Below are 72089 nucleotides of genomic sequence, written 5' to 3'. Positions count from 1 at the left end.
TTCGCTGTGAGTGGTGAGGGGCATTTGGAAAGCACGAGGAAGCCAGCTCGCCTTTAGCACTGAACAAACCAAATACCTGAAATCCTTCCTTGCAGATCTGTAGGGCTAAAATAAAAATGAAGCAGGGGATTGCATCAAAACTGTCTCCACTTAGAAACAAAGTCCATAAGAAAGGCAGTTTGGGAGGGTTCCTTCCAAGCAGTTTTTCCCCATTATAACACGACAGGAGTTACTGCATAGAAGGAAAAGAAGGATGAGGGAGTTAATTTGAACATGTGTTTCAAGTGAAACTCCATTTCCCCCTTCTCCCCGGATGGAAAACCCACACTTAAAGCAAACAGGTAAACTATGTTTAAGACAAAAAAATACAGCGGCAGAGGGAGAAAATCAGCTTAGATTAAAGTTATTTGCATATATTTAGTGAGGATGTTTTTGCTGAAGAGTGACGCAGGTGCTGCCCGTGCTGTGGCCCTGCTTCACCCCTCCCCACGCTCACTCTGCCTTCACCCCAGCCCTTTCCATCAACAGTCCCTCTACTCGCTGTAACCCAGCATAATGTACAAAGCAGGTTTTAATTCCAAACCAGTGCGGTGTGGGAAGGTCTGGGCTCACATGCTCTTTCCTCGGGAGTTTTTCCCATGGCACAGGGCCTGTCTCACACCGCAGGGGGAATGGGGTGGCCACTCTGCGGCTGCACAGCCTCCCATCTAAAATAAACTCATCCTAAATGCACATTCCCTTGGATATAGCAAAGTACACAGTGCCCTCTCCTGCCAGGAGCCTCTGTTTTTTAAGTATTTCCCCCTCACTAGCCTTTTTTGCCCTTGTTTAAGTGATGAAAATTAATTTATGGCTTGCTTTTATAAGATGTTGGTCACAAACTGCCAACGAGCTTGAAAAAATTGTGTGATTTTTTTCCTCGCCAGGCCTTTGGGTTCAGGAAGCACCAGCCACAGCAGCACAAATCCAGACCCAACCGTGACATCTAGTGGGTAAGCAGCTGAATAGTACTCTTCTCCTCTGGAGAGATAAGAAAAAAAGGTCATTTTTCCCTTCCCACCCATTCCTGCACTCTGGCAACAACAGCCCCTTACATTTGACAGCATCTCCCATCGGGCAGCACTCCAAAGCCCCCAGCCAGCTCCAGCCCCGGAGCGCTGCAGCTGGGCAGCGGCTGTTGGCAGGGACATCACCCGGCTCCGGCGGGGAAGAGGGCGATACCGCAGTCAGCTGCAGCCCTGTGACAAGCAGAAAAACTAAAAAATGCTCCCAGCTCTTTGCTGGGGTCACAGTAAGGAGACTCCAGCTCTATTTTTCAAGCAGCTTCAAGCTGCCCAAAGGCAAGAGCCCTCGTTTTCTGTGATGCTATCTAGCTGCAGACCTCTGTATTGATGCACAAAATCATTAGGTTATGTAGACAGGGCAATGTGCAATATTCCTGACAAGCCTCAAGGCTTGAAAAGCTCAGGTTCTCACAGCATCGAGCCACATGTGCCTCTTCCTCCTCTACTGGGACGGGACAACACCTTTGTATACGAACAAGCAGCACAGAAAGGCAAATAAAGATTAAAAATTTAATTAGCTCTCAAAATCAAGTTTCGAATGTTTGCTTTTTATTACTCTGTTTCTATTTCTCTTTGCAAAAAGATTACTGTCAAACAATACAGGACTGCTGCCAAAAGCTTAAAAGCACTCCAACTCCTGAAGTTGGTGAGCACCTGGAACCAGAGCCTGTTCCAGACAAGACTAATTTGTCCTGGGCCTCTTTCTGCAGGTGCGGAGAGAACATTTTCTTTGTTTCCATTTATTCCACTTATTCAGCACAGTAAATAGTTCATCCAGAGTTAAAAAGACCAAACAGGATTTGAAAAAAAAAAAAAAAAAAAGCACAGGAAACTTATTTTCCTCTTGCAGTTGAATTAAAAATGAAAGCAGGGATGAGACCACAGGATTCACCATTCTAACGTGCACGCTGCAAAAGAACAGCAAGAACAAAACCTTCAATGGATTAATGGCAAACCAAGATAGCATTAAAGTCAATTTTAGATGCAAATCATGGTGACTACAGGTAGTTTCGTTCAATACAAAAATCAGTTCACACATTTTTATTGGCTTCTAGTTTCCAAACATAGCTCAAGACAAATTGTTCTGTAGAAAGTCAGTCCATGAGAACTGTTTCTTTCATTACAACACAGAGAAGGTGTGGAAGTTCAGTCTGAAGAAATGTGCACAAGCCAACAACTCATACAAATATATAGGTCTGATCTAGCTCCAAAGTAACAACAAAATACATCAAATTTAGCAGAGACATTTCAAGGCAAGTGTGTCATTGTTATCGAAGAGAATCAAAATATTTTCCCAAAGAAGGTCTGAAACGATTAAACTTCAGACCCTCCCATGCTGGCATCACAGGCACAGCTCCGGCCGTGTCCTGCTGAAGAGGGCAGCAGATCAGGACACCTTTTGCAGCCCAACCGCTCAAGAGGCTCACCGAGAGCGGGGCGGCTCAGGAGCACGGTGTTTTAGGTGTTACCTTGTCCGAGCGCTCCGGTAGACGCCTGGCAGCGCGCTTTGGCTGCCCACACGCCCCTACACACTGTAACCACTGAAACAGCTGAGGCTGGCATCAGGAGATGCCCCGCAAGCTGCGGGCAGGTGACTCTGGTTTCTCCCTCACTAGCAACTGAGCTCATCTCTACCACCGGGATGAAGAGGATAAAGTGCAAAACCAGGGTCCAATTATCATCAGCTTTTGTGTAAAGGAAACTACGAGCTTTTATCCAGGCAGTAACCAAAAACACGCGCATCCTTTTCGGACATTCGACATCCTTTTTGGAACATTAGCACCTCGTCTGTCTGCAGTGCAAATGATACCCTACAAAAGGGGAAGCGAGGGTACTCTGGTCTCTCCTCCAGAGCTCAGCAGGGGAACAGGCAGCTGGCACAGGACCAGAACTGAGGGAGGCTCAGTCCCATAGCTCGCCTGGAGAAACTATTTCAAGCATGTTAAATTTTAACCACACATGGCAGCATCTCTGTGCTCCAGGGAGAGGTCATCGCAGAGAATCACAAGCTCCATCCCAAGTCAGTCCAAAATAAGAAACAATTTTTCAAAACATCCCAGCTCCCTGCAAGCTGAGAGTCTGGAATAGAGCTCTTCCTCTGCCTCAGGGCAAAAAAATATACAGCTCGCTTCATTGCTGACCTTTAAATTGTCAGGAAACTAATACAAGCAACCTTCCCTCAGAAGCCATGGGGAAGGTGAAAGGAGAATATGGCATATGAATAAATGTATATCCAGAGGGATGTGGGGGGGATGAAATCAACGTTATATGGTGCTGTGCCTGATCAAGGTTATAATTAGGAGAGGAAGCATAGAATAGATGAGATTCCAGCTGTCATTCCCCGTTGATGTTGCTCTGATGCACTCTGAATGCTCAACCTGGAGCTTGTCAGCCACCCTATAAAAGAGGCGTTATGGGACAGTCTGAGAATCACAGGGATGCGATTTCTGAGAAATCAGTTGTCATCAGTACTGGCACAGCCCACAGAAAGCTGTCTGAGATGCACAACCCTCCTGGACCCTGGGTCTGCGACCCAACTGCAGGACGCACAGAAGACAATCTCCTGCTTGAATAAACCATTTCCTATGGCAGGACCCTCTGCATCGCTCCCTCACCTTCATCCCACCCTTGAAGCTGGCCCCTGTGCAGTAACCTTCAATGTAATTTCTTATTCACCCATCCGCCTCTTCCCCTCTGACACTGCCAGCCCAGCTCACACGTTAACGTCTTGTCGTGGAGCAGCTGTCAGATTCCAACCCAGGGAGTAACTATTTTCCTTCCTGCAGCTCCTGCAACGACAGACCTCCAGCAGAAAGCAGAGAAGCCCCATCCTTCTCAGCCCCCATTCATATAGCGTCAGCACCAACGTGCTTCGCGTTGCTCTGAAGCCACACCAGCACTAGAAGCGAGCATGTGTGCGGGGCGGCTGGGAAGGGGACTCCTTTCATCTATCCTTGACTTTTCTTTGCACATCAGCTCCAAGATAATGGCAAGGTGAGTAATTAACAACTCCAAAAATAAAGCGAGCTCTCCCAGAAGAGCACAAGATAACGTGAGTGCCCAGGGCAGCGCCAAGCTGCGGAAGGGAAGCAGAGCAGGGCAGCACTACACGCTACGCCTTCACGTGATTTTCCCAGTCACCTTCCTGCACGGTCGGCTCTGCATCTGAGTGCCGGTTTTGCACTTTCCTTGAGCAATCCAGTGCCAAAAGAAAGGAACTGGTCGCTGTCTCAGTGCCAACACGTGGCTCTGGCGTTAGAGGCCTGGGACTAAGGGCTGCTTGTTCCCAGGTCCCGGCCCCATGTGCTGAAAACCTGCTGCCTCCAAAGAGTCTCCCACATGAGGCACTGGAACCGGTTCCAGCAATACATTGGCTTGCTGACTGTGACCAGAGGTGACACAGCTTAAGCACAGCTCTCCGAGTTTCCCATATCCCACCGACCTCCTGCGTTACACCCACATCACGTCATTATGGCCCTGTAACTGCAAAGGGGACCACGAAGGTCGGACTCCTCCCAGTCCAGCCGCTCTCAAACAGGGACCCTCGGCTATCCCAGTTCTCCATCCTGACTTCGCAGAGGCGACAGACCTGCTCCCTACCAGCCTCCTGGTGGGCAGCAATGCCGGGATTGCTTCCAGCAGACGCGCCAGCGGGAATCGGGGACGGAGACGCTCCCGGTTGTGCAAGAGCAGCTGCTGGTCGGCACAGCTGCTGCCTCTGTCCTTAGGGGTGGGGAGAAAACAGATTAATCAATGAAACTGAATCCGATTCGTCAGAAGCTACAGCCATCTGTTAGATTATTAATAGACACAGAACTCATGTAAAGCACTGGCATTAATACTGCAGGAATACCTTTTTCTGGAGGAAAAGCTTAGGTTAGCAGAAACTGCAGTGTTGGGGGAGCAGAGGGGGAGAAGGGGGTTGATGGTGGTGTATATATCAGTTTATAATTCTACTTCTGTGAAATCAAATTAGCGGATTTCTCCTCACCTTCCTCCAGTACAACATGTCACCCGCAGAAGGCTAAAGCCTTATTTACTTTTTTCTATATAAGCCTCACCCCAGGCTGCTTTGGATTCCTAAAACATTCACCTACCCGCCTGCTCTTTCCCAAGGATTCTTCCTACTGAAGGCAGCACAGGTTAAAGCGCGAGAGTGTCTCAACAGCCTCCCAGCCCTGACTTCAACAAGGAACACATCACAGCCTCGTCAGGTGTGCAGAGCGAAAACCAGGAGCAGTTTTCACATAGGAGACCGGTAAAACACAGAAATCTAACAGCACTTAAACCAGCTCATTTTCACTTCTTGTACCAAGAGGGGGTCAGGAAGAGGAAACAACTTTCCAGATTATTTTAAACCATCGCTATTATCTTTGAGATATGCAGTTAAATTGCGTGCATATTCTGCTCTTCCTTTTTATAATCAAGTTATTTCTGTACTGTGCTTGATTCTCGTGTGAGAACAAGCAGCTAAAATAAACACTCCATATTTACTCACATCAAATAGTTTTTCCAAGAGGAATTGAAATGTAACTGACAAGTGGCCTATTTTTCCTTACCCTCCAGCTTCTTGCCCTTGAAACATCGTGACCGGAGGAACCAGCCTCCCTTGCTTGCACCGCTACGATTTGCTCTCCCCAAAGCAGACTCAGCGGATGCGCCAGGGATGAGGCAGCACAGCGACCCATTTTACATTCATGCTATTTTCCCCACGCCTGACCGACTACATCCAGCGCAGGCAAAACAGATGTAACGCATCTTTTTCCTCGGGGGAACACAAGGAGCCCCGTCCTTGCAGCCTGACGAGCTGGCACCCTGCTCCCCCGCCCCGCGCAGCCCGGGGACCGGGCTAGTGCTGCAGGATTCACCTCCCCAGCCCAGGAATGAAACTGGTGAAGGGTGGACAGCTATCAAACGGGCCACCTACAGATGTCAGGCAAACTACACCGAACAGACTGAGGGTAGGGAAGCAGTAGTAGTTCCCGGAGATGAGAATAAACCAGCCATGACGATAAAAGCGAGCGGGCAGCAGACGGGTGCAGCAGCTCAAGACCTCAACCCGCTGCACACAAAAAACAAAGCTGGAGCCTGAAATAAGATCCAGGCTGCAGCAAAATGGACTATTTCCAAGTATTTGAAAAGCTTCAAACAGCTGTGGAGAGGAAGAAAACTCTCACAGCCCGTGAGAGGGCAGAGCGAGGCAGACATGAAAACAAGGTCTCCTCTAAAACAGAAAAGACATTGAGTCTTTGACAACGCCCAGAGGGCACGGGTGGTGCTGGCTGGGCACGCTCAGCAGGCTCCTGCTGCTAAACCATGTTTGAGGAAAATCCTCCTTCAAGGTATTTGACAAGACTTGCCCACCCAGCAGACTCCCAAGAAACCAACGCAGCCGTAAGTCATGTTTTGCAGGACCAGGAAAACACAGGACACGTCCCAGTGGACAACAGTGACAGCTTCGCTTCCTCCGGCGACTTGCCAGAAAACCCAACCTCCTTGCAGCACCACCTGGCAAATCTGAAGATGCTGATGTCCAGACAGCAGGCCGAGTACGAATCGAAAATCGCAAGGTAAAGGGTTTTAAGAACTATGAGGCTTCAGGGAAGGCATCTCTTCCCCCTGTACGCAACTACTGTGGGGCCCTGACCTGCAAGTAGGGTCTATGGATGCTGCAGCAGTCAATGCCTCCACATCCCCCTGTGAATGTCACCCAGGATCCAGCATTACAGGATTAGGTTAGCAATTATTCAGAGTTATTTGAATTCATTTTTGTGTGAGATGCTTGCGAAACTCCAGAGCATCCACAAGATTTTTTGCAGAGCTCTTGAGAAGCCTCTGGTCTATTGTGTATTTTTCCCTTTCGCCTTAATCCAATATTGAGCATTTCTCTAGGGAAAAATGTGCAGGCTTCTTGGCAGTGTTAGCAGCAAGTCACTATTCTTTACAAACTGCAAATCATGAATTTTAACTACTCTGAGAAAAGTGTTCATCAGTATTTTCCCAATTTCTAAGATTAGAAACTGAATAGAGATTTAGCCATAGCTTTATCAAAGCAAAAAGGCAGCAGCACTTCCAGGCTCCACTTTCCAAGTAGTGCTGCTTTTCTAATGTGTAGTTAAAAGGAATGAACATTTTAAATATAACATTGTTAATTAGTTATAAGTTACAGGTATGTCATGCAAATTGACACAGAACATAAAATACCTCAACATGCATCACTTCACAGATGGCAGGTGGGTAATGTTGAATTACACTTTCCCTCGAACATAGTGTAAAGAAAAAATCCATTTAACCTTTAATTTCTTGAACAAGTATTCATTGTTTTCTTCTTAGTAGAAGGAGCTATTCCTAGGTTTTGGGTTTTGTTTTTTGGTTTTGTTTTGTTTTTTTTTTTTTTAATCTCTTTGTTGTGTTCTGCTCGTGTTTTCCCTTGTGGTTCAAGGAAACTGCAATACAAGCAGAATCCTGTGTTTCCTAAAATACACTGCAATGCCATTTGCTGTTAGACTACTGTAGTATTCCACTACAAAAAAACCCAACCCCAAAACTGACTCCTGTGGCCATATGGTTATTTATATGTGTTGTAAGTTAGGATAACTAAAAATTGCAGCTCTTATATTAATATGTAACAGCGTAAATTGGAAAAGTATTGGGGATGCCAACGCTTGTATTTACAGGAACATATGTTAAAAAAGGCTGGCTTCAAAAAAGCCTACAGCTTTATTAAGAAAGGGGGAAAAAATCCTGTCATTTACAACGTCTGTCTTTCCAACAGCCTGGAGCAGCGGAACAGAGCGCTGCAGTCCCAGATTAAGGGTATGCGTTCAAAACTGGGACAGCAGCGTAAGCAGTACAGTTCTGTGGAGATGAAAATGCAAAATGCAGAGAAAGCAAAGGAAGACGCAGAGAGAAGAAATGAAATGCTCCAAAAAGAAATGGAAGAGTTTTTTGAAACCTTCAGGGAAATTAACAGATGGAAATAAACAGGAGAGTGTTCAGTTTGAAATTGAGCTGAACTGTAGGAGAGAGCAAGGCCACATCCCGATTTCAGCAGGTTCAGACCCATTTCAGAGGTGAAAGAAACCAACAGTAAAAATGAGGCTGTCAATCACCAAGTGAGCAGTTGATACAAACTCACTGGGATCCCTGAACTCCAGGAGCTCTGCACCCCCCTGCTCATGCCAGGAACGCTTTCTCTTCCCACTTTCAGACACTCTGCTCTGCTGACTCCCAAGCCAGCCTAGGCAGCGTGCCGGGAAAGCACCCTGGTATTTTTTGGCTGGCCTTGAGTCTCGTACTGATGCTCTAAACGCCTAAGTGGCTGAGTGGGTTTAACCAAGGGATGTCACGCTTGCTGCAGCGTTTTACCAGCCACCTCAGAAGTCACAGGGGTATCACACAGGCTTTGGAGTGCTGAGCTCGTACCTGCATCCCAGTGTCAGCTGTTTCAGTTAGGGGCAAATACAGAGAAACGAGACCCCACTTGCATCTCCCCACAGCTCCCACCAGCACTCTCACGTGGCCCTGTGCCTGGGATCCAGAGCTGCTGTGCAGGTCCTGTGCTCTCACTGATCGGGTATTCATTCATGGAGGAAGAGGTCTCTTCCAAAGCCATTCGCTCCTCTAGATTATAGTCAGCCGATGTGCTAAGTGCTAACTATTTTGATACCAGCACTCATGACATCTACAGTTAAATATAAAGAAAATAACCACTGTTCTTTTATCCCACTGCAGAACTTGAACAATGGCACCTTAATGTATACTTAAACCTGCACTGAATTTAAAATTATACTTTATATGAGAAAAACACGTGGTTCACTATTTGCTCTTCCGCAAGATTAAATGTCAAGAGTGACCATCTACTTGACAACTCCATGTCTCACTAGAACAGCTCATGATGTGTGAGCAGAAACGGCACAGATGTTTGGCTCTTCCCCAGAGAAGAGCAAGCAGCTTGTTTCAAGACCAAATACAAGTGAATAAAAACACCAGTCCTATCCCACGAGGTTCGAGGAGTGAAGCGGCTCTGCCCTGTTCCGCGCCCAGAGCAACGCTGCAGGCGCTGCCGTCGTAAGCGGCCGACCCCTTCCACACATCGCCTGGGCTCCACGAGTGCATCCTTGAACGGTAACTTGTTTCTTTGCTGCCTCACCCTCACACCAAGCCATCATGAACTGAGCAGTTTTTAAATTTTAATTCCATGCGCTTATGCTGTTCCTGTTTCTTTTTTCACTGTTTTTTTTTCATCTTCTGAGACCTCATTACTATGACACGCCCACACCCCCCTTCTGAAGTCCCACTTTCCTCAAAAATGATTTGGATCTTGTTTAATCAGTTCCCTCCCTCCTTACCTTTCTAGAACTGTCCTGCCAGCGCCAAGAACTTGCAGGAAATATAAAGAAAAGGTATGGGGTAAGGCAAGGAATGTACTTGGGTAATGCACTTCCCTGCACACACGTCACGGTCCTGTTTCTTTTTTCGTTGTTCTTTATTTAATGAATGAGGTCTTCCTCTGCAGCTGAAGAAGCAACCTGAAAAAATATCCTATCATCAAATACAGGGGAGCTTTGGGATCGACTGGGTATCCCTGCTTTATCCAAATACTCTGTGGCAACGCCCCGTAGAGATAAAATGTCAGGTTCTCCATGCAAGAAACAGCAACGTTGCTGTATAAATGACTTCAGACTGTCATAGGTGGAGCTTTTACAACTCCAAAGTCTGGTTGAGAGCCCTAGCCATGTATCGAGAAAACCACTTATGCCAACGCTTCCTTTAATATTAGAAAACCTCCCCGAAAGGCAATTAGATCAACGTGACAGTTAAGTTTTACTTCACCTTCCCCGGAGCTGGAGCAGACAGCTTTGCAAAGTGCCTGGAAACCTCACCACTGTCTTTGCAAGAATACTCTCCCTCAAAATAAGTACAATGGAACTATTTTTTCAAGTTAGCTGTACCTCTGTCGTGTTCAGCGAGAACCAATCGAAACACAACACTGTTTGAGCACAAACTGAAGAGAAAGTTCTTCCAAAGTCCTTCTGTACACGTACACGCACGTGCACACCGCCAGCAGCTCATCTCAAACCTGCAAGGAAGGCTGACAACCCGATTCTGATACTGTCTAAGCACACGGACGGGAATACAGATCTGTCAGCACTACCAGCAAGCTTCTGCAATTTAAAAAAGAAACAAACTTCAAAATACACTTGGCTGTAAAACCAAGTGCTGTTAATGCGCTCACACGTGCCAGCTGATCAGTAGGAAGCAGCTCCAAACAATCCCTCAAAGCCCTTCTTCATGCATTTTTCACACAACACTTTCTTTTTGGTTAACTGGAACCTAAAGTAGTAACTGAAACTTCATGTTTTAATATAACTAAGAGCATATATCATTTTGGTTACATAAAACATTCCACTTCAACACAGGAAGAATCAAGAAAAATAAAACATTGCTATAGTAAATACAACAGACTACTCAAATCTTTTAAGTATACATATTTATTTGTAATTTTACAGTGGCTTTAGTACTGTTTTACGGTAAGAGTTTTTGGAGAAAAAAACCAAAAAGCTTCAGAACAGACTTTAAGTAGAACTTCAGAACCAGTTATTGACAGTTTTCCTTATGAAATTCTAGTTTCCTTAAAGAAAATCAATCAAAAAAAAAATTAGGAAGCATGACTGCTGTCCATAAAAAAAAACCTCAAAAAACTTTCTAGTCATCCTGAAAACAAAGTCCAGCATCAGACAAAATAGCCACTGCATTGAGAGGAACATGTTCCTATTGCACAAGCATCAAGAATGAGATATGACAATCAAAGCCTAATTTCATAGGCAGAAGAGGCCACATGTATCTGTATTGTTAGACTTCAAAGCACATCTTTCTTCTGAAATTACATACCATACCAGAAGTGATATTAAGGCCATAAAACCAGAACGCTGCAACAAGTGATAGGGCTTGATGCTAGTTTTTGTGACATTTGGTAAAGAGAAGGTGGGAAAGAGGGCCACACCACGACAGACAAAGCATTCTGAAGGGAGTTAAAACCTGAAGGCGTTTCAAAAGAAATTCTTAAAGAACAAGTGTTAGGCAAGGGGTTTATTTTGAGTCATTAAATAAAACTGGATTTCGGAACAAATCACTCAAGGAGTCTCTTATACTCTCTAACAGCATGTGTTCTGGAGCACACTATAGAATATATTCTCTGGAATTTATTCTGTTTGTTATTTCTATTTGTTATTCCCTCTTTAAAATAGATGAAAATTTGTATAATCTTTATAAATTACCTTAATGGCCAGATAAGGCTTCACTGTACTGAGTTAACTGCACACAGGTATCTGATTTGCTTTTAATTAGGTATCTTGATTACAATAAACTGCTGAAACCACCTTGGGAAACCAACATGCCATGTAATTTAAAGAGAGGGATAGTTATGCATTGCTATCTTTTCTAATTGTGTTCATTTTGTTTGTGTATAAAACACCTGAAAGCAATAGCTCCAAAGAAGCAGTAACTACCATGGGAGGTTAAACATTTTACTTTAGGAAAATCTGGGAATCTGATGAAGCTGAAAATGCACATTAGTCATTTTATAAAGTTTGGCTTGCCACCATTTAAGAAAATATAGGTATCAAAAACAGACAAATACACTGCTAACCATCTGTTACATTTTCTTTTAAAAAATTAGCACCAATTTAAGCATCTGAATTCATAGAAAAGCTAGTGACACACTTGGTTTTTCAAAAAAGTTTTTCCCCCTTAGAAGACAATACAATAGCACATGCTCACAGGTATTAAACCTGGGAAACAACCACTTAAGTACACCCCAGAAAGTATCAGGGTTTCGGACTAGCATTTTAGAGCAGGGACGGTGTCTTCCTGTGGTATTCCCAGAGCATCCATTGCAGCGGAGTCCCAGTAAGCAGATGTTCTGGCCTTACCACAGCATATACAGCCACCTTGGGATGCACAGCCAGAAGTCAGTATAAGGTTTTTGTTTAAGAAAAAGAATCCCAGCGCTCACAGCTAGCTGGCCTTGCTATAGGAACAAACGCTGCAGTGTCTTTATCTAATCGATGGCTCGGCAGTCACATTGCTATTCAAGTCACCCTCCAGGCATCTGAGTACAAGATGTTTCTCAAATGATCTCTTACTACGTGTTAAATTTCAGCCCATTAAAAAAAAAAAATTCTAATTTCAAATCTCTGAAAATAGGTTTATATTTAAAGGAACACGCCGATTAAATCTATCGGAGTAGCAAAGATTGCAAACAAAATTTAAACACATTAAACATTTTTTTATGTCATTCCTTTTTACACCATATACTGGTTGTACTTAGAAGAATCCTAAAGTGCTTCAAACCCAGCAATTAATAAAGTTGATTTCTTTTGTGCAAAACTGCAAGCACCTTTTCAAAAAACAAGCAGCAGCATCAAGGAATAAAAACTTAAATAGTTAAATGTATTTTCTCTATTTTGTTTTGCATTCTTGGACCAAAATAATTTGCCATATTTTCAATAACAAATTGCAGAAGAGTGCATTTTATTAGTTTAATTTTATACTGGACTTGTTATACATATACTGTTTGAAATAGCGGACCCAGATAAATTTATATCCACAAAGCAACACTGTGGGATTGAAATCCATAAACTAAAATTTTTGCTACAAAAATAGTCATTTTATATAACACAAACAGAAACAATGGTTCTCTCTCCACTTTCCTCCAATGCTAATATGAGAAAAGATGGTTTACTTAAAACATTAGTTTAGCTCCAGACAGTTTCAGCATGCAGAGCGGGCAAAAAATAAAACTGATTTGATAAGTTGTGTAATAAGCTTTTAGAACATCACTATCACTCATGTAATAGACAATCTAAAATATATGTAAAATAATGAGCCAGAATACACTTTTTCTGTCATATTTCAACATGTTAAAAGAAATAAACAAAGACACTCTGGAAAAGCAAAGAAACCACTAGATCCATCTATAGGAACCCAAGTCCAAATTCTGCATCTGGGTGCAGGTGTCCCTGGATCAAAACCAGTTTTGAGCAGGAATTACACAATACACTCCCCAGGAAAGAATTTGGTTCCCAGTATATGGTATCACTAAGTTTAGCATCAAGCCCTGATAGAATCCATATGACATGTGTAGAATATACAGACAAAGGCTGTTCAGCATTTACCCCCCACCACGCTTAAAGTACTTCCATTTCAAGTGTCCCAGTTCAAATGAAATGCTCCACACAAACTGTATTGCTGCAAGACTGAACCCGTACCCCAAACCAGCGTTGTGTTCAGTAGAGGTTTGTCTGCACTTCAACATCTGCCACTTCCAGCGCACCCCGAGCGAGAGGACTGCGCTGCTGCCAAAAGGGTCAGCTGCTCGGTTCTGCAAACGCCGTGTGTCAGCTGCATTTTGAATGTCTAAACCCTACTTCATTCATAAAATTCTCATTTGAAGCCAAACAGATCTAAAAAGGAAAGTAATTTAGCATTTAAGGTCCTTCCTTCAGGAAAGAAAAACATGGAATCGCGCTTTTTTAATTGTTTTTTTTTGAATAAACACTAATGCTCTGTTAGCTCGTACAAAAAGGCGAACAAAGCCTCAAGAGCCCTCTGGTTCTAACAGTTTTTGAAACTTACCAACCAACTAGTTAATTCCAGTTAAGGTTGAGTTTGGTTTTCATTGTTTTGACAAGGAAATGCAAACCCTTACCGGAAACTTTACAAAACTTCAAAGGCTGTTTGCAAACACTAGTTTCCAGTCAGACTCGTTTGTTTTGTATGATCCGTGCAGACAAAGCCTTAATTTTGACATTCATTTCTTGTCTTTTTCAATAAAAAAACCCTAGACTTGTCATATCACAGTATTTCCTCAAAGCACACTTCCAGGCTGTTTATCCAGATTTCAAAATGCCAAGCTTCTCTTTCTAAGGGTTTGGTTTTTTTTTTTGAGGAAAAATTATATGAGCACAGATGAAACAAACTGTTTAAGATGTACTCCATTTCTGCAATGCCATTCAGCTACTCAGTGTTCGTAAGTTTAACAAAATGTTTCTGGTAAATAATCTGATTGTTAGCCATAGATCCCTCGGGGTTTTTTTCAGGTGAGCAGTTAAGATTACAGATTGTATCTATGTTGTCCACCACTTATTTTTAGTCATATTTCATAAACTGTTTATGTGTACTGCAGTAGTGTTAACACTATACAACGTCTCTCAAAGAAAAGTAACATTCATGTTTACAAAACTGAGCAGGTTTCTTAATATATATATATGTATATGTATACACACGCTCACATATTCTTAATCTTTAAATACATATAAATATTTATAAATGCCAAAGTGCAAAAAAAAGGTCAATTGCATCACTTTACATACATCATTTTAGTATTAGGAATAAAAGTGATTATATTGCACACCAAACTCTCTACACTTTTAAACCCCTGTCAAGTTACATGTGCATTTTGTCTTCCACCAGTGATGAGGTTCTCACAGCACTGACAACCGTTTCACAAACGTGGCACTGAACCTCCCTGCAGTCAGGAATACAGCGACGTGGGTAGGACCCGCATGCAGGGCGGTTAGAGCCGGGAGGTGCACACTGACAGAGCACGGGAGCTTTCGCATGCATCGACTCTGCATGCATTTTTCTGAATATAATCTGCATATGTGCCTTCTTGAGACTGATGTTCATTCAGGTGATTCGCAATTTGGTTTTGAATTATACTGGAATCAAAATCCACAATATTCACAGACATTTCATGCATGCTCCAAAGGCAGCAACATTTCTGTAAAATTTAGAAGCTTCAATGTATGCATACCGAGAAGACATTAAAAAATAAGGTACGAGACAGCTTCTCCTACAACAAGATTTACAAATGAACTCAGTTAACCTCAGCGGCTTTTGAGTTCCAAGAGTGCATATTCGAGGTAACAGTAAGTACTAGGAGAAGGTCAGATACCAGTTCAAATAATGGAGATAGGGCAGTTGTGTCAAAAAAACCCATTAAAAGACAGTTTGAAGCACAGAATAAATTTAGGTTGGAAGAGACTTGGAGGCCATCCTGTCTAACCCCCCAGTGCTCTGAGCAGCCCAAGTCCAATAGGAAAAATTAAACTCTGCAAATATCCAAAACACATGAAAAAAATCCTTGTTGCGTTACGTCTTCCAAAGGAGTAACCGTTAAAATGAACATAGCACAGTGCAACTTCAGTTGAAAAAGATAAAAATCTTGAACAATTCAATCCAGTAGATGACTTCCATAGTGAATCCCTAATGTTCCTTTTGAATAGATGTCTTTAGTAATTTCAATTTACACAAGTAACAAGGATTAAAAAAATGCAAAAGAACAGCAACCTCTACTGTTCTGCTATACGGTAAATAGATATTTTTAAATGGTTATCCCAGTGACAAAAATGCACTAAAAATACTTCACATAGACCGTCAGTATCCAAAGATAAACTAAGGTATCTGTAGGTTTAAAACCAAGTAAGAAAAAAACCAAGTCCCAATATCCTGCAATTCAATTAAACAAAATTTTAAAAATCCAAGATTCCAGATGACGATTCTGAAGTTAACATCATATTAAGTACTCTGTTTTTTTTTTTTTTTTTTAAACCTTCTGGGACAGTAAAACCTTAATATTTTTGCTACAGCAAATTAAGCTATTAAAAATTGGTATAATTTTAATACAAAAGCAATGTTGGCATAAAAAGAAATCACTGCTTTTCAAATCATATGGCCAGGAACAATGGACGAGCTTCTTTTACAAGAGAAATATGTCAGTAACGCAGTGGCTGGCCGGGCCAGTATATTTTATATGTTCTATTTATATATTCAAGTCAAGAGTATGTGGATCAACAGCTAAATATAGTGCCTTTAAGAAAGTGGTGGTTTACCTCATCTTGTACATCTCTATTACTCTTGTAGTTACACAGTTTAATCTCACACACATGCACACATACAAGATCCTTTAGCAAAATTTCACACCTGTGCACTCCAAAGTAAACGTGCACAAACTCACAAGTGTGTAGTATAAAGCAATTTAAGCCCTACTCTACTGCAAACGCATTTTCTAATTCAACATGTTGTGCAACCTAACAGGCAACGTTTGTGTCACCTGATTCTGAAAACTCTATTGATAAGCCTGTATTGAAACAGCAAATCTCCTCTTCTCCTCTGGCACTATTTATAGAAAATATGCACTAAGTATGTTTTCCTCCCCTGGTACAAATAGAGAGGTTTTCCTAAGGCAGGAATAGAGCTAAGCTCTGTTAACTAAATACTTAATTTACAAATGAGTAATCGCTACTGTATTTTTATGTAATTACTTGATAGATAGAATGGACCCATTAAAAAAAAATGGAAAACATTTATGCAGCTCTTTTTGAGGCTGCAAGTCTCTCCATTTCATCTGTCCTTTCACCAGAGTTTGCAATGAATGAAGAGCATCACAGATATAATTTCCTTTTCTGCTTGTTTTTGTTAAAGGACCAGTATCACAAGCTAGAAAATACAGAACATTTTAGTACTCTCTCCTTTTCTAAGCAGGCACTGCTTCACAGATAAGTCACTCATCCTTCCTTAAGATTTAATTTAGCCACTGAATCTTCCATCCACATTTAAAAAACTGAAAAAGTTAGAGACATACTCATAGGTGAAATACAAAGTAATGGCTATATTCTTTAAAATTCACGTTTATCTCTTCTACAAGAAGACAGACAGAATCGTTGGAAAGTGAAGATAGGAAGGGCTCAATTAAAAAAAAGTGCTATGTGGAAGAATAACTGCCCTTTAAACATAGTACTAAGAGCGTTCAATGTGTGAGTTCACACTTACATACAACACTCCAGTCGTTAAATAAAGCAAACTGCCACAGTCGCACGTTAAAACAAACTTCAAAGAGACTATACATTCAAAAAAGCTACTAATGAGCAATACTGTACTAAAATGTAAACAACCATTGTGTCACAGAAGCCTGCCAGTTGGGACTGAAGATTCATGAAGCCACTTAAGAGGAGTTATTGGCTAAAAGTCTATTGTAACTGCTCACCTGAAATAGGCTGAAACAAAGAAAAGCCTATAATAGTGTCTAAATTTAAAATTTTTTGTTCTTTAGACATTGATTTGCTTTCATTCTACAACATTAAGCAGGCAATTTCATAACAACTGAGTAAAAAAAAACACAGGCATTATTTTAGCAGAACATGCAGAACATGGAGTTTTCTACTTGGTTCCACTAACTTACAAGCAATTCAGGCCCAATGGAAGCAAGAGTTCTTTTCCAAAGTCAAGTCTCCAACCCTGGCTGATCATCGACATCCTTCAAGGGGTCCTGTCAAGGCATCGAGGCTGCTGTCTGTATCTGAGGCCAATGTTTGCTCTGTTGACATGGATGAAATGTCATTGATAGATGATGACTGGGAAGGGCTGGTGTTGCTATTCACTGCTGCATCTGTGCTAAGTAAACCAAACATAATAAAATCTGAGGCAAGACAATATTGCAAGGTACAAACAACCACACTTCTAGGCTCTGAGCATCACTTTCCCCACAGAAATCCTCGGAAAATAAACTGTAGAAAAGCAAGCACTAAGTTCCCTAGCACTTAAAACATGAGGCCAACATTCACAGAACGGTAGGAGTTGGAAGGGACGTCTGGAGATCATCTAGTCCAACTCCCCTGCCAGGTTAGCCTAGAGCAGGCCACACAGGAACGCGTCCAGACGGGTTTTGAATGTCTCCAGAGAAGGAGACTCCACAACCTCTCTGGGCAGGCTGTTCCAGTGCTCTGCACTGTCAGAGTAAAGAAGTTCCTCCTTCTCCCTCTCCGGGGAGAAAGAAAAAAAAAAAAAAAAAAGTATAACAGGAATAGCGACCTGAGCATCAAGAAATCCAACAAATACAGTTCATAAAAGACAGTACAATATTCCAACTACTGAACCAAGAGAGCAGCAGCAAACATCAAGGACTCGATCATGGGCACTAACACTTTGCACTGTTAATTACTTTAAAACAAGGAGCCCTAACGATGTTTAGTCCTGCATGAAAGGCCCTCATTCCGGCAGAGCCACAGCATTCAGTGTAAAAGATGTCGATGCGAGAGGTGATGTAATATGGAATCGATGATTTCATTTGATGACTGAGCCCTTTGGGGAAAAGGCAGCTCAGGGTGTTGGACAAACAAGACTCCTTAGGTCTTCCCACAACTGACTTCATAACAATGAAAGACTACTGCACACAGATCTCCAAGAGCAGATCAGAACCCGCAGTCTCGAACAACAAAACTTTTGCCTACCTGGATCATTAAGCAGGATTTCTTCATTCACTGGTGCCACAGAGCAGCACTACATATCATAGATAGAGGAGAACTACTGAAACAATGACTAACCTGAGGGCTGATCTTTTACCACACCATTCTTGCTCCTTTCTTCCCAATCCATTACTTCTTTGTATATTAATTCTTACAATAGAAGGGTGGGAGGAATGAGAGAAGAGACAGAAAAACGACTGTGAGATCACAGAGGATTTGTACACAATTCACACATGTAAAGGTACAATGACATGGTTAAGGGGCAGCCTGGAAGTACAACTATACAGGTATGGATTTTCCAACTTTTTTTTTTTAATTTTCTTTCTTTTTTAAAGGCCTCCAGCAATGAGTAGAGAATTCTACGGATTTTCTTTACGCATCACAGAAAGACACCAAGCATATACCAAAATCAACATGTTCTATAAGTAGAATAACTATCCATTTAAAAATAACCACCCCATCTCAAACCTTTATGTATACCTATGATGCACTAATAGTAACTGTAAAAACAAAACAAAACAGATTTGGATTTAAAAACCCACTATATGGATAACCCCCATGGAAATTTTACTTCAATTAAAAAAAATATACACAAACAACTTTATTCTTAACAAGTATCTCCATGGATACATTGAGGAAAGTCTGGAAATTCTGAAGTAGCTTAAACAGATTATTAAAATACTGCATGAAAGCCTTTATTTACTAATGAAGTATAATTTTGGATACAGGCACCTGAACAACAACAACAAAAAATGAGAGCTATAACTTTAACGGTGCATGCATTATTGTGTTTGCTATGTCTGTACTATGGTGACGCAAGATGGCTTACCCCAGCCCCTTCCAGAGCAAAAGGATTACTACTGCTGCACAGCATCACGTACACTTTTAAGTTATACTTTCCATTAATTCATAGTAGCTCGTGTACGTACCCATAATCTTAATGTAACTACGAGTAACAATATTTAAATAGAGACATCTTTAATTCCGAGTAACAACATTTACAAATGGATTCAGTTAGATTTAACTGAGCCATTTTTAATTTTCTACCTTGCATTAATCTCAAATAATTTGAAGTGTACCTGTGCAGACATGCCCTAAAGAAAATATATATAAACCAGAATCAATACCTGAAATTTATCAAGCTATTTTACAGAAACGAGTGACTTCCGAAGTACTAAGCAAAGATGTATCTCTCTCACCCTTGGTCCTCTGATGGTAGATGTGCAAAATCTAAACTGCCTCACCACTTCATGATTTTGACTAGCACTATGACATGCAATTGATTTCAATACCACAATGCCATTTATTCTTTTAAGTCAACAGTTTAACTTATTTACTCAATAAATAAGCAATGATGAGGAAAAAACCCAACACACCAAAAAAGCTTTTCTGCTATTTAAGACCACCAAAACAAATTATTAAATATTGTCAAGAGATATGGCTTTGAGGCACATTTCTCTTCCAGAGAATTTTCTATCAAGAAAAAACCCACTGAGATTACAAACACTTAACAACAACAAAATACTCAGGAAATAAAAACGAAGACTGCTGCACTTTGTTGAACAGAGTTGAGGATGCCACACATATGTGTATGTACACATATGCATATGTATATATCTATTCACTCCAAATAAAAACTTTTTCCATTACTGATTTCTTTTCATATTGCCACAAGCAGTACTGCACAAGTGGAACAGTGGGCTCCAGTCAGTTACACAATCCAGCACACCTGTACTGTGAGCCACACATTTAGTAATACAAGTTATTACAATAAATGTCATTTGTCATGCTCACTTTTTACCTTTCCATTCTTCAATTGCATGTTCTCTTTCTTCCAATTGTGCATCATAGATTTGAGGTGGAGGCTACAAGGAAAAGAAAGTCTATAGTGTATCTACTACATCAGGTTAATACAACCAATCGTAACTAAAAAAAAAACCCTAAAAATGGCAGCTTTTTTAGCATTTTGTTACCTTCATCTTCAGCAGTCTATTCCCTATACTTCAAAGACACATTCATTTTACAACTCCAGAATTTGCTTTTCAAGTCCTGCCTCCCACTGAAAGGCTGTTTAAAAGCATCAACGAAAATCAAACTCATTGTAAGGCTTTATGGGGTCTTAGAGAAAGCCCCCTTTTCCAAAAGCCCTCGATCACCACCACACAGGCAACTCTTTCTGCAGTAAAAGGAACTATCAATACCCACTTTCAAAACTATTATCAACTCCACTCCAGCAGCTGTTCTTCGGGTGATTTTGCATCTAACGTGGATCTGAAGGCTTATGTGCAACTTTTGCTAGCCAAGGAATGAGTTCAAAGCATGCTCTTGACTAAAACTAACAGGTATTCTTTAAAGTTATTAGACTGATATCTTAAAATTTATTTTGAACGCAAACTTACAGCTTCTGCTTCAGCTGGATCATACCAGACAGTAATATAAGGATGACGTAAGGCTTCATCTACAGAAATTCTCTTGTCTGGATCTACTACAAGCATTTTTGATAATAAATCTCTAGCTTGGCTGGCTAGAAAGGAAAAATGAAAAGAACAGACATGTAAAAGAGCTGTAGGGTTTAACGTCTGACACAGAAAATGAATACCGGGAACACAGGACACACACTGTAACAGTTCACTGTGAACACAGGCCCACAAACCCAAGCTTTCCTATACAATTATTTTTTATTTTTTAAAAAAAATGAGGTCCCACTCCTTTAGTGTAAATCTTATTTTGCTATTATCCAAAATAAACCCTGCAGCTGACACCAACCAACCTCAATTTTGAACAGCTCTGCTGTTACATGGGTCACAGTTTATTTGGCACCAACTATTGAACATAAACCACACAAACAGTTTCAATAAGCTTTTAAAAATATATCTTGGTACAGCAGTGATCTAATTTCTGTAATACCAAATCAGTTTTTCTTTTAAATGTCTTTCTACACAATAACTGGATACCCATTGTTGCAGTGGCACTTCACTGACATTTCTTTTTTTATCTGAGCGATCGTTGTAATGATGGAACAGGCTATAACAAGTTCTTCTAGGTAAAAAAAAAAAAATATTTAACCATCTAGACAATAAGGTGGGTTTTTTCCATTTTATCAGTAGTTATCCAAAGTCAAAGTATAGCCAAAATGAATTATATGCACACATCAACTAGAAAAAGGTAATTACAAATAACCTCCATGAACGTTCTCTGAAAGAAATACTTGTTATTGTTACTTGACATTATTCAACAGATTAGAATTAAGAGAATACTGGGGACAGGGAAATAGTTCTGTATTTAATGACTACTACTAAGACTTCACAACATGTCATAAACGAAAGAAACAGAAGGTACGCAGCTTCTCATGCTGACACCTATTGCAATAGACATCTTATATTAGTTTTTTTAAACTACATGTACTGCAGACGTTAATTTTAAATTAACATCTTAAAAAAAAAAAAGAAAAAAAAAACTCGCCTTACTTTTTAATTTGTCACGATCAGATTCTGATGGAAATATCCAGTCTGGGAAGAGCTCTTCAAATTTAATACCAGGATATTTTGGCCTGTTTTCTACGTAATTCCTCACTGTAGGCTGTAGTTTCTTCATGAAGTCTGCTGATGGTGTTCCTAATTGTTCAATAACTTTATTCCACTGATCAATATCTGCACAGTATCTTTAGGAAAATCAGCTGAAGAATTTGAAGTCTGCACTACACAAAAATATCACTTAAAGAAATCTGAAAAGTTAATAAACACTTGAACAAAGGACAAATACAAACTTCATTCTAGCATCAACAGTATTCTGAGCTGCCATGCAAAAAGCTAGATTGACATAAAAGTAAGATTCAGGTCTTGTAACCTTAAGGACAGGCCAGAAGCGCTGCACAACACGTTATGCTTAAGTATCTTTTGCTAATTATCATCTCTTGGCTTGTATTGAAAGCAATACTTTTTTACAGTCCAAAAGCAGCTTTATTTGGCAATTGTATCCAGGGCAAAACAACTATAAGGACAGAAAAGAAAGGCTGCTATTGAATCTTCTAAAGTACAACATAAAGAATCTTCAGTGTTGATGGTATTAAATAGGGAAAAATGCATTTAAAAAACCCCTAAAGCACAAATGCATCCCATTCAAAGTAAGGAATTCTGTGCCTATCTCCTAAGAAAATCAGGCTTTGGGTTGTAGGGTTGGGGTGGGGGGGAGGGGGGCGTGTGTGTGTTTTGCTTGGATGGTTGGGGGTTTTTTGTTGTTGTGTTTTGGGGTTGGGTTCTTTTCTAATGTTCAACTTCAGAAGACATTCAAAGGAGTTCTGAGCAGTGAACCCAGATTCCTGTAGGTTTTTAGCAGGTTCTTTTGTTTAAGTGTCTCAACTGTGGTTATACTCAAAGACTACTCTGTTCCTAAATTCAGAATTTAAATATTTCATAGGAATTGCATTTACAAGCCACAAGTTGAAATTGTGCCTCATGTTTGTTCTGGACTGTCCCTTCTCCCTCTTTCAAATCAATGCATTTCCCCTGGATGCGGTGACACTTCTTACAGCAATTCCAGAGGCTGCTCTGAACGAGCCTAATTGGGATAACAAAGCTCATTTATCACACTGAGAAGACACTGCATTAGTATTCCTGATAGTTAAGTTTACTCAGATTTATACTTTACAGTTTCTTCTGATAAAGAATGTGCAATTCCAGCAAGTCTAACCATTGCCCTTGCAAACATTCATAGCTAAATTAACAATCTAGCACTTCAAGCTATCCATTCTCATAGACAGGTTTTGTAACAAAACAAGCTTGCTGCACTTTGAATTAAGATGTATTTAAAAAACAAAGGTGCTTTTCTTTCAGTTAGTGTGCCAAGAATACAACTAGAAATATATGTATAGTCACTGCTTCACACTACGACTTCAGACTTCCGATACAAAGATTGAAAATTATATTTGCTTATTGAATACATTCCAATGGAACAACTATATTAAAATCAAAGTTAAGAAGTCAATATTGTTAACTCTCATGCTAAAACAAAGCACATACAAAGAAAATTTTAACATACATCAGGAAATTTTGTTCCTAGCTGGAAAACTGATTTCTGTGAGATCTCCACCAATCTAGATTCAAGAAGACCCTTTTTATTTGAGTAACTGGTTAGTCAGCTATTCAAACTAAGCGTCCGGTCTATTGCGGTCTCAGAGCACAGGGGGAGGGCATCAAAACTTAATGACCTATCCCACTTTAGTAATAAAAACTGGAGAAACACAATGTCTCAGTTGGATTGCTTCAAAGTGCGTTACAGATACTGAAAATTGAAAAAAAAAAAAATTAAATTCCCCAATATAGGGTTGGGCTTGAAATAAGATAAGCCTCTTATCAGAAACTCAAATAGGAGAAAACCTCAATTTCAATGTAAAGCACGCAGAACATGCCACGTGAATAACCTTGCAACCCGCAGACAAAACTACCCTTCCTGTTCTACTGACCTCAGGGTCAAAAGTAACCACAAGTTTAGCCCATGCCAAGTCTGCCTGCCTACTTCTTGGGACTCTGGAAGAAGAGAAGTTGAAAACAGAGTCCTTATTACAACCACAATAAGCAGGATTTTTCCCAAGCAAGCATGAATCTCCCCTCATCCTTTTTGCATCAGTCAGGCATTCAGTTTCCTTCACCACCTGGGCAGAAGGAGCACTAAAACCACTCTGGTGCTACCAGGCTTTCCATTATTTCATCCTGGGTATCTACATGGCCTGGTTTTTCAACATTTCTCATTTCCAGATCACAGCAACTGCCAGTGGCTCAGGCCTCCATAGCGCCAGGCAGGAGCAGGCTCAGTGCATCCATCGCCCTGGCAACACCGAGCATCTTATTCCACCCAGAGCACTGCTGCAAGTGTCCCCGCAATCCCCGCTGACCGTATGGGAAAAAACAAACGATTGAGCCTAAGAGTAGATTTTCCTCAAGATAGTCAAGGGCACACGATTAGGCGGCAGGCTGAACTTGGTTCCCTGCTCTAAAGCCCCAAATACCAAGGCATTTTAAAAATCCAGGTAAAAACCAAACAAAGAAAACCAACCCCAAAAAACCCCAAGCACAATCAAAAAAACCAAACCAAAACAAACCAAGGAAAGCTTCATGGCCACGCACACCAGCATCGCCCATAAACCCCACTGCCAAAACAATCCTGCACCTGAAGGTAAAAGAAAGTGACAATCCAACTGAAGCAGCTATCACTCTGGAAAAGTTTCAACAACACAAACAGCTAACAGTATTTCACATTAGAGTGAAAGTCTTACAAGTAGTAAAAAACCCTGTAAGCACAGCTATGCACTTTGATAAGACACCAGGGGAGGAGACTCCTTGAAGCATAGACTGGTGAGGCTCCAGTGACCTCCAGAGAACCACAGATGATAACTTGCATATTCAACAAGTATGGACAAAATTTCCTTCATTTATTCATGAATAAATCAAAATAGCCCATGCTAACATGCAGGTGAAAGACACATAACATACATGAAGAATTGTGTTAGGTTGGTCTGAAGGCTTCAAAAGGTAAAACAATAAGTATAGAAAGAAGAAAGGTGGAAAACAAAAATACTTATTTAACAATTAATCATTTGTACTACTAAATAATGCATGATCAACTGCTGAAGATTAGTGTCATGAAATTTAGCATTAAAATTGAAAGTCCTCCTCTATAAGATACAATAGGTGTCTGTGAACGTGTACTTTTAGTGGTGGACTCCACTTTTCCTCGCTGACAAGCAAAAATATTGTACTTTCTTCAAAATCTTGAAGCAGCTATGGCTTCTTATGACCTACAGCCACAACTGGCAGTTGTGACTTAATTACACTGTCTGGATCCTGTTTATTTACTGACCAATTTTCAATGTCTAGTGCTACAACACTACTACTCTGTAAGATATTATTTATAAAGGATGAAATTGGTTTTCCTCCAATTTTAACAATTAGAACTTGATAACGAGTAAAATGTTCAAATTTTGTTTCTAGGGAAATATTCTGAAATACACCAAAATCTTCAAAGAACATTTACTTTACTAAATGATCACTTCTGTTCACTTAATACAGTGAGAAGACTTGTTTGTGATCCAGTGATGTATTAGTGAGATTTTCAATCTCTAAAGCATGAAAGCATATATATGAAGGTGGTGTTTGTTTTTAATACAGTAAAATTTTGTGCAATTACTATGATACAAGAAAGAATTTTATGAAGACAAATCTGAGTCAAAAATATTGGAGGGAGAAATGGAGGAATAACGATCTTACAGAAAAAGTAAGCCCAAAATAAAATTTTCATAGAATGGAAAAAAAACTCCAAAAAGAAAAAAGTTTTATTTTACTATTAAATAATAGCAATAAAAAAAGATTTCTCATGCAGTGTGCTTGCAATCAGGACACTGTTGACCAGCAAGTACTAAAAAGCAAGAAAAAAAAATCTGATTTAAACTCAAAAAATTGTACAAAAAAATTAGTCTACTGTTCAAACAAATAGTAAGCAAAATCCATGCATAGTAAAAAGTAATTTTGTAGGCTTTTGCTTATAACACTTACCTACAAAGAACAAGAGTAAGAAAATATACTTACTGCTATTTATTTTTTAAACCTAACAGTATCCTTTTTTAAGCTACAAAAGCTAAAGCTCTTAATATAAGTTCTATGGATTCAACCAGTACAAATTACATTAAATAAAGTCTACTAAAAATAAAATGGAAAGCTCAACAATTTGGTTAATGACACTAATTTCAAATAGTACAGTAGATCTATTAAAACATATCAAAAATATTGTTTATGCTTTTATACTTATACAGATCAAAATAATTGTGTTTCTGTTGGAAGTGGAATGGGATTCAAGGATGACTAGGGAAGGATACGATCAGTGCCTTGGAATATCACACAACCTTTCACCAATTCTCCCATGATGCACCCAACTGACCAGATATCAACTGAAAGTAAAAATGAAATGATCAAATTATGAAGTATCATGAACAAAAGTGAGGAAAACAAACAAAAACATCTAGCATCTACCATAAAACACAACAATGTGGAAAAATCAAACCGCTAACATGAATTTTCAATCATATCAACACCAACCGACTGTTGCTAAATTCTGTTATTAGCATTTTGTAAAATATAATCAGTGTTTGCATTTCTGAAACGACCATGAAGAAGGATACAATCTCTTCCTGGGAACAGGACTTTATGGAGGACCATTTCTGCCATAATGCACCCAACAGACCAGATATCCACTATCATATGTTAGGTGCAACAAGGACAAAAGATTAAAGAGGTTTTTTTAAATACCACAAGTATTTATTCGTAAGCTCACACTGTATTCCTACAGATAAATTATTTTTTGTCCCATCCAGCACAGCCTCTACTAAAGTTCTGATCCACATCAGCACTGGCCGTACAACAAGCTGCCTTGCACATTAATGAAAGGTTTGTTTTCCTTATCAGTGGCCCAGCAAGGTCCTCAGAGTCCCTTGTTTTACACAGCCAAAGTTACACGTCTACAAAAAGCACGGTACCCCCAAGCCCCTGTGATAAAGTGGAAAGATGCCCTAGCACAAAAGTCCAGAGAAGGCAGCGTATTACTCCACAGCTAGTAAAAATCAAAAGGTAAAACCCCAATAATGGAAGGCAAAGACAATTTCCTTGCCAGCAATTTTGTTGGCTGAATGTTCAACATTATAGCTGTGTTGTTTTAATAATATAATACCCAGCCTCTTTGAGTGTTATGCAGATTTAAGAGAGTATAAAGCATGGTTTATGATAGGGATCTGAAACAGATTTTAATAATCAGAGATGCAAAAGGGAACAGATTGTTGGAAGAAGATGCTTCAGAATAAAATCACATTGATAAAAGTTTATTGTTTATATAGTGATGGTTGTTGTTTGGGTTTTTTTTTTTATATCATCCAGCATAAATGTCTCAACACTTTTTTGTAGACTAAAAAAAAAAAATGGCAACAAGACAACAGGACAATACATGAAAAGATAAAACAGTAGCAGGGGAGAGGGAGCAGTATACATTACATGGAGATAGGCACTCAAAGCAGAAACCTATTATATTCTTCAAAATTGTTAGTGTCATTTCTGTTATTTCCAATACCATGGTTTACACACTTTGACAACAGACATGGCGGGGGAAACCAGCCCGCTCTCCCTCCCTCCCCCTTTTAAAGCTGTTATGTTCTGAGACAGATAAGCTTTAGACAAAAGATGTAAAGCATTACTCCAGCAACTTACCATTCTCTTTATATCCCATTCCAAGGATAACCTCTGGTGCTCTGTAATACCGCGTTACTACATATGGAGTCATCATAAAGTTAGTACATGCTGTTCTCGCCAGTCCAAAATCAAGGATTTTGAGCGTACAATCTGATTTTACTACTATGTTGCTGGGTTTCAAATCCTAACAAGAAATTACTGCAGTTAAGGAAGGATCAACATACAGAATAACCCACATACCCACTCCGCAGTCCATATATGTCACCAATACATTCATTAACAACTGCATATTCCTGCTCTGATGTATTTGCTTATTTATATATACACTAGAGACAAGTTAAATGCTGCACAGCTAGGTACTAAAAAAAAAAAAAAAAAAAAAAAATCAAGGAAAACCAGAATCAAAGTTGCCTGGAGAGTTTTATTTTACCTATTTGTGCACTGACAGTACAGCCAGTTATATAATGGTCTGTATACATACATATATATATATGCACAATGTGTACATATATCTGCTTCCTTTAACACATTAAGTGGACCTATTTTGAGTATGAGTAGTTGCACAGTAAAGGACACTGTGTTCCAAATACTGTCATTATTTGAGCACAGATCCTAAAGACAACATCAAGAATTAGTCAAGTATCTGTAGGAAAAGGAGTATTCCAACATAGAAAGCACTAACAAGTGTATTTGTTAATGAGAGATAAGCCACCTGCATTATAGTGATCAGCAAATTTCACAGAATTATAGTGCAGTGAAAACACAAAGTTACCCACTGAGTGAAGAGAAAAATAAAATACTTTAGGAGATATCCCTCATGGGAACAGTCGTCAATGCACCCAAAGGAACACAGTCAAGGAAAACTATAATAATTGGCTTTTATTCACAAAGTACCAGAAGTAGCCAAATTACCGACGTGCAAGTACATTTAATTCTGCTCAAATGCTTGACTTAGTTTCAACCACACGAACCACGTTCTCAGGTACAGAACTTCTTTTTCTTAAAGGAGATGGGGACATGCAAATAGTTGACGTGTTTTCATGTTTCAGGAAGGCAACAGATCTTCTGCAGAATGTTACTGAATTTAATCTGGTCAGAGACTCTTTGAGCAGCTTCTAGATACAATTCCTACTACTCCATTCTTTCTGAACTGTCCCAGCTCTGTTCCTTTCCTACCCTGATTTCTTTTCAAAAAGAAATCTCTCAATCTAATGAAGTTTCCACTCCAGAAAGGTTAATTTGCTTTGGTCCCAAACTAACCCAACCTAACACTCACCACTTCAGTTTCTCCATTCAAATAAACTTCACACCTCTGTTTAGCTATTCACAGTGTGGTTCCTCTTATTGCCCATTTTCTTGTTCAACCAGTATCAGTTCTGTCTGACCACTCTGTCAGCTCCTGCAAGCTCAAGTTTCTCAGCAAATACTGTGTTTCCCCTTTAGCTCCAAATCACACTGAACATGTGAAGTGGAGTTCAGCTGGAGTTCCAGCCCTCCTTGCTTCACTCTCTTTCACACCTAATCCATAATTTTAGGAAAGCTCAGTACCAAGACTATCTAGATACAAACTTAAGCTAACTATATGTAAATTCCTTGCTAACACCACAGGATTTTCATGGTAGACTTTTTCAGCGAAGTAAGGAAGTAGATCTGTTGTAATTTATACAGCTTCTCAATTATGTTTGTGTTGAACATAAAAGCACATTAAACTAGAACTGGATAGAGTTTTCAGCAACCAGGCAAAAAAGAAAGAAATTTAAAAGGCAAGCGTGTCCAGGAAGCAGGGGAAGAAAAGGAAAGCAACAAAAACGAAGCAGAACTGTCAAACAGACTAGCCATGAAATAAAAATAAAGAACAGCAGCAGAACAACAGAAGTAGAGAAGTATATGAAGTCTGCATACGACTTCGAAATTCTGATCATTTACAAACATTACTTTTCAGAATCACAGACTGGCTGAAGGTGGAAGGGATCTCTGGAGGTCACCTGGTTCAACATCCCTGCTCAAGCAGGGCCACCTACAGTCAGTTGCCTAGCACCATGTCATATGGCTTTTGAATATCTCCAAGGGTAGAGACAAATATTACCTTTTAAAGACTCATTCTTTACTAGTTTGAAAGGTCCACAGATACACGTTTTATCTTTTAATCAGTTGAGCATTAGTTAAATCCATGGAGCTAACCTGATTTAAGATCTATTTACAATACAGTTTTTATCTTTGAACCAAAAACAATCTTCAGGTTTAATAGTATTCTTATCAATGAAAGAAACAAACTTATGAAACAGCAACCCCTTGCCTTCCCCCCGTTCCATAAGAACATCTGTGTTCATAAAGTGTATTGTTAATGACCTAATACTACCTACTCTGTGGATGATACCAGCTGAGTGGAGATGTTTGATACCACATAGCATTTGGTAAAGAAGATAAGACATTCTTTCATGATCCAATTCCATATGAATAACCTGGCACAAATTTGCATCCATCAGCTCCATAACCAAATATCTAAAGCACAAGAAAGAAAGCATTAAGAAAACCTGAGTGTTACTTTTCATATCAGGTTTAAGCTCAGCACGAGAGACATTTAATAAAAGTCAACTCTTTGCTAACATAAGTGTCAAAAAGGTTATGATTAAAAAAAAATGCATGACCATAGTTTCAAAACTAAATTATCTATTCAAATAGTCTTACTATTAAAAACTAAGTGTTCAATAGTCCATCACAAGAGATTAAATTCCATTAGTTTTATAAACAGTAATACAGAAGAGTAATTCTGAGTTTATGCAGCACAGAAAACTAACACTGACTGAAGTTGATGCAGAAATCGCAGATATTGCAATATATCAAAAAATAGCCTTCCTTTCACTGTATTTTAAGTTTTAAAAAATAAGAAAATTAAGAAAAGTACAGTAAGAACTAAGAAGGAATGATCCATTTTCAAGATAAAATATCATCTGCTTACCCGCTTCAGACACAAGGCATTTACCCCAGAAGCCCATTCACAAACCACAACAGTATATTCACTGGAACCTACGAACACCCCACCAACCAAATCACCATGAATCCTTTCTAGACCAGTTGACACAGCTTGCATGAAAAAGAAATATATTCAGTTCTTAACTAAGGCCAAAGATACTGCTGTGACTTGTATGGCAAAAAAAATGGTATCAGGTTATCCAGACCAAGCTATTACCCTGCGATGACCCATTTAGCTAAAGGACAATGCACACAAACCAGATGCATATGCAATCAGCACAGGCAGATAGATGAATAAAAGGTAAATAACCTTTTTTTTGTTTCCCACTCCCATCTTATGCATGTAGTGAAACAACTTTTTTGGTCTTTCTTAAAGAAATCTAGGAATAAAGACTAATTAAATGCTCAACTCAGCTTTCAGCTACCCTCTATTTTCAAAGTGTGAAGTCTGTAGGATACTGGAAATACAGCTCCAGGGTTTAGGCCAGTATTTGTCAGGAAAACGAAAACAAAAATCTAGTACTTACACATCCTGAAATTCTTCTAGTGACTTCTGTGGTGTAAATACATTTAATAAGCTAATTATCTAGAAAATAAAAATGAACATTAGAAGAAACTTTCGATTTAATTCACATAAAAATCCACTATTGCAGAAATTACTATTCAAAAATCAAATGCACACTGTTACTATATACAATTTGAATGTTTCTTGGCTTCACTTAATTCACATGTGCTGAGAAACTGCCAATTCAAAAATAGTTCTAAACTGCAGCATGTATGCCAAAGGAACTACGACAGGACAAAACCACTTTTTTTCTTTTTAAAGTTATATGACACCTTCTGTCTCCCTCCCAAGTGCCTGAAATATAACCTGTTTTTCCCCATAAATAATAATCTCTTATTTTAAATCACATGTTGTACAAGAAATTTTAACCGAGGCTGTCCAACAACACGTACACAGAGGTGCCCCATGCCATCCCATGAAACTTAGATTATGATGTACTATTTCCAGGAGAACTGCTAAAATTACTGTACTGCCATCCTTAATAACCACCTTGCTTTCATTCTGCTACTTCTGGACTTCACCAAAAGCTTACTTAAAAATCAGTCCTAAAAGGCTAATTCGCTCCAAGAGTTTTGAGACCTGAGTGTACAATTTCAACGATCAGCAATGTTTCTAGTTCATGTTAGTATCAGAACAAAACAGTCACCTAAACTCATATATTCTTGTACTTGAACACTGAAGTATTGACACGAAGGCTTGTTATTTTAGGAGGTTCAGAGATTTTAAAATATATACATATTGTCCACAGTATTTCACTTCTCTTTACCAACAAATTGTCAAGACACTGCTGCATTCCTGCAAACCCTACCAGTTAAACCTGTATTTAATAAAAATCTTGTCTGAGCTCAGAAAATTTAACTACAGTGCAGTAACAAGAGCCAAACCCACAAACAAACTCAGTGCCAAACTTTGCTTTGCTGCAGTACGACTTAAAAAGGCAAATGCACTACAGCAAGGCCAGCTCTATAAAGCCGACACTGATGGTAAACCTATACCAACAACGCAGCAAAAACCTCCTCCTCTTGGCACTTCTACTCCAAACAGCTCACCCAAGAACTTAACCATACATTGGGGAGAACTGCACTACCCACAGCAAACCTTTCCAGTCTTTCTCTCACAATTTTTCCATTACTTTGATTACTAACAGCAAATAAGAGAGCAAATCGTGAGCTTTTTTGACAACTTACAGTAACGAGGGAGAGAAATATAAAGCCAAACTTACATTTTTGTGATTGACGCATTTTAAAAGAACAAGCTCTCTGTAAGCCCTTTTTGCGTGGGTTTGATTCTGAAAAGGACGACTCAGCTTCTTTACAGCAACATTTATTCCAAGGACTGTGTCAAACGCAGCACTAGAAGTTTTCAAAGACAAACAACTTAAGTTGAAGTCTATTTGAGGGAGAGGAGGCGGCAAAAGGGAGACATGAGTGAGGAAAGAAATCAAGATTTGAGATAAAGCATATCCACCAAGCTGTTGACACTAAATTAATCTAAGTGTCATTTAGAAAAGGAACATAACTTCAAAGCTATGCATTCTTTAATAAATACAAATAGGTTAAACACAAGCCACTGACACTCATCAGAAGTCTTCCTGCCCTACTTTCTGTCTTAAGACTGAATCTGCTGACTCAAGACTCACATCCAAAATTGCAAGATCTAAAAATATTTTAAGTTTATTTGAAATCAAGAAGCACTTCAGTTGCCTAATCTGTATATTTGGAGTATTTCTTTGGACACTTTGTTGCTGACTGACAATCATTCGGTATTTGCAACAGAAATTTCTCTTTGAGAGTCACAGCCATGTCTTCACGATCCATTCTGCAGGCATCAGTACTGTCCTTTACATGGATAGTTTACAATTATAAACAATTGTAGTGCCTAGCAGAATGTTACATTTATCATCTGGTTTTGTAATAAATAAATAAATAAATAAATCCATTGAATTGACAAATATGGAAAACTCAGATTGCAGGGAGCAATGCAAGAGTTTAAAAGTGAACATGACCATTAATTTTACCCTGTTTTTCAGTTGTGCTTGTTCCTTCCCTCTGCAGTTTGAGGTCGAGGTGTCAACTTACTTTAATAGCTGTAAGAATCTGAAGCTAAATTATCTGTATATGCAGAACAAGACTAAACTGGGAATATTCCTCATTACTAAAACACAGACTATTCGGCAAAATATATGTGAATTCATACCACAAACTACTGAAGAGTTCCAATCTTTAAATAGTTACAGTTCTAAATAAGCATTCCCACATTATTCTATTTCCATTTAATGTTATTTTCATGCTGTAAGAAAGAATTCTCATTCACCTGTATTTTCCAAGCATATTTAAGCTCTTTGTGAGCTCCACCCCTATTCTCATCAAGATATGTACAATACCGGACTTATAAGCATCATCACATTATAGTACTCTTACAAAAAGTACAGCTCCCCTAGGATCACAACAACACTCAGATTATATGAAGTTTACCAGCACCAAGTCACTGTTTTCCCTACTGGAAAAGGCAATACCACCACAAAGCAGGGCTCACCCATGAGACGTGTTTTCTTGGAGGCATGTCCCAAATTACACGTCCCAAATTTGAGCCAATGTGTCACTTGCACTAAAGGCTTGCTAATACTTATTTCAGCTTAGGTCTGTGAAATATGCAAGTCATTATTCAATGACACAATCACTCTCAGATTTAAAGCCTTTATGTCTGTGCAAAACGAAACACAAAATGGGAGGAAGGCAACAGGCCAGACAACTGGAGAAACTATTTTCCTCCCAAATATGAACGCACTCAGGTTTCAGCATTCACTTCACCCAGAAGACGTTATATGTAAATTAAAGTTTTGCATCTGTTACGGACTTTAATGACAACTGGGAATTAGTATAAAATCAATAACCAACAGGGTCTGGCATGGTTAGCTGTTCAAGTCAATCACAGGTCAGCAGTGGACATTGGAGCAATTTTAGGGGAAGCGTCACTTTGTGGTCTGACAAATCAGGTCTGCGTCAAGGCTCAGCCTGAGCACATATGAAAAACTCCACCTGAACCTCTTGGTTTGCTCATCTACATGGAAGTGACTGACATTGGGGCCCAAAAAACCAGTTGTCTGCTACCAACACAATTCAAAAGGAAGAGTTAAAAACAGACTGGCAAAAGGAGAAAAAAAAAAAAAAAAAAAAAAAAAGGTAAAAAATTGTGTGAGCATGCATTTAATTTATCAAGGGAAAAAAAAAAATATAACATCTGTTACCACCAAGGCCACACTTCTAAATATCATGTGATTTTACATAAACGAACAAACAAAAAAAAAATCATGGATGTAATTGGTGTTAAATTTCTTTCCCCAACCCTGCTCATTTGAATTCAACAGAGACTTTTTCATCATGGCAACTGTTTCAGGCACAGATTTAAAAAAGAAAAGGCAGATTTGTCAGTCTACTCAATTATCACCTTGGGTACTAACAGAATGCCTACAAATTATTTCAGTGTTTGATATCACAGAAGAATCTCAATGTCTACCCCATCATGTAACAGTGATTCCACTTTGATCACAGCGAATTGTAATAGGGTCCTCACTGCACTTGTGATTGCTCTGCATCTTGAGCAAACATTTGAGTAGTGATGCCACATACGTGATGAAAATATTAACAAAACATTATGACCTAAATTATAGCAGGAAATCACACTTCATTTCTGTAGGCAAATGACTTTTGCTTTGAACTGCAGTACGCTACTACTACGGACTCTTGCTCTGTCAGTCCCGTTTCGCTAACTCTTTCCTTACTGTCTAAACAGGAGCTTGCAAACCGAAACAAACTTATCCCAACTGTTTCTTCAACTGCAACTGTAAATAAAGTTATCAACACAGTCAAAGCTGTGCTATTTATAAGATCACTGTTTTGCAGCACTGCAGGACAAAAGAAATTTGCTGGGACAGAAAAATCAAATTCACTAGAAACTTTGAAAATCAAGGACAAGAAAGGACAAAAGGTGTCAGGAGGTCGAAGACAAAAACTACTTCAAAAGAATAGTTTTGTGCAAATCATTATTTAGTCCTAAATAGATTATAAGACTTCAAATGTATTAATACTTAGGAGCAAAGGAGAGAGGAAAGTCCTGTATAAAAGTATATTTTGTACATAAAATACAAAAAATATATCCAATTTCCCTCCTAGCCTGTTTGCAGTACGAGCTAGAAATACCCTCTACATAACAACTGAATTGCTTTTTCATCTTCCTAGATATTCCATTTATCACTTTTCCTAAGCATGTATTTGTAAAACTACTTATTTTCCTACGTTTTAATATCAAAGAAAAAACTAAGCAAAAGCAATACCAATGGAGTTTCCCATTAAAATTTTGAGAAAGACATAGCAAAGTTCAGACCTCTCCTAGCTAAAGCGACACGTGGTATTAAAATTTCTCACCAAAAAATAAAATCCACACACAAAACTCCAGAAATATATTTCCTAATTTTTGTGGTAAACACTGGATGATAAAGAAAAAAAAAAAAAAGACACCCCCATCTGCATGTCACACTAATGACTTGACCATTTTTCCAGTCAAACGTGACAAGGTAGCACTCATCTTACACTGTTTTCTACATTTTACATCCTAGCACTTTGTATCTTTCCTTTGTGTACTGCAAGGAATTTCAGGAGAAATTAAGATTTTGCACGTTCTTCAACTTGGACACAGTTTTCAGATATTTCACAAGATGATGAAAATTTACGCGATGTTTCACTCCATTTTTCCATAAATCAAGTATTAACAAAACAAGTCAATAAATCAGATCATTTCTCCTTCCTCCCAAAATGCTGACCTTAACACTACCCTAACTTCATTTTGAAGCAGACACCTAGTTTAAGTCACATAGTTCAGAAACGCACTACTACTAATGAAAGGAGGAACACCCTAAATTCCTGCATGCCATCTGGAACAAGCATAAGTTTAAGAATATTTATACCTGGAAAATGTTAGCACTATATGAACTCTTACCCAAACACTAATAACCAAGATCTAGTGTACCTATCCACTCATCACTCAACCCACCAAAGAAGAATGAAATATATGTTCTCATTTTGCTCATTTTTCATCTATTAGCAGAGCAACAGGGTTATCTATATAATTTAAAAATAAAGGCATGTTCTCACAAAAATACACCCTTTTCCTACATATGTAACTTATTACGGCTATGAAAAGGCCAAAAAGACACGGGCAGGTTCTGTATAAGGAGTTGCTCACAATACATGAGTCATCGCACTTATTCTGCAGAATTTATAGATGAAGAGAAACTGCAGACTGGATTTAACAGATGAACAGCCCACCACGTGTTGTGATTAAGTCTAATATTAGAGAGTTCCCGAGCATATCTGTTTGCTCTCCTGCGTATGGAATTAAAAAAACGCATCAATAAACATTTCTGCTGTTACCAAGTAAGTTTTGCCCAACAAAATGCGGGCTGCACTAAGCCGTGTAGAATGGATTGCTGCAGTCTAAAAAATATTTGAAAGTGTTTACCTTTAGCTGGCCCAGAGGTGTGGTGCCATACAAGAGACTAAGGTTCAGGATCAGACTAACGACTCTCACGTCCTGGGCCACTGGAGGCTGGACACATAGCTGAGGTGACACACCAAGGAAGAGCCGGCCAGCCCAACCCCTCACACAGCATCCCTTTCTGGTTAATCCATGGAGTGACAATGACACTGATTTGCCTCATCCTGCCAGTTAATGGCAAGGCACTGCATTGATGGCTCCTAGAAATGGACAGGAGTGATCGGGAATAAAAGGGGGGGAAGAAAGGGGGCCATGATGAAGAAACGAGTAAAACCCAGAATCGCTCACCATCGCATTGTCATACCTTACACTGCAATATCATAACTACATGGGGAATGTGAGAACTAGAAACAGAAATAAAGTGGTTAATGAGAAGGAAACTTGTTGACCATTTTAATTTATGCAGTTATACAAATATCAATCTTCCCCTAAAAGCAAAACAAAACAAAAGGTTTGCACATGAACTACAGCAAGCAGGTGTTTTACAATTTATTTAGTCCATAACCCTGTAGCAAGAGATAGAAATTGACATCGGTATTTTACATTCTGGCACCTCTATCAGGAATACATTCAAATTTTGTTCTATATTTATAGCTTTTTATAATTAAACAAAGTATTTTTTACTCACCAAACAATGCCCTGTGCCCCTGATCCTATGGGCTTCAATTGCTGGTAACGTTTTAGTACAGTGAATGTTGAATCTGCAACTTGAACACTGTAAAACTGACTATCACATTTACTGTCACTCATGGTGTAGTGTCATGTAGTCTTCTCTCAAGGACCTGGTAACGTTTTCAAGATCTTAAAGAAAAAGAAAGAAAACAAATGTTCAATCTCTCACTAATTTCAGGCAGACAAGATGGAAAATATATTATACATATTTTAATACATATGAATTTTTCAATAGCACACCATTAAATAACCATTCTTTCAACCTCGTGTATTACCACTGCTAATGAAAAATACTTGCAGACAGACAGCAATAATCACAGCCTTCACAGCTTTAAGTAAATGCATGTTCCTATTCCAATCCTTAAAACAAAAAGCAGATAAGTAAACAACTGTAAAAACAAACAAAACCACCCAAATCAAACAACTCTACTCCTTGAAGGCTACTCCCTAACTTGGATTACTACTATGTGCTAGGACTGTACTAATTGAAAAAAAAATAATCATAAATTATGTGTTTTGAACACTGGTAATGCAGATAAAAGCAACAGGAGACACCCATGGAGTCCATGGACATAGAAGGAAACAGAGTTTTAACAAAAGAGTTGGTTACAACTGCAAAAGAGGCTCAAAACAGAACATCTGCCCCCAAAATCCCCATGGCTGCTGCAGTTTCTCCAACATCCCTTTCAACCTAGTTCAGTAGGAAAATTCGAGCAGGGCTTTGCCAGGCAGCCCTTCCCTGACCCATACTGATTGCAATCCAGTCTCCCTCCCTTTTTAAACACACCATAACATCCTAGGCTATCAGTTAGTGTACTTAAAAGTCCTACAAGAATCAAGAGTTTTGTGCTACAGTTTGAAAGAGTCTTTCACACCATGACAGAGAATAAGTTACATCCATCTGTCACGAATGAATTAGAGGTAGGTAATTACATCAGAGAGCAAGGTAATGGACTAAACCTCTTTAGCTCTGAAGTGCTCCGTTAACGAGAGCACAGACCTCCAGCTTTCCTGGGCCTTCACCCCTCTTTCAAACCTCACAAGAAAATTACCACAGTAATTACTGAAGAGGTCTCTAACAAATTCTCCCATGTTTAATTTCACATTCACTATGACGGATAGTGTCATTACAGCCCAGAGTAAATTGCACAGTCAACTGTTCCCTGAAACGGGAAATGAAAGCAGATCACCTTCCCCCGGAGCAGCTGTCCTCCCCACCGGCTGTACAACGTCCGTGTTAGCTAAAGAAGGAGCAGCCAGTCTCGCTCCTCTGCCGGCCTACAGAGTATTTGTCAGCCGATGCAAAACAGAAAAGCCTCAACAGCAACCCAGAAGCCCATCCTAGAAGGGCATACAGCCACACGAATAGCTTTTGGTTGCTTCAAGAATTAGAATTTGGACCTCTCTCCTCCTAGGCGCACATAGGAGGGAGCAGCCTCTTTTCCACAGCTTAAGCCAGCAGACGAACTCCAAGAAATCTGCAAGTAAAACAGGTGGAAGCCCTACAAACCCTAATAAAGACTGGGTTTAAACTGAACCGGTAATGGTCAGTCTTAAGGGATTCTCAAGAAATGCCTGCAGTCCCTTTTGCCTTTAGTTTCTCAAAATCTGAGCAGCATTTTAAGAAGTAGATATTCAACTCTGCCATCTCTGGCAGCAATTTAGACAGTAAGTTTACTTGACACGTCCTCTTAGAAGCTTGAGAAAAAAAGCAGAGGAGAAAGGATCAGCCAAAGGGAAAACATGAGCCACCAACTTTCTGCCTCTGTCACAGCAGCACTAGGGGCGAGAAAGAGAATTACATCTCCTATGCAATATTTTTAGGGGTAGTCAGATGCAGTTCCACAATCAGCTCACACTAATGTGAGACCAAAACAGTGCCTTAAGAGGCATTCTCAACCCTTCCTACTACATCCCAGGAAAAAAAAGCACACTCTTCTTCCCGACTGTTTCCGACTCTTTCTATTACTCCAAAGCTGTGGACTCTGAGGTACCAAATTTTTTGATGAATAGTCCCTGAGCAGACATGGTATTTCAGTGAATCTTCATACACTGGAAGAAAGGCACAGCTGGAAGGCCAAGATTCTATTTCTGAAAAAAACTTACACAACAAAACCAAAAAAAAGTATAGAGTTTCCATAAGCTGAGTACGAAGTTAAAGACCTGTTAGTTACCCAAGAACTACACTGTACCTCTGAATGGGTTAATGAAACACTTTTCTGTAACAGAGATCATAAAGTAGGGGAAAAGGAAGTTATCTTGAACCACAGAAACACTTCCTTTAAGGAACCTTGTCTGCACCAACCATCTTTTAAAAATCACTTGGAGATCAGGTTAAGCTCTTTAGACAAGACCCAAAGAGGGAATCAAGCATCACAACACACAAGTTTTATGTACTCTGACCTCCCTTGCAATTCACCGTTCTAATCACCCGGCCTCTCCATAAGCTGAACCCTAATTTTTACTTGGGCTGCACTGCTTGGATGCATCAGGACATGCATTATTTCAGACATACACATTAACGTAAAATCGGGTGCCTAAGGATTGTAGCTGTGCACAAGATTTCAGATAATCTATTTCGAGGGCAAGATCCCCTAAATAAAAACAGATTTCCCACTGGTCAACAGAAAAGTGTATGTGGCAAATAAGTTTTTTAATCCTGAGCTGTTAGTCTCCCACCTGAAATAATTTGATTCATCCCTCCAGCTAACATACTCCACACTTCTCGTATACAGGAATTGTTTGGAAGCAGGTATTGCTCCCATTTCTGAAATATAACTTTTCATTTATGGTTTCCCAGCTGCAGCTGCACCAAACAGGACGAGCAGCAAATGTAGAAGTCATCAAACACACTTCTACTTATTGGTAATAGCATGTTACTGAATCACAACGTTTCAAGATTTTTTTTTCTATTTTAAAGCATGCACAAGTTGCATATAAATTAAGTGTTGTTTTGTTTGGTTGGTTTTTTTAAATACAACTTGCTTGTACAATGGCGGAAATTTAAGAATCACAATGCTGACTGAGCACATCATACGCAGTAAACTTACAGGAGTGGTTTTCAACCTGTAGCTCATGAAAGATAACTAAAAAAATAACCAACACACTAAACCTACCATCAGTAGGGCTTATGAGTTGTTATATGGAATTCCACTATGAAATTTTTAGAAGTTAAAAGCAACTGCACCATAACATACATCCTGTATTAAACAGTCACTTCTCTAAAAAGTTATTTATTAAAATGGCAACTTATTATTAACCAGACCTGTCCTCTGGATATCTTCAATGCCAAAGCTTCTTAAACGAACAGGTTGTAGCAGTTGGGAACACATTCCCAGGGTTGTTTTGGTTACAGAAATGTTATTATTGGCAATGAAGCGTAAGAACATCAAGAAACTTAGCTTGACTTTTTTAAGCCTCAAGCTTAAATTCTACTGCTGACAGAATGAATAGACAATGAACATACATATCTTTATGAAAAGCTACGGGAATTCTGCACAGAAAGTCTCCCCCCATTCTCTTATTCACCCTCGCACGTGCACGTCAAATTCAGGTGTGCTCTCTTAAGGACCACTATCCAATAGTGTTGGTTTGTGGTTTTTTAATCTTTAGAGCAATATATATCAACAGGTACGAGTCTAACTACAAAACCACACTGAGTTACCTCCTACCCTTCTACTCAAAACCGTAGAACAGTCTTTTACAGAGGGTAAGTGTAGCAAAGCAGTAGCTGAGTAATGTCACTGTGTTTCAGAAGAGTTTAGCGGCACTCTGTATCTGTTTAGCCCTGTGGAAAGTCGACCGTTTTCTTCAAGCAACCCAAACTGCTACTGACCACAGATTTTACCAACTACCTGTCACGGTACCATTCAGCCGTTAAGCACACGCTGCGGACAGGCGCTGGGTGTATCTCAGCGCCCCTGCCACGGCAAGTTGGTGGAAAGAGGGAAAAAGTTTAAACGTGCATCTGCTGTAACCGATTACGCTGTTGTACAATTACGTAACAGCCGTGTAACTGAGCTCCAGCACTGCTGGCATCTCTTCTAAAACTTCTGCTGAGGACCTGCTGCGGCTCACGGGAAAGCTCAGGTTCGCTCGCATCGCATCGGGAAGGCGCGCAGCACGGGCCTTCCCCTCGCCTCGGCCGCCTCCCTCCGACCCTCTCCGGCCGGGGGGCACTTCCAGGGGACGCCGAGCGCCGGCCCGGCCGCACTCCGCGGCACCGACGGGGCGGCACCCCGGCCCCCGGCCGCTCGGCGCGCTGCCCTCGCCGGAGGACGCTGGGCAGGGGGCGATGCCGCCCCGAGCGGGACACGGAGCAAGAGGGGAGAAGGCGGAGGAGAGGCAGCGCAGCGGGCGCGCCTCCCGCCGGGAGCGGAGCGGTCCGGGGCCGGTGGCGGCACTGCGGCACAGGGAAGGGCGGGGGGCTCGGCCAGGACAGCCCCGCAGGAGAGGCGCGGAGGAGGAAAGGGGCCCCCAGCCTTGCCGCGCCGCTGGTGTCACCCCCCCGCCTCCCTCCCGCTCGGCCGGGCCCGGGGCAGCGGCATGCGGGGAAGCCCGGCTCTGCCCGCGCCTGGGCGGGCGGGGCCCGCGGGAGAACCCGGGGACTCCGGTCGCCACAGGGCCGGCCCCGCGGCCGGGAGCTCGTCTCGCTCCAGCTCCGGCCCCGCAGCCCGCAGAGCCCCCCCGCACGGCGGCCTCCCTCACCGTCTCCTCCCTCGGTCGAGGCTTCGGCGGGACCGGGCGCGGCGCTCGCGGGCCGCGACCGCCTCCGGCTCCAGCGCGCAGGGCTGCCCCAGCCACAATGGCCTCCCGGTGCTCCACTCAGGCCGCGCCAGACCTGCGCCCGCTGACTGGCAGCCGCTCAGCCCAATCGTAGCCCTCTGCCGGCCAAGCTCGACCAATCGAGCTCCGGAGGCGGGACCTAGTAGCCGCTATATAAGGGAGGGCGGTGAAGGACTGCAGTGGAGACAGGGAAGTTCAGGCCAATCGGGCCGCGGCCTCCTCCCCTTGGCGTGATGTCATCATCACACGTCAACTTGTCACCATATTTATGATGTCACCTCACAGCAGCGCCTCGTCATGAGGTGCCGTGGCACCAATCCTGGCTGCCGGGGGGGGGGTGTGCTGTCGGTTCCTGGCAGCCGCCCCGCTCCGTGAGGGGAACACCTCCCGCGCACGGGAAGCCCTCAAGGCGTCACACACTGGCGGCCTGGCCCAGCACCACCGCAGTCACCTCGCACCCGCACTTTGGGGTGACACTGGAGTGCCCAGTCCCACGGTGCACGGTCCTGCAGCTGCGAGCCCTGACCCGTCCGGTCGGTGATGGCCCTGAGCATCGGGGCATGGGCTTCACCTGGCTTTTCTAGGGGTGGGTCAGGAGGGAAGGGAGTGATTCCCTCCCTGCATAGCCCAGCTATTTGTGACCCCACTCAAAAATCATAAACCTTCTATACATTACCACACCCTCTGCCTTGATGGTAGGACTGCTTGTTTTTAAGACAGGTGCTGACTAAAAATAAACTCAATATATTTTTCCACCTCTCCTTGGACTAACAACAGCTTTCTCTTCTGTGATTTCTATTCTCATAGATGATTTTAGAAAAACACACCTGTAATTTTGTTTTAATATATCACTTTAATGTCTCAAGGAGACTAGATGACATCAGTTTCCTTTAATAGCTCCACTTTTAGCATGAAGAGGATACTAATTCTAGACAGACAGTAAAAGGGGCCTTTGCCTCACTTACCAAAACATATTGAATAGTTACATGTTCTTGGCATCTAGGTCAGCTTATCACTATGATTTTCATTATGATTTGAGTTCTTTTATCTGGTTATAAAAAGTACAAGAGCAGTTTCTATTTTCACCTGAAGGAAATTTCTTCCCACATGCATGTATTGCCGTGGAAGGTAAAATACAAAGGTTTAATCAACAGCCGGTGTGAACTACAGTAGGAGCTACAATCAGAGATTACACTACTCTATCAGTACATGTCTGGCAAAACACTGACGAGCAGTCATGAAATTCCATTCTCTTGTACTCATGTGCCTTAGAAAGATGTTGATATGGAGCAAGCTACCCAAACCTGATGCAGTATTTTGAAACACAGCTGCTGGGTAAGGAAGAGTAAGGTGTGCTGAACTGGGAGGTCTGTGTGACACACAACTAACCCAAGAAACAGAGGAAAGAACTCAAAGATCAGGATTTACACAAGACTGGGGGAAAACACGGTCTCTCCTACTTGTATCAGAGTACCACAGTGTTGTACCTGTGTTCAAATTGGAGATGAGGAGTCATCAAGTTAAAAAAATTAAAAACCACACCAAAAAAAAAATAAACAACCCATGAAACAAGAAGAATTACATGATCTTTTAATTGCATTGTAATTTCATTGTATACTCTTCAAACAGAAATATCACTTGAAAGACATCCAGTTCCCTTATTTTGTTGCACTGTACATGTTATGCAGAGAAGAGCTGGGGTGGCATACAGAACAAAATGTTGCTCTGGCTTTTTGTCCCTCAACCCATCACACTTTTCAAATAATTAGTTGAAAGAAGCAGAAATTTAAAACATAGTTGGGAATTTACAGCCACGGAAGAGCTTTGCAAATGACTGGTTAAATATGAAACACAGGTGCAAAGTGGGGGGGGAAGCTGGAGAGGAAGAGGGACAACAAATTTCCAGTTTGAGGCTGAAGTAGGAAAAAAACCCAAAAACATAACAACTGTACACAAGTATCAACATGCTCAGTATTTACATTCTGAGCATTACCAATGCTACAGATAAGCAACATACTAAAAAAAAATAACTTAAAAAAAGCTATACAATAGTAGTTATAAATACTATATCTTTAAAACTAGTTAAGTAGTGTAGGCTAAAAAAAACGTTCACAGTTACTCTGAAGAGAGCTGTATACATATATTGCACAGTAGAAAAGTTCATTCAGTATACCATGTGTAAACAATTTTTATCTTCTTTGGCAATTTCAGGACTTGGAGGAATATTTGCTGTGGGCAAAAGCACTTGGGTACAAGGCACATGAAAAGCTTTTAAAGCTGCAAGATAAATCCTTCCAACACTTTCCAGTTAGCACTATCATTCTCTTTAGAAAAATGTGTACCTATCAATTCAGAACAACACGTTTCTACAAGTATAACTCAGAGGTCTGGTGACAAAAACATCAGCTGTTCTTGGCTGTTATTCTACAGTAACAGATTTGGCCAAATTTCTTGGAAAGTCCACCTAGAATGAAGAGACAGACTTTCAGTATTTGACAGAGTAATACTGACATTCTGCATTTGACAGTTCATTTCATATGCTTTTTTTAGACTGCCTAATGAGTTCTGCTTTGTTCTAGACACATTAATACACACAAGAGACTATAGATCTGCAGACGACAACGCACTGTTGAATTCATCCTTGCTTCCAAAACTCTCCTAACAAATACCTATTTGTTTTGCTCAGGGTTCCAAAGCAGTCATCATCAAACTGACACACCTAGCCAGCATCAGCAAACTAAGCTGTCCAAAGCGCTGAGGTATTTTAAAGTGCGATATCACATTTTAATATTTAGTTCTCTGAAAAAGTCCTGTCTGCACTCTTAACTAATCAAACTAAGCAAATGATCTTTATAATGTTTTTAGAAGGATACCAATGAAAAAAAGATGAAGCTAAAGAATTGGCACCGAAATGCTACCTCTGCTACTGCAGTCACTACAAGCTCTAGTAACTATCACCATAGTTCTTTGGTAGGTATGCCATGTAACGGGGTGTCTCACTTTACACTGGTAGGAGGAAGTTCAAAACTGCACTAACCGGCGTGCTGGATATAGAATGCACTTACATCATAGCCTCTGAGAACAGCCAGGTGGAAGGAAAGCAACTGGAGAGGAATAACACTCAAGACTCCTTGAAGGCAGTCAACTGTATGAGGCAGCTCGATGGTTTTGTAGGCAAATTTTGAGCTTTCTGTGTCTTCTTTAGAACACAGAATGATTGGACGGCCCTGAAAATAAAATTTTGCAGTGTTAAGTGAAGAGTTGGCTTAGAACTGCTTTGAAGTACTGGTTCACAGCATGCCTGTAGTGTGTTCGAAGACACTCAGGTAGCTAACCATCGACGCCAGTCTTGTATAATGACTTTTGTCATTCACTGTTTTGTAAGACTCGAATGTTTTCACCCTGTAGAGTTTTAACATTATTCCATTTGCTTCAAACCAACAAAAAAACCCAAAAAAATGACCCACATGCAATCAGTTTTCACTACTGATGTTAACCTGTAATGACAGCCTGCAGTGCAGATATAGCATATTATTTCTAACTTAATAATTAGGGGAAAAAAAATAATCACTAAGCCATCCTTTTTCTGAGGCACAGTCAGCAGCAATACAATGTGCAGAATCTCTTTCCCTATGACACTATATTAGTTAAACAACTTACCTGTCGAGCAGTGACCTGTTGGAGAGCATTCTGGCACTTGGTGAAACAAGGATCCTTCATTATCACCATGATAACAGGCATTTGTTTATCTATTAGGGCTAACGGCCCGTGTTTCAGCTCACCAGCCAGGATACCTTCAGAGTGCATATAGGTGATTTCTTTTATTTTCTGAAAAAAGAAAATACCATCAAGTTACAAGTAAATCAGATGAGAAGTAAAAGCCACAGGAAGCAAAACACCAAGGCTGTACACGTGCCGCTTAAATACAGACATATGGTATCAAGTTGGTGTTCTCAAAGATCAGTTAATAGTGAAAACAGACAGGCTCAGCTGCTGGGATTTCTAGCAGGCTGCTGGTAGAAGCAGAGTTTGCTCGAGCACATGCATTTGCAGAAGAAGAAATGGAGTCATCAACAGGAACTTCAAAACCCCAATCCCCAGCACAACACAACCTTGGCTAATGCAGTCTACCTTTAACACTTCAAACTTCAGTGAAAGATGGAGATGCATCCATTCCACCAGAAAGTTCAGAATATAATGTTGAGTTTCCTGCATAAGCACCTCATCTGAGCATCAGCACACTGTGTTCTTCTGATGTTCTTTACAAATAGGTCATCATTTTAAATTGGTTGGGGTTTTGGTTGGCTTTTTTTTGTTGTTGTTTGGTTGTTTGGGATTTTTTAAATAGACTCATTAAACACTGCATTTATTATGTGAAAGACACAAGAAACTGATACTGTATCCAGGTTCACCTTAGGTATGTGTTCAACAGAACTAAATGATCTTAGTTATAGATAGCAGTTTTGCTGCAGCAGAATTAAGTTGTAATGAAATATTATAAATAAACTCCGTTGCAGAAGCCAGGAGAGCTCATTTTAAATAACATCCAAAAATACTGAGAGGTTCCTACCAGAGCTCCTTCCAGACAAGTGGCATAATTATACCCACGACCCATAACCAGCAGCGATCTTTGTTTGTACAGTTCAAGAGCCAAATCATGTATCTTCTCATCCAAGGACAAGACTTCTTTAATCATCTCTATTGAGGCAAACAAAAAGAACACATTAATAATTTTTTTTAATTGGAAAAAATAGTTTGCTTGTAGTGGGGTGTTCTAACGATCTATTAGAATAAATCCGCTTAATATAGTTCAACCATTAACTTTGCAGCTTTGCAGTTTAAGGACATTTTATCCAGCCTTATTTACGGTCACAAATTTAAAGCAACTATTGGTTTAAGCAGAGCTCGTACATCCCATTTGTATTTCTAAAGGAAGTTGTGAACATCCCTTTTAGTCACCCTGAATTAGTTTCCTTTTATCTGTCCTGATTTAAAGTGAAAGGCTTTGAAAATTTCAAATCATTGATTTAAGAGATCAAGTAATATTTCTCATACAAAACTACCTTATTGTAATTAGAAAAATCCAACCCATGAAAGTTCTGATCTTCCTGCCAAGTTTCTTGGAAGGGCACTTGTAAAACTGGCAATTAATGCAGACACTAATAGTCCATTTTTCTTATATTGTCTACCTTTCAGGAGGAGGGGAACAGTAAAACTTAAATAAGAAAGGAACATCCCTGAGTAGCATTTTATGTTGCCCATTAAACAACATCCCCTATTTCTCCTCAAACCCAAGATATCAATATACCTGGCAATGATTTCAGTCCACTAATGATTTCCTGTCTCCTTTTCTGTAAGGAAATTCTGTCTTCAGACATCATTAGGCCAAACATTACCAGAGACACGAATTGGCTGGTATAAGCCTGCAGATAAAACAAAACATTTAGCAGCTAAGCCTGCAGAGAGTTAGCATGATCTCAGTTTGAAGTGCTACAATTAAAAGTTTAATTGGGTTCCACAGGGCTGAAGTATGAAAGTCAAACACTGAACAGCAATTACCTTTGTGCTTGCCACACCTATCTCGGGTCCTGCATTGATATGTACCCCGCAGTCAGTCTCCCTGGATATTGAGCTTCCGACTGTGTTTGTGATGCCAACTGTTAGAGCACGACGTTCTTTACAGTACCTCAAGGCCATAAGTGTATCTGCAGTTTCACCTGGAAAACACATACATCTTGACTTCAGGTTGACAGAGGATAGTAATGAACCCTGAAAAGTATAACATTCTACACAAGTGTGTTCTAAATAACTGCATCCACACTTACACAATGCAAAATTCAATTGAAAACATGTCTATATACTTGAATTGAGTCTGAAAGAAAAACTTTCATTCAAGACAAATCTGGCCCATTAGCTGTCATCCTCCTTTGAAACATGCAGAAAGTAATAAATCATTGGGTTTTAAATTTTTTTCTACCGTTTTCACTCAGCTGAAGACAAACAGAGAATGCAGCTCACCTGACTGACTTATAAAAAAGCACACGTCATCTCTGAATACAGGTGTGTTTCTATCCAGGAAGTCACTAGCAAGTTCCACCATCACTGGTAATTCAGTTAATTCTTCCAATACTTGTCGAGTCTGTATTCAAGCAGCACACAATATTTGTTAATATTGCCACCCATAAAAGTCCCAACATCTTAAGAGTCAGAAATAATCTAAATGGATTCTTATGACAAAAATTGATAATTACAGCTCACCAGAGCTTTAAAAACCAAGGTGAAGAAAGTTGATTTCCAGTGTGGTAGGCAACAGCACTGGAGGATTAATAAAGAATGTGGCAAAAAGGAAAACTAAATAAAAGGGCAAGACCCCCCCAACGAAAGACAAAGTTTGAGATACAGGAGAAAAAGCAGATGAAGAGCTGTTGTCTAAAAACCCAGTAACTACAAGTTATATATGCATTTCAGCTTAGGCTGAACATACAGCTACTGCGGCGTGGTAACTGGTCCCACAGCCAATAATGATCAGTCTTCGGCATCTTCTGATTTCTTTCAAATGATCCTTCAGCCCCCCCAGCAGAACTGTAAACAAACAAACCAACCAAAAAGCATATATCAATGGTGTATCTTATTTTCTAGTTGATATGTTCAAAATTTGCAGGCTTAGTGCAGCTTGAACACCCATTCCAAGTTACCTGTGCTGCTCTCGAAATTCACCCTGCCTCTCATCGTATTGACAACCGATTCCGGTTGCTCAAAAATTTCCTTTTGCATGAAGGCACTGAAGTTACCTGTTTAGAAAAACATTACATGGCAACGCTCAGATTTCTTATTTGAAGGCTATTACAGTTACAGAGAGATGACTTAAGACAACAGCTAATTTAAGTTGCCTATGTTGGCTCAAACAAAAGCTTAGGAATAGGCAAGAAGAAAAGAGGGAGGGATTGGTAGTTCGCTCTGTTTGGTGGGTTTCATTTCCCCACACTGACAAGGTAATTGAATTTCTTTTTAAGGATACTTCTACATTCCACTTCAGTTCTTAGTTTAGAGTCAAAGCTTGCCAACAACTACAACATGTTAACATTAGTGCTATCTCCACTAAATATTGAGATGAATAGAAGTATCTAGGACTTTTCCAAAGCTAAAGATGGGTAGGGTCCCATACCACCCATCTTCTCTTGATCTTAAAGCTTGGAATTGTCAGCTCCCAGTACAAACAGCCTAAATAACATGCCATTTTCACAACAAGTTAGCAGTTTTCTGCCTCATCTACTACACAAACAGTCAGTAACTATCCATCTTGGATTACAGATGCTTCAACCCACCCTTCATGATTTGCTGCAATTCCATCTGCAAGGTTTGGATGGCCCGGGAAGGATCATCACTAGCTGAGCGCTTGAGACGATGAATTGAAAGCTTCCCATCAGTTACTGCTGCAATGTCATCATCTTCTAAGAAAATTACTCTGTTGGTGTGCTCAATGATAGCACTACAGAAAAAACAGAAGCAAGACAAACCTGACATGTCAGTAAGAGGTGGCAGCAGCACTCCTCAAAGCAATTAAATATGCCACACAGCACTTCCAGCCTCCCTTCTGTCTTCCTTTTGGACATGACTACAGATAGAGCCATCTTAAAGGCAATGGCTCCATCTGCTGCTCCTCCTGCACTCTCACAGGAACCCGGAACAGAAGGCTCAGGAACCACGGATGGCATCTCGCACCAGCAAGGTTCTGCTGATCTGATCTTGCCTCCCAGTGTCCCCGATGGACCCCTAAGGTCACAGTCTTTCTCAGATCAATGCGTACCTGATGTCCAGGATCCTGCTAAGTTTGGAACCACATCCCTATTTCCTCCTCTGATAGCAGGATTAAAATGCCAAAACCCAAACTAACCTATAGTCTGCCCAAATTCTTAGCTGACAGTGTGTCTATTTGTACCCAACTTAGCTTCCTACGCTGGATGTATTTGACATAGAGGTTAGCAACTGGCAGATATTGCACTTGTTTGCAGTTCAAATGCCTTCATATTTTTCAAGTACTGGGGCTTTATGAAGTTACCTGCTATTAGAAGCTATTCTATCAGAACACAATTGTATAGCAGCCAAGGCAGGGTAAGACTTCCAGAACTATCTCACTTCCAAACAAAAACAGTACTTTAAGAAATGTTTAAGTCCTTTCACTACCTTGCATCTGAAGCAAAGAAGAATTCTACTGCCTTATCCCCAACAGCATGAAGACAGGTAGAGCTGTCCAGTCTCTTCATTCGTGAGTTGCATATGTTCTTCACATTCTCAATGTTGCCTATTAAAGAAACGAGACCCTTTAAGTGCAAAAGCAGATCTGTTGAAGTTAGAGATTACAAACCACACAAGTTCAACGTATCACCATTACACAAGTATTTGAGGTGGATGGGACTTTTACATGAACTGTGCATTCAGTAGAATAAAAATATAACATCCTCACCTAAGAAGCTATCTGTGGCATCAGCTGGTCATTTTACAGTACAAAGACCAATTAACCTAATTTCTAATCATAAAGTAACAATAATTTTAGTTCTTAAAAATAATGTAATTGGATTTATCAACTTACATGTTCTATATAAAACAGGAATCTGTTCAGTGGAGAGCTTGTACTTGCTCCTAACCCCAATAAGCAAAGGACTCCCTCTCCTACAAAGGGAAAACACGCAAGTTTATAAAAAGAAAGGTGCGTACAAGGTCAAAGGACATCTGTGAAGCTGAAAGACAATATTCCATTTAGCTTCCCAAATAGAAAGATCCTCCTCAACCCTGATCCTAAAGCTATTACATGGCAGGAGTTATATAAACTCGGTTTGTTTCTGTAAGATTTGCCAAATAGTATTATATGAATAAGTACCATATGCCCTGGTGATTCCTTCCCCATGAACTACATCCAGGCAGAGGAAAATGTATATGAACTAGTTGTTTTCCTTCCAGTAATCACAAAACATCTTAGCACAGGCACCAATTTGACTACCATTTTTAAACAAAGCTTACTCTGCATCTGAAGTGAGCCAGCAATAAGCTCCAGTGCTCTTTATTATTGAAATACTGTTCCAGCCTTTAGCCTTTTAAATTCAGGAATGTCAACCATCACTACTCCACCTCTGAAACTGTAGAATATTAAGATCAGTTTTTAATTATACAAGTCATGTGCCACACTGAAAAGCTTATTAAAAAATAATCTCACAGGAATAAGAGTAATTCACACACCCCCAACACCTCAGATTACAAGTTTAGCTTCTCTTAATCCCCTCACCCCTAAAAACCCAAACCTGAACCACAAACAGAATAGTTCATTTCAGAAGATGTTTTCCAGTTAGAGTGATGGCATAGCTGGCTTCTTCACAACTTTAATATAGTCCCATTTCAGACCACAGAAGCAATGGTCTTTTTGGTGGTAGTATAAAACAGTCTTTATTCCCACTGCTATTTCACTTGCTACTTTAGTATCTTTAACTTCCCTGAAAGTTGTTTTCCAAGTCATAAATAAAGTGGAATTTATACAGAAAAAACTCATAAATGCTATGACAGCTATAGAACACTATTTGTATAATCTATGTTGGCATTTTGGCTGACCTGAACAAATGTATCTCAGTCTTTATTCAACATGAAGTAAAATTGAACTATACCCCTTCCCCCGCTTTTTGATATAGGAGAAATGTTAGCACACTCTTAATATTACTTTAGAAACAGAAGTTAGGCTGAGCTTCTTTACTGACACACTGTAACAGATGAAAGGACAGACTACGGGAATTAGTCAGTGGGATGTTTTTTTGAGTCTGTCATTTGGATGATCTCCAATCAAAACTGTATTTGGATGAAGCAAAAAAAACATCATCCAATTACTTTTCACTACTGTCTTTGTATCCTCAAAAAGTGAGGAGTCACAGCTAATTTATTAAACAAAAAATCAAGTTAAAGATTACAGAGAATCAACACAAGTCTCTGGAAATTCTGTGACCTGCAGTCAGTATAGTTCAAATTAAGTTCTATTTATACTCAGTTGAAGAGATGCTCAGCAGAGCTGAGATTCCACTACTGCATCTATCTTCCTTCTCAGTTTTGGTTAATTAAGCACGTTAAACATCAGTACTCTAGGATCCTTTTTTTTTTTTTTTTTAAAGAGATGTTAGCATTTTTTTTTAAACCTAAAAAAGCATGAGTTATGTATAAAATGGACTTTTACTAACCTGGTAGCAACAGCTTCACCTGGGTAATGGATGCTCTTGAAAACCAATGCAAAAGCACCTTCCTGGGAACCGTGCAAACAGAAGAGGAAAAAAAAAATCCTAAATAACTTATCTCAATCAGTTGCATCTCATTAAACTGGGGCCCCTCTTCCTGAGGAGGCTGTGAAAGAAAGTGCTTTACTACTATCAGGAGTCTCTTCCTGGAGGGCAGCCTGCACCTTTAAAGGAATTGGTTACAGAGCAGAACAAGCTGACATGCACGTAACAGTGCAACAGGGGAAAGTTCAGGAAGTGAACACTTAGCCTCATTTTATAAATAAAACCAATACCTTCTAAAGCAAGGGTTAAGAAAATCTCCCAGATGTTACTTGTAATCAACACAAAGACTATTAGACATTTACTTTCAGTAAGACTTTTAATAAGAATGTGCACGTAGCTGCATTCTCTCGTGCATTTTCAGCTAGAATTTTTTAGTTACTACTTCTAGTTTAAGCAGCAAATTCTCACTAACATATTTAAAAAACAAACAAACAAACAAACAAACAAAAACAAAACACAAGAAAACCCACACAACAGACCCCCCCACCAAAAAAAACCAATCCCAAAATCCACAATGCAGGAACAAAAACAGGAGCACACAATCAACCACTCTATAGTATTAACACAGCTTGCAAACTTGAGGAGGAGTATTCCAAAAGCAGGAGCAAAAGCCTCCCCACCTCGCAAACAGAAGATGGTAACACTCACTCTTCTCACAGGGACCCCCATCAGACTACTCTGCTCTTGCTCTGCGGTCACCCTTCCCCTCAACTAGGCGGCTGCACCACCACTCCCTCTTGACCCATACAGGTCTTTACTTCCCGTGTATTCCAGCCCTGCTCTAGGGGAATCCTACAGAGCTGCTTTAGAGGGGAGAAAGGGGAGCTGAAAAGAGGATAAGAAACTGCAGGAAGGGGAGGGAAAACATCTGCCCAGAGACTGGGGGAGGAAACAAAGCAAGCTTTCTCTAAGTTTGCAATGCATCTATCAAAGTTTCTGAGCATTCACATACTAAGTAACAGTAGATTCCCGCTTCGCAGTTTGGAAACCAGCTACGCCATGAACCAGTACAGCTTGTTAGATCGATTTCCAAATATGGGAGCCAAGGCATATTATTAGACAAACTTGAATCACAGCAGTGTTTTAGCATGATCAGAATAGCCTTTAAGAACACACTGCCCTTTATAAGAGATTTCAACCCCCAGGGGCTCCTATTAACTTTTTTAATTAAGCTGCTTCATTAAAAAACTGGGATAACCTCTTGCTAAAAAAAAAAAAAAAAAGCCACACACCAAAAAACCCAAAAACACAACAAAAAAACCCCACCAAACAAAAAACACTGCTAATGCAATTTAAAGATTTACTATTGAAAAGCCTTTGAAGTTTCCAAAATTTTAATCTTATTTCTTGGTCTATTGAGCATTGTTTAGAGGCCAAAAAGTGTTATTTGCAGCACCTTCTGAGGACTCCTGCACAGAATCTAAATGCATAAATGTAGAATACTAAGGAACCCCACAAATAGCTTATAGTGTAGTACAGGAAAAAAGGAACTTCCCACTTACCAACTGTTGAATAACTCTTTCTACCAAGGCTGAAAAACTGGTGTCCTCACTCTCTCTGTTGTCATACATGTATTTGATCAATTTCGGGATTGTTTCTGTATCCGTTTCAGATTCAAATTCATAGCCTTTGCTCTCCTGAAATATCATATAGAGGAGTAAAAAGTGTTTTCTTCTTCAGGCAAGAAACACTGACGGGCCTCTCAGCGGCCTCCAACCAGAAACGGCACATTAGGACAGACTTCTTGGAGCACTACACTGGACTAGTGGATATACATCACTATACACAAGATATAAAGGCTTATCCTGTCATAGCTACTCTTTGGGAAATACTATAGTAAGACATATAGTTAAGACTTGCTTAGCATCTGTCAAGCAGCAAGAGACAGGGGGGAGCCCACTCCACACACCCTCATAGAATTTGAACGCAAATTGCTACTCTACTTATAAGTACTTTGCAGTTAGGATCACAAGAAGAGATTGCACTTCAACTCACAAGTATCTTTATTAGGCAGACTCCTTCACACTACTATTTTATAGATGATATCAAGAAACTTGAATTCAGATTCCAACAAAGTCATGAAAGATCAGACAGTAGTTGGTGGAGCATTTACTTTCTAGTTTTAGAATCAAGTTGCCACAGACTCACCAGAAATTTTCTCAGGTCCTTATAATTTGTGATGATTCCATTATGGATAACAACGAATTCTAAAAGGAAAAAAATATAGATTCATCAGTAATGAAAAATTAAGATATTTAACTTGGAACACAAAATTACAGGGGAAAAAAGCTTAGAATTACATTTGAAACTACCTGCCGTAGCTTTCAGACCTACAGTTTATCACAACATGGGCAACAGAAAACAGAAGCTTACAAATTCCAAAGGTAAAAGTTGTTCCAAATCATTAACAGTTTTGAACTACAACCAGTAGAATACCACCAAGCCATCTCAAGTGAAAAATGATATGAAATCTCCTTTTTCCAGCCCAGACATTTCCAGAGTCTTACCTTTTAAAACAAGAATGTTCTACTTTGACTAACTTGCATCAATTTTCAGAGAGCAGATCTCATTAATCTTTTACAGTGTTATTTTAGACTCCGAAGAGGCTATTTTATTGTGAAAGTGTCTGACCTAGAGAGAATGGCAACAGCTCAGCCCTAATATACCAAATAGATACCATAACACTAGTAAGAACAGAGAACGTATATACTACGTGGATTGAACCATTTCAAATTCATACAGTTCCCGAGTGCTGCAGAGATTACATACCATTCCTTTTATCTGATCTCTGAGGGTGACTGTTGATTGCACTTGGTACTCCATGGGTCGCCCAGCGAGTATGAGCAATTCCAAAATGTGTTTCAAAATCTGCTTTTGAATCCAGGTCATCTTGTTCTAGACACAAGAAATTCAGTTTACTGCATATTTAAAGCTGAGTCTCTCTCTCTCACACACACCCCCCACACACACCCCTAGTAAAACACTAAGAGAATTCCTACAGGCAAAATCTAGAAGTTATCTTCTGGCTTACTTTTAAACTATTTGCTTTCTCGACATTACACTTCAGATAGCTCAAACTACTGTGATTAAAATTTTGTTTGCTAAGACACGAACATTTTCAGCCAATACTAACAGCTAAGCTAACAAACCACATTCCTACAAATTATAATGTAAAGGTATTAAAACAGAACTTCAGTTCTTCACAGATGGGAGCACTGCATAAAGCAGATTGTGATAACAGCCAGCTGCTTAAATGGTCATAAATTCTTAGAGTCCATGTTTTGATGTTTCTCATCTATCAAGCACAGAAATCATCTGAGTGAAGCACCAAGGGAGCCCAGGTCTTGAACAAAGAAGCAACCAAAAGAGGGGAAGAGTAGACTGATAATTTCACAGCACTATACCTAAAGATCAGCTTATTTCTCAAGTGCAGATTGGGGGGGCACAAACAATTTAGCTGCCATTGGATTACACAATTTCTAGTACAAAATCGTAACAGTAATTTCATGGTATGACTTTCTGCTGAGACGCAGATGATATCTGACTAGGAGGCCAAAGTAAAGGCGTAATTTTTAAGACACTTACTGTACAACTCTTCTTCCAGGGCCTTTACTTTTCCTCTTTTCTTAACTAGTTTGATGAACCTTTCTTTATCTTCATTATTATTCCCATCAATTGCCACTCCTACAATACAGGACAAAGTCACAAGCGTTATTTAAAGCACAAAATACACTGGATGAAAAAAAGGCTGAGAAAATACAGACAAGCACACACTAGTGAAACAATTATTTTTAAATTATCCTTCAAAGGGATATACTTGAAGTCTGTCGCTAGACCTACATATGTTCAAATCAAACTAGACGAAGTCTATATCCACTGCATAGATGAAAATACACACGAGCCATCTCAAATTTTGCTTGAGGACAGGCTGATATATTTTGCCTGATTAAATTAGCCAACTCAAATTTAAAGACAAGTTTAACCTTCCTCATCCTTTCACTGGGACTTACACAGACAAAAAAGGCTGAGGCACAAAGTACATGACCCTGTATGGAGATCTTCTTCCTCACATCCTGTTTGCTTTACTTACGGTACTAAACCTCAACCACCATCTGATTACAAAGCTAAACATCCAATTTAAAGTCCTGAGGAAAGCTGAAGAAGAAACACCAAGAATCAAGGTAATTAGTTCTGACTTTTAATCTGCAGGATAAAAAGAGAAGTCCAACACACACAGCAGTTGAAAGTACCCAAAAAGTAGCTACTCGTTGCTAAAATTAATTGGTTGAGGGAGTTTCATACCTGCAGAGTCATATCCTCTGTATTCCAGTCTCTGTAATCCTTTTATCAGGGTTTCAAATATTTCCTTCCGAGTCCGAGGCACTCTGTAGTTTAGATAAGCAAAAATTCCTGTTTAAAGAGAAAAGAGGAAGGGGGGCGGGGGGGAGAAGCAAAGATTTTTAAGAGTTTGCATCCCTTAAGACTCAATTAAAAACCCTTTAAAACTAGTACCACAGAGAGGTCCTAGGTGGACCCAACCTCCCATTCAGTACAATTCTTCTTACTGGGTTTTTAAATGGAAAGATTTCAAATACAATTAAGGAATCAGGACCTTCATTTTCACCACGCAACACATATGCTTTCTTGGCCAGTATTGCTCTTCTCATATTACCCACCAAGAGTTAAACAGTTGAGAGAGTTTAAAATTTTCTACTTTCCATGAAAACCACAGCTGAAAATGGGAACACTGTGATCTATTTCATATCCAGACATTCAAAGAAGGACTATATTCACCAGTCCTAACACAAGGAGACTTTTGTAATCAAAGTCATGGCCTTAAATACCCATGGGTAGGTACTAGGCACAACATCTATTTCTGAAAGGCTCCAGCTCAATCCTGTATACAACAGTCACTTCAGCAGGAAGAGAATAGAGAAGAAACCATAAAGAAAGGGCAGAAGTCAAAAGGATAGGACAACAAAAGAAAGAAAGAGAAGATACAAAACCAGGGTCACCCAAAAAACAAGCATTCACCCTTTGCGCTGCCTCAACACAATGCTGCCTGCCAAACCCAACTCAACAGAAACATAAGAACCGTTTGTTTGCCCTGTGTTACTCAGGTCAGCTCTTACAGAGGCATCATAAGGAAAGACGTGAACTCACTCCTTGCCTACTCAGCAAACAGAGCCTGGAAGAGTCTGCAAGTCTGATCCCTCTTCTCTTGAATAGGCTAGTCATCAACCAAGAAGTGGCTTTTTTAGTTTTGGGGTTGGGTTCCCCACCAACCCATCCCTGCACAATTTTTTTTTTTTTTGTTAGGCAAAAGTACACAAGCATTTTTTCATTAGAAGGAGTTTGAGGGGTGTTGTTTTATCTTTAAAAAAGGTGTAATAAAAGGGTCACCTGCAAAGGAAAACACAACCATTCCTTTTCTCTGCCTACTGCTCTGCCTGGGACTTCTGCATTTTTAAGGATAGATTAAGCCCTTTTATAAACTCTTGCAAACCTGCACCCCAATAAAACAGAAACATCTCGTTTCACTGTTTCAACAGTTTCTCCAAGCAAGGACCGGAGACTACAGCTAGCAAAAAACAGACTTTAAGAGCTGAGCAGATAAGCAGTTGAGACAAGCATGTGTTCTAAATGGAGGAACCCTTTGTTTGAAATTTAACACCCTCTTCCCCTTCAATTAAGGCTTTTGAACTGTAAATGGCTGTGGTGAAGAAGCTGTTACAATGATACACCAATAAATCTCCCTTATAAACATTGTTGTGAATTCGGTTACTCCACTGGTTTTAAGTCATTCATACTAACGATTTGACAGTAAGACTAAGAGACTATTACATTGGTCTCCGAATTTATCTTGGAAGGATTAAAGCGTGGAAAATGCTTTTCTGCTACAGAAGTGAGATTTATGAGGAGCCCAGCCTAATTATTTCTAGAGCATCCAACATTAAGGGGGATATTAAGACAACAGTTGCATTTAAAGAGGTATTTGGCAATTTGAACAACTAAATACTGTTCTTCATGGATGCTTTGAAAAATAATGCCCCTGGTTATATACAGTCACTTTAGACTGAGAGCTTGTTGATCATTTTTCCAGGCAGATATTTACCGTTCTCTGGCACTAACCACGAACCTCAAGAGCAGCATTTTTCAATTTCTTCAATACAAATTTCTCAACATCATTCCAAAACATTGCTACACACCTCATTTCAGATCCAGCTCTACTTTCTAGGCCAGATTTCACAACGTATTTAAGATGCATCAGCCTTATATGTTCCATGTGGCATCTTTGACTACCCAGAGCTCCAGGAAGAACCTTCCTTCGGGACCGTCCTTACAATGCTACCAGTGTGCTGCAATTGTTAAAAAGATCCTTGTTTCCAGGGAACTGTAGCTGTGCTTCTACACACATGACTTAGAAGACGCCGAAGCCACCAGAGGCCATTTACAATGAAAGCAATAGCTGCAGCCTGACTTCTCAAGGAATATATTATAAACTCTTCCAGTTAAAGGAAATAAATCTTACTCTTAGCACCTTTTCTCTAGTACTATTCTGTTTCATGACTTACCCACTTGCATATTTTCTTCCCTACTCAGTCATCATTTTGGCTAGATTTAAAGCACATTGCTCAACTCATGTAGAAACAACTTTTGATAAAGACTTCTTGTAGTTTAATTCCTTCTGGAAGCAAACCAATATGACTGAGTCTTAGTTGAATCACACTCATGACGAGAGTTTTGTGATGCTCACAAGTTACCTTATAACGGCCTCCCCAAGCTATTAGATGCTATTTCCCCAGCTTGCCTCTCTCCTCCCCAGTGAAGACTCAGGTACTCTCTAAGCTAATGCAATACCAAAGTGGTATATATCAAGTAAGGTAATGTTTATTTGTCAGCACAATGTAAGCAGTGAAGTACTTCCCTAAGTCATACATACGAACATAGAATCCAAAGAAAGCATTTAAGAAGTGTTTTACTAGGTCATTGCTCTCTGGATCTGAATGCTAAATCTAGTTTATAACTTTCCATAACTACAGAGTTTGCATAGAAGCATGAACTAGGTCAGTCACGTATGGCTTACCTTCAGAATCAGATACTCAAAACAGAAGGTTGTTAAAACATTAAAGGTGATTTTAGTTATCAGGTGCAGACACTGAAGCAAGGCTCTCCCTTTACGTGCATATCAAGACTTTAGAGTTTCCCCTTTCCTTTTCAGGACTGCAAGCAGAGCATCAAGAAGAGGAAAAGTTCATTGAGTATTTTCTGCACGAAAAATACACAACACTTGCAATTGCAAGACTTCACCAAAACCAAGAAGGGGGCAGCCTATACTTGAAGTTTGAACAATTTTAATTTTTTTTAAATAAAAGGATGCCTCTATTGGAGTAAGAACATTGTTGATGCCAGAAACATAGTTTTGAGAAAGTCTGAGTCTTAATTTCATATTCTAATGAAACTAACTTTGAATAAAAATAGGTAGATCATCAGTTTAAGAGCATCTCATCTGGTTTTTAAACCCTGCATGCTTTTGCTATACTGTCTTCTTACATGCCAATGTGATAACATCGCAAATTTGTTTCCTAAAGACCACGTTTATGGCAGTATTTAATGACCTCTGTATTTTCAAAACAGAAAACAATGGGTTTAAATCGTCATGTGCTACCTGAAGTCAGAGAAAACGCAACAGGACATATTTTCAACACTTAAACCTGGAAAGACACACACACACACAAAAAAACCCCAAAATTAAGTAATTTAGAAACAGTTGGTTGGAACCTCAGAAACTCCTGCACTTCCTACAGCAGATCAGCACATCAAGGAAGACATGGGACACATTTCCTCGTAACAAATACCAGGTAAAGGGTCTCCAAATGTTGGTGGGAAGAAAACTAGCACTACTCTCGCTGCACTTCATGAACTGCTGCTCTCTTTGCCATTTCACACTGAGTCAGTTACTCCACCCCAAGCTAGATGTTTTACCAAACTCATTTAACACTGTTAACACCCTCATTTCCCAATCAATATACAGCCCAGATATGCTAACTTTTTGATTTTACTAATGTCTCACTGCTTAGTGCTTGCCACCAACACCTTTAGTTTGCTTAGGCACTGAGCCAAGTCTCTCACCTTAAGGGGTTTTGTTAAAAACACTGAGTTTGTCTCATTGATAGCAACCCGAGAGTTACATAGGAGCTCAAACAGTATCACCTCATGTTTCCATTCAAGTGAAAGAGGCTTACTGGACTCCTTGCTCTTTCTGAGCCTACAATTAAAAGAGGATGGGGAGGCAGGGAAAAGATTTTTAGCTCAGAAAGGACTTTTTTGGGAGCAGTAACTCAACACACTTTCAGTCTGCATCTCACAAAAGAGCTTTTGTTCACGACGGCTAAGAAGTACAAGCACAAATTTTTCCACTTTTAATGAAAGAATCCTTCCAGACCTGTGAGGAGGTTTCAGTGAGGGGACAGGTAGTTTCACTAAAACTCCCTCCATAACTAAAATACACTGCATTAGCAGCTTCTGAACCCGCACTTTGATTTTAATCTGAGCCAAAGCGTATCTAAGCAATTGCATACCCGATGGAGGCGTTATCTTCGCCATCTCATCTTTATTAGATAAAGGAAGGTGAATAAACTCACATCAGCCAAGAATTAAGCTCCTTCCCAGCCTTTGTTTGAAAGCCACAAACTCTTCCTATCACCGCAGTTGGGAAGTGAGTCACAACTCATCCCTAGTCTTGGGTTAGGAAAGGCAGAGCCAAGCGCATCAAGAAGCCTGTCCAGCAGCCAAAGCAGTGATGCACTGAGGCATCTGGACCAGGAGGAGCAAAGGTTAACAACGTAGCCAAGATACCCCCACAGCAGCCGGGCGGTGGGAAAGGGACGTTTTTCCATCACAAGAAGCCGCCGGACGGGGAAAATCAGGGGAGGCAAAGCTGTGGGGCACAGGAAGGCAATCTCCTTTCCTTGGGAGACGGGGGCGGGCGGAGGAGCTTCACCTTGACCTGCCATCACCGCAAAAGCCGGTCCTTCTCCCTTCCCACCCCCACAAAATGGATGCAGCGGGGCCAGCCCCGAACGAACCCGCTGCGGGGGGGGGGGAGGGCAGCGACGGCGGGTTTCCGCAGCCCCGGGACCCGCTGTCACAGCGGGGCAGCGCGACACCCCTCAGCTCAGGGACAAAGCAGCCCTTGTCCCGCACCCCGGCAGAAGAGGCGGCCGTACCCCGGGGCACAGCCCGCTTTGTCCGCGGGCACCTCGCTCCTACCAGCGCCCCCCGCTCCCCCCCCCAAGGGGGAAGCCCCCGGCTCCGTCCCGCCCGCAAGGCGAAGGGCTGCGGCGGGCCCGGGCTGCCCCACGGCTCCCGAGGGCCGGCGAGGGGCGGCAGCCGCGGCCCTGTCACTCACCGCACATGGTCGCACCGCACGGTCCTTCCCGCTGAGAGGAAACACGGCTCCCGCCCGACGGCCTCGCTAGGGGACTGCCGCCTCCCCGGCCGCCCCGGCTCTTATAGCGCGGCCGGGTCGGCCCCTGCCTCCCTGCTCATTGGCCGGGGAACGGGCGCCGGGGCCGCTCCGCCCGGGGCCCCGAGCGGGTGCACGGCGGGGGCAGAGCCCCGGCGCGGAGGCGGCCCGGGGGCGGGGGGCCGCGGCGGTTCGCGCCCTGCCCCCGGCCCGGCCCCGCACGCCTGCCCGGCTCGACCCTTCCAGGGGCCGCCGAGGGCTGTGGGGAGCCTTGGGGTCTTCCCGGCCCCGCACACGGAGAAGCCCGGACGGGAGGCGAAGCCGTCCGTCTTGTCAGGGCAACATGGCCGGGCCTGAGGCGGAGAGGCAGGGCAGTCCCTCTACGAGCTTGGTAGAGGAAGGTGTCCGCCGTTTTCCAGCCTTTTCGGCCACAAGCATTTAGAAACACAAGCTCAGCCGCCAACTCCATCTGCGCAGGCAGGACCGAGAGCACTTGCCTTCATGCTCAGATGGATGAGGGCCAAAGGTGAGGGCCATCGGCCTCCGCCGGAGAGCCTTTTCCTGCAGTAGCAGACTAAACTCCTGGGCAGTCTGTGCGGACTCTTCCATTTGGCAAGAAAGAAACTGCAGATCGGCTCGAGGAGCCTCTTCCAGCCTCTTCTTCCTGGGCTGGGCTCCCGTCTAGGGGCAGATGCCACGAGGGTGAGGAAGGCCACAGGCCCTGGCCCAGCCGGCATCATCTGCAGGGCACACCTCAGCAAAAGTTTGGTCCTGCAGATGCGACCCGTGCAGCAGGCTTGAGCTTTATCGTTTTCTAAAGAAACTTGGGATCTCTTGTCTCCGGGAGCCTCCTCCAAGCAAAGGGAATGGTGACTTGTAAGGCGAGTGCCTTGCAGTGTGCTTGGACTACAGGCATTCACAGAAGAAGCTCAAGCCGCTCTCTGAAGAAACATTTTTTTAAAACTACATAAAGTTTCATGATGATTCAGCTTGCTCATAGTTTCTTCTTCCTTATTAAAAAGTACCAAAATATTTCATAGAGATGATCCTAGTTATCTCATACACAGAGTTACTGAAACTCAAGCACAAGGTATCTTATTTAAGCTAGAACCTAAGGGCTCGTTTTCTCCTGCATTTCTTTTTGTAGGTCATTTTTTATGTAAAGTAGTGGTTCCTTCAACTTTGTCACTTTTTCTCTTGACAGAAAGGTTGATTGAAAGATAAAGATTGGAACATCAACATTTCAACTACAAAAAAACCTTTTGGGTCTTTTTTTGGGTAAATTTTATGCCACTTTAAGGAAGGGAAACTATGTCTCAATTTTAAGGCAAAACCCGAGACTTAAAATATTTTGGAGTCATAAAATTAAAGAAAACAGTGTTAGAAATTCTGCTTTACATTAGTTTATAAGAAGGAATAAATTAAGGATATGTTTTACTGCCTGTGTGAAACAGCTATGCACACCATGCTCCATAAAAACCAGTTTTGTTTTCCTTCCCCCCTCCCCCAGAATAAGACCAAACAGGCCCACGATTTGTCACCGTTGCAGTCCCAGCTCTGTCACCGACCTGCCATGTGGCATTAGGCAAGTCATTTTGACACTCCATTCCAGTTTGTCCTGTCTGTTTAGGTTATTTTGCTCCTCCTCTGAAGTAATCTCTGATCTTGTTTCCCCCAGTCTCCAGCCCAAGCGAAGGGGGAGGTTCCTAATCTCAGCTATGCATGTTAAGTAGCATTGCTATTTACATTAAATTCTATACAATAAACTTTTTTTGCTCCCTGTGCAACATACATTTTAACTAATGAGTGGCGCAGGCACTAGGAAAGGAGCACTTTTATTTTTTCTTTAACATCACTGCAATACTAATTGCCAAAGATCACGAGTCCGAGCTCAAAATTTCACTCATGCAAGACTTTTTATGTTTCCATGTGACATTCCCAGGGAGAAAACTAAACAAAAATGAGACTCAGCTGCAAGTATGAACTGCAGTAATTAGTGGTTAACGTGTCACTTTGATAACTTATCACTCAACAATTCCTAGACTTATCTGACTGATGCCATTTGGCTTTTTCATGACTTTCTGGAAGTGTATTAGAGAATACACTGATTATATTTACTGGTGGGTTTGTTTGGCTTGAAGGGACAGATTTTACAGCACTCAGATGAGATGATCAAACATCCCATCTCACCTTAAAACCTGTTGAAGTCTAAAAGCCAAAATATGTGCAAGTATCATCTACCATATTCAACATAATAAGGATGTAGCAATTCTGCTGTACTCTGCAAAAGTGCTCTTCTCAGGAGACCATTAGGAAAAACAAACAAATAAAAAAAACCAGGTAGCAGTTTTGCTAGAGAGCTTGTAAATTGAAGGTTGCCATTTTCATGCTCCAACAAGGTCAACTGATGCAGCTTCCCATGAAAGCCTAAACACAAATCTGAAGTGACACCCTAAGGATCAGGAATTTTTGCCCAGCTACGTCTTTCTTTTTTTGGTCTTTGCACAAGTGATGAAAAGTGGAAGTAGGAAATAGTAGGGTACAGTATGGAGACTACTGTATTGCTGTTCTAGTGTCAGGTAACAAGGAAGTTGCCTGGGGCACCATTAGGCAAAGGCAAGGAGTAACGACTATCATTCATGATGTGGTTGGAAAGAAGAGGCATTTATGCTTAGGCACTCTCTGAGCCTAATGCAGTACTAGTTCTTACAGCATTTAAGATCTGCCCTGAAAAGCAGCCAGCAGCATTTTAAGGATAGTGCATTTGCACATTCAAGAGATGCAGATACGTATCTAAATACCTTGTTCTGTTCCATCCTAGACACCAAAGGGGACTGAATTTCCTGCTGAGGAGTTTCAGTAAATTCAGTCGACCCAGGGAGTAAAAGGACCAAAACACTCTCATTAGTAAACAGGGGCAGGAAAAAAGTAGTGGTGGATGTGAACTGCAAAAAGGAAAAACTGTGATAAATACCAGGAAAAAATGAGGAGGAGCAGTTGTGCAATAGAACCGGCTGCAAAGGTTGGTTTATGGCCCTGTCACTGGTGACACTACGGGAGCAGACCCTGTCCTGTGAGGCACCACTGAAGCGAGTGATCCGCACGTGGTGCGAAGGCTGAGGGATGACCAAATGGAGTCCCTTCCAACTCCAGCACTTCTATCATTATAGCTGGGTTGTAAAACTCCTTTTAAATTACCCTTTTTGGACTGCTGGTCAAGTGGCTACTACATTTTCTGAGAACTAACAGCCTATTGCTAGTTTCACACTAGAATACACAGCACAAGTTCTTATATTAACGATGACAGTTTGGTTTTTTAGCTTTATATACATATAAAAGAAAGAACGAACAAACTAGAGAGAAGGAACACTAGAAAGATGGTTTTGCTTCAAAATGTGAAAGCTGAGAGACTAAAAGCAGCCATTGTACATTACAGATCACCATCCTCCTCAACTAGACTCCTGCACTGCTGCAATTTTTATGTATTACTCCCAATAAAAATATTTAAAATATTGAGAAAAAACTGAGCACTCCCATCACTATCACTTTAATTTTAACAAAATAGGACAGTTACTGCCTACCAAGGCTCTCAGGAATACTTGGGCTGCCAGCTTGATCTAGATTTCTCCCAGTCTGATAACAGTGACTGCTGTTAACCAGGAGTCACTCCAGTGCAGCTGGATTTCACTGATAGAAAAAACAAAGTTAAGGGGCTGACCTTGGTGGCATTTGAAGGAGGTCGGGCTGTACATGGCATAGCGCCTGTGTGCGCTTCAGGGCAGGACACAGCTACTAGGAAAGGGCACCTGCCCTTGGCATCCATCTCAGCTCCACAGCGAGTTTTGAAGATAACTGGCAAGCACCTTTGGAGGGAAGACAGCAACACCTTTCTTCTCCTGAGAAATTCAAAGGAGAGCAAAACGTGTTTGTTACAGTGGAGGTGTCAACTAGCTGTTCACCTAGGATCTGTCTAGGACTAAGGAGGTGGTATTTTCAGCTTAAAAGTACATCATAGTAATGAACAGCTTTTCATTTGAGGCCAGGGGAGGGTTAATCATCGTTCATCACTGTCAGACAGCTGTCTTTGAAATGCTAAAAATTATGTGTGTTAGGAGGAGTTACACGTAAATGTGAATCAACCTACAATGGAGAATTAAGTAATCATGATTTAATTCAATGACGGCTTTTCAGCAGAATTGTCCTGATGAACATGTGTAATGTAAAACCAACCTGGCTAATTAACTAGATTTGAAATACTTTGCAAACACAAAGGTGCATTTAGTAATAATTCATTTAAAGCATTGCGTTTTAATCAGCATTAAGTGGTTTCCTGAGTTTTTGATGTAAATTCCTTGTTACAGGAGCTGCAAATAAGTTAATGGATAGTGTCAGGGAAAAAAAAGAAATGTTTGGAAAAGTCTGTAGATTTTTCAAGCAAGCTAGCTTTTGGTGCTGGATTAATTTTCTCAGCCTCTTGTGTGGTCCGTCAGGTCAAGAGTGAGAAATGCTGACAAAGCAATACGTATATCTGTATACCTGCCCTCCCCTGCCCCATTTCTGGGGATTGGGACCATCCGCTCAGTATTTTTCCTAAGTACAGGATTCTCACAGATTATGTGGGGTTGGAGGGAGCAAAGCTGGCTACTTACAGACGCTGGGGGAAGCATGTCCATGTAAGAAGCCAAAAAGCTTAAATTCCAAAGATAAAAAAATCATTAAAAGAAATCAGTTCTTTCCAGTATACACCGAATTGTGGCGTCACTGAAAGTGTTTGAAAAAGGAGCTGATTGTAGAATCAAAAACATACCGCAGCTACTCCATATGGCTCCTACAGCTACATCACACCACAGGACCAGCCACAGCATTACCTCTTTCTTCTCCACTAAAGGAGAGCCTTACACTCCTTCCCCAGTTCCATAGAGCCCTCCTGGCAGCAGCCACCCTCCAAGTGCAATAATTCAGCACTTCCCAAGCTGCACTGGCTCACCCAACACCACAGAGCAGCGTGAAGTGCAACCTCTGCGCTGCTCCAGTTCATTTTATTTCTAAGCATACGAACCTGGCTTGCTATTTTGGTAAGAACAATTTCATTCCGTTCTTCTCTTGAGTTGTTTTCACAGCTTAAAAACTTCAAGGATTTAAACTGGCCTTTGAAAGGAACACCTCTGAAGCTAGAAAATCACTTTGCTGCTGGCTGCCCTCTGGTTTGCCCTTTAGACGTTTTTCTGGCAAGAAACTTCTGATTTTGCAAATCAAAATCTGCTGTTCTGAAGAACACATACCCGTACTCTCCACAAAGCAAAGCAAGGGGATGCTAACTAACAGTCCTGTTTTCTCTACCATCTCAGCCCCCAACATTGCTTCTGCCACCACTGCCCAGCAAGAAGCTGCTAAAGCAGCAACTGGAAGGAACTGGAGTCAAGCAAGGTTCTGGGAGTGCGAGTTGCTTCCATACAGTTCCAGTTATCTGCAGTTCCAGGCTAAAAGAAAACAAATCCAAATTTCTAAAAGCAGCCCATATAACAAGATGCATCTGGCTTTACCTCACACGTTCAAATCTGCTGTCCCTATCACTTCCTTCTACAGTCAAGATAGGCATCAAAAGATTACACACTGGGAACTTAAACACTACCCTTCGTCCCCTTTTTCTCTCATTTGTGATTAAACTAAATAAATAGGGGAAGCCAGATTCGAGATACAGCAGTAGTTTTTAGGACCAGTGTATTTAACATTGCAGCTGCAGTGTTGCTGTTTATTTACAAAGAGGCTGAAAGAAAAGACCTCATGCCCAAACACCGCTAAACGCCCTCAGGTGACCAGAGATTCCCCAGCTTTAATAAATATGTTAACGGTGATGATAGATGTGCGATGCTGTTGTTTATCAGCTGATAAAAGATTGAAGGAAACTCATCTCACCAGTAGGTCATCTTCATTCCTGGAGTCACAGCTATTGCAATGATACCTGCTCTTGCCTACAGTGTCTACATTTTTCTTTTTTAAATGCTTGACACAAGTCACAGCTACAGCTTCTTTAAGTTGTTTTTGTGACAGCTTATGGTCTTGTTCTTTTGGCAGCTTATTCACAGAAAAATGACATAAACTATGCTTAAATAGAAGCATCCTTTTTCTTTCACTGCTAATTAATGACCCCTCTGTACCTCTGTTTCTAGAGTATTGGAATTATTAGACCTGTCATAATCTTCCAGTTGTCAAAATCAGGTTTGGGCACATCTGCATTGGTAGAAATAAAGACATTGCAGACAGGGGATTTCAACATAACTTTTCTATCCCCAGCCATATGCAAAACCAGTTCAGTTCTTGTGCAGATCCTCTGTACTAGGGCTTAGGAAGCACCTAAGAAGAAATAATGCAGGGCATCAATTTGTTCACTACACACATAGTGCTGCCATAGGACAGGGTGATAGACACTGCTGAGTAAAAGTTACATGTTGATAAATTAACAGAAGAGTGCCGTACAGCCTATGACAAGTGTGCAGGATGTTAACCTTCAGTTAGCATGAAAGAGAGGAGAAGTTGTGCAGCCATACAGAAGCTCTTCCAGTATGTCACCTACAGCACATGTCCCACCAACCCACCTCTGCTGCTGCCACCCCTCAGTCAGGCTCATGTCCAGCTGTAAATCTATCCCCAACAACTTCTGCAAACTACACAGTTAAACAAATGTTATGGCCAAGCTATGAATTGCACTGTTTTACTGCCAAAAATTCTTTATATTGTCCCTTGTTAATTTTTTTTTTTTTTAATTGTTTTCCCTCTTATTAAGCATAGGATTTTTGTGTAACAGTAAAATTAAAAATCCCCTTTGGGGTTCACTCACTCAGATGGACTCTATCTACTCCTAATAGCTCCAAATAAATGGATTTAGAACCTCATGTTTAAGTTATCCCATGAGATGCACAAAAGGATGACATCCCCGTTGGGGGGTTTATGGTGTTGCACTGTAAAGTTGCCTTTGGCAACCAAAGTTGCCTGAGGTATTGTCACTGGGTTATGATTGTTTTGGTTGAACATATCAGATGAGGTAAGCTGTAAGGTGACTGAAGGCAGGAAATTCAATTTTGAGGCAAAACATTGTTGGCAACTTACCCAATCATTGTATCTAGGCAAGTGGGAGACAAGATGATGGTTTTTTCCCCTGGAAGATTTTCTCCAGGCACCATCTTTGATTGTAAAAGTAGTATTTCCCCTTTTAACTGTGCTGCTTTGACTTGTGTGCTGAAACTGAGCACACCTTTCCTAAATGCTTCCTACTGCTTCTGCAATTTAAAGAGAAAAAAATATACGAAGTCACTCTAACCTGGACAAAATTTAGAAAAGAGTTTTGGAGGGGAGGTGGAGGAGAGACTTGCCAGAAAACCAAAGAGTAGTAAATATTTCTGTTTTCTGTATTTTAGTTACATCTTAAAATGAAGTGGTTTTACTCAAAAAAATATTATCTCCCAGTCATAACATTTAATTTCAAGTCAGATCTGAAACCTTTTTTATAGGCCATACGTTTTGACAGCAAAGGGAGGCAATTTTCAATTCAGTTGACCAAAACTGGCTGGCAAACTTGAAACCAAAACAGCTAAATCCCTTATTTGTACAGCTGCATGCACCAGACTCTCCTCCACCCTCCATAAATGACCGTGCTGCAGGACATCAGCTCTGCGTCAAGGCAGTTACCACCGGGTCCTGCAGCAGGCAGACAGCATGATCACAAGTCTCTTCTGGCTTTACGTGCACAAAGGTTCTGCCCGTATTTTTGAGGGAAGCAGTGCTAAAATTGCTCTGCTTCTAACCAGAGCGACGTTTAAACTGATGCTTGTACAGCTACACATGTGGCATTGCTGTAGCCTAAGAGAGCATCTGAACGCAATACAGTCAATTCAGGTTCAGAGCTTGGCCTCAGATATGTTGTAATACAGCTAAATTAACTCAAACACAGATAGGTATTGAATTAAAGGCATGAGATGGCCAACATTTAACCGGAGCATGTGCATTTATAGATCTACCTGGCATAGAAAATTGAAATTACTTCTAAGCAACCTAAATGAATGCAGTTTTAACTTGTATGTGCTAAAAACATCATAAGATCATGAGAAATTTTCAAATAAGGAACCATTTATACCACATATCTTCTGAGTTCATTTATAACAAGCAGCACTAAAAGAAGGCAGAAGGAACAGCTTCAGAGTCTGTCTTGCATCTGCCACTGGAGTTGGAACACGAAATTCTGAGCTGGGAGCAAGGGAAGAAATTCTGAGCTGGGAGCAAGGGAAGAGTGTCAGTTCACAAGGAAGCACCAGCACCCTTGGCACCAAGGACCAGAGATTGCTACTTTAGCTTTGCAGCTATTTCTATGAAGTGTTGTTTGCCTTTTGAACTGGGTCATGCTAAGGAAATCCCAGCTAAGAGTCTTTGGCTTTTCCAAGAAATGGAGGATTATCATCTGCGATAATTACACATTCCAATTTACAGAAAAAAAAATCCAATTTAGTTTTCTCTTAGTCACATTGTTTACTGGCTGCCTCAGAGCAAGGAGCACAGATGCTAAGTGAAGTAACAAGCTGCAGCACCTCCTCTATGTTATAGATGAGCGATGAGGGTTGCCGAGGGGTTAGCTAGTCCTTAGCTCCAACTGGCAAGAGTCATCATCCTGTCTGGATATGGGCAAAGCTTTCTTACGGTATGACCTCTGCTTTGAGGCTGCTGTGACACATTGAATCTGTTCCCCTCATGTCTGCATATGAGAACAACACCTAACTCACCTTGGAAATCCAAGAGGACTAAGAATGAGAAGTCGAAACAGGGATTTAATTTTTAAAACAGCTGAATCTCCCAATCCCAAAGAAGTTTACCTTTTAAAGTCCCAGGTAAAGTAGTTTTGTTAGCCTGTGTTTACGTAAGGCTTAAAGGATTTTCCCAGACTGTAGGTGCGCATAAACCACCTCAGCATTCGCGAGCAATACAGCTTCCAGAAGCTCATGTTGAACTTTCCTTTGTAGCAGTTCCACAGCGTGTGCTGAAAGATTTTAACAGAAGAGGTTTCACGCATGTGTTTTCTCTCCCCACCTCCTCTTTACTTATTGAAAAGGCAGCGCTCCAAAGCCTTATTGTTAGTGTGCTGCTCGTCAGAAACCTGTTGGCCCTGGACCAGAGCCCAGCCTCTCCCAGGGCTTAGCATCAGAGTGTAACAAGGTAAGAAATACTTGCTGTCTAAAGGATACTGGGAAGTAACGTGGCAGGGAAGAGTGGCTCCTGGGGCAGGCTTGGGGCACAGGACCTCAAGGAAAATGCTCTAGAAATGAGTTGCCAGGGGCTGGGACATTGTCCGTCTGTCCTTCTTTCCTCCCCCCCCCCCCCCCCCAAATAGGGAGAGCCTGGAGCAACAAATCTAGATGATGGGAATGGATGAAAAACCTACAGAGTGGAAGAAACAGGTATCAGACTCTGAGAAGGGATAGTGTAAAGCAGAATCTGGCTAAGAGCTCTGTGCCAGGGCAGCAGGCTGGCAGCCGGACTGGTGCCCAGCTCAGGAGGACTGCAATGCTCCTGTACTTTTACTCATGCAAAAAATTTTTCACTGCCCCCAAAATAATTCCACCTCCAGCTTCGTCCAGGCAGTCACGTTATTGAAATGCTGCAGTCTGCTGTCACTAAGTGCCTAGAAAACAAACCCATCCAACAAGCACAAAACTCCACCTTTCCAAGACATGGCACCTCATTATCAAAGAGCTTTGCTCCTGTCTTGAGTCAGGATGTCAAAGGTTAACACTTGCCGTGCAGTTTGTGTGTCTGTGCAGGGTTCCTGTGTAGGAGAAAAAGATCCTTGTAGGAAAAACTACACCGTTTGAACTCTTCAGTGAATAAATTAACATCACTTCTCCCATCTCCTCCCCTTTCCTTTACGAGGTTAGCACAACTGCAGTCTTTAGTAGCACGTATCATGTTGGCATTCTCCAAATAAACCTGAATTCCAGAGAAGCTCTTAAGAGCAACTCTTCTCAGTAAAATGTTTGCTGTCACAGATAAAGCAAACCAGGAAAAAGAAATTAGCAAGTGTTTGATTTTTCTGTCTGGTCACTTCTTTGGTGAAAGAGAGCAAAGAAGCTCTTTCACACCCCTCACTATGAATTTTCAGCTCTGTTTGCTTTGA

The 72089-nt window shown here is 40.8% G+C and overlaps 3 protein-coding genes across 8 annotated transcripts; 1 reads left to right on the top strand and 2 right to left on the bottom strand.

Annotated features, from left to right (window-relative positions):
* Nucleotides 1–6380: 6380 nt before the first annotated feature.
* LOC147414804 (rho GTPase-activating protein 24-like) lies at nt 6381–8047 on the top strand. Its single transcript, XM_086470812.1, has 2 exons — nt 6381–6634; nt 7840–8047. Exons 1-2 carry the CDS (start codon nt 6381–6383, stop codon nt 8045–8047), a joined length of 462 nt encoding a protein of 153 aa, XP_086326938.1.
* A 9300-nt stretch (nt 8048–17347) lies between these two features.
* On the bottom strand, nt 17348–37441 carry MAPK9 (mitogen-activated protein kinase 9). 4 transcript variants are annotated; one of them, XM_086471083.1, is made up of 11 exons: nt 37320–37441; nt 32361–32490; nt 31101–31159; nt 29964–30102; nt 27619–27784; nt 26544–26615; nt 21841–22023; nt 20773–20897; nt 20175–20238; nt 18448–18523; nt 17348–17522 (listed from the first exon to the last, which is right to left on the bottom strand). In XM_086471083.1, the coding sequence occupies exons 1-11, from the start codon at nt 37439–37441 to the stop codon at nt 17375–17377; spliced, it is 1284 nt and encodes a 427-aa protein (XP_086327209.1). In that variant the 3' UTR covers nt 17348–17374. The 4 variants fall into 4 exon arrangements, with proteins under 4 accessions (XP_086327209.1, XP_009956412.1, XP_086327208.1 ...); XM_009958110.2 differs by having other exon boundaries at nt 17348–17517; nt 18452–18523; XM_086471082.1 differs by lacking the exon at nt 26544–26615 and adding an exon at nt 26241–26312.
* A 7126-nt stretch (nt 37442–44567) lies between these two features.
* On the bottom strand, nt 44568–61880 carry GFPT2 (glutamine--fructose-6-phosphate transaminase 2). Of its 3 annotated transcripts, XM_086470927.1 has the most exons (20): nt 61874–61880; nt 56764–56871; nt 56047–56145; nt 55231–55356; nt 54610–54668; nt 53964–54098; nt 52363–52424; nt 50735–50818; nt 50692–50704; nt 50333–50469; nt 49474–49637; nt 48844–48939; nt 48633–48730; nt 48167–48287; nt 47708–47865; nt 47457–47571; nt 46719–46846; nt 45809–45976; nt 45214–45375; nt 44568–44612 (listed from the first exon to the last, which is right to left on the bottom strand). In XM_086470927.1, exons 1-20 carry the CDS (start codon nt 61878–61880, stop codon nt 44568–44570), a joined length of 2085 nt encoding a protein of 694 aa, XP_086327053.1. The 3 variants fall into 3 exon arrangements, with proteins under 3 accessions (XP_086327053.1, XP_086327054.1, XP_086327052.1); XM_086470928.1 differs by lacking the exon at nt 50692–50704 and having other exon boundaries at nt 50333–50450; nt 50739–50818; XM_086470926.1 differs by lacking the exon at nt 50692–50704 and having other exon boundaries at nt 50333–50497; nt 50741–50818.
* Nucleotides 61881–72089: the final 10209 nt, after the last annotated feature.

The sequence above is a fragment of the Leptosomus discolor genome, chromosome 10 (genome assembly GCF_034619465.1).
Source record: "Leptosomus discolor isolate bLepDis1 chromosome 10, bLepDis1.hap2, whole genome shotgun sequence".
NCBI classification, from domain to species: Eukaryota; Metazoa; Chordata; class Aves; order Leptosomiformes; family Leptosomidae; genus Leptosomus; species Leptosomus discolor.
Note: the sequence above shows the minus strand (reverse complement) of the source record. Positions and strands in the feature narration are given on the sequence as shown.

Coding starts and splice junctions, on each gene's coding strand:
- LOC147414804 (XM_086470812.1), top strand. CDS start 6,381: ATGTTTGAGGAAAATCCTCCTTCAAGGTATTTGACAAGACTTGCCCAC. Junction 6,635..7,839: donor TACGAATCGAAAATCGCAAG/GTAAAGGGTTTT, acceptor TCTTTCCAACAG/CCTGGAGCAGCGGAACAGAG.
- MAPK9 (XM_086471083.1), bottom strand. CDS start 37,441: ATGAGTGACAGTAAATGTGATAGTCAGTTTTACAGTGTTCAAGTTGCA. Junction 27,785..29,963: donor CAGCTGGTATCATCCACAGA/GTAGGTAGTATT, acceptor ATTTCTTGTTAG/GATTTGAAACCCAGCAACAT. Junction 20,239..20,772: donor ATCCAGCTGAAGCAGAAGCT/GTAAGTTTGCGT, acceptor TTTTCCTTGTAG/CCTCCACCTCAAATCTATGA.
- GFPT2 (XM_086470926.1), bottom strand. Junction 47,866..48,166: donor CTTTTTTATAAGTCAGTCAG/GTGAGCTGCATT, acceptor TGTGTTTTCCAG/GTGAAACTGCAGATACACTT. Junction 46,847..47,456: donor TGGACTGAAATCATTGCCAG/GTATATTGATAT, acceptor TTGCCTCAATAG/AGATGATTAAAGAAGTCTTG.